Here is a 72,089-nt window from a genome sequence, read left to right on the forward strand (position 1 = left end):
TCTGACGTTAGCAGTAATTCCACACACCTGGCATAGCAAAAATGGGCAGTGCCCACACAGGCGGCCTCTTGGCCTCACCAAGTCAGAGGTGAGGAGGGCGTACCAAGAGGTAATCCAAGGAAGTGGCAAAGGTTCCTAATAACAAACGGGTGCTACTTTGCAAAGTGATCAAAACGTTAATACTGTAGTATTATCTTCTTAAAGATGTTTCAGTGTATCAAGCGTCCCTTTAATATTTTACGTATAGAAAAGTCTACTATATATTACATAATAAGGCAAACACTTCACTAACTGATGTTAGATACGAACTGTACCTAAAGGTTCTGACTGACGCACAAATTTGACTTAAGGACAGACTTACGAACAGAACTCGTTCATAATTTGGGGGACTGCCTGTACTGCTATAAACAATTTAAAAGATAAAGGGGAGAGAAGGTAAAGATATTTCTTGCAAATTTCCAATTAATAAACATAGGAGAAATGATTGAAATAGAAAACATTTGGCACATTCATAAGGTTTCTGTCCACTGTGAGTTCATTTATGCATAGTGAGGGCTGAGGTATCACAAAAGGCTTTCCCAAACTCCTTACATTCATAAGGCCTCCATCCACTGTGAATTCTCTTTAATGAGAGATAAGGTATGTCTAAAGACTTTCTCCCAATCTTTATGTTCATAAAGGCTTTCTCTACTGTGAGATCTTATGTGTATAGTGAGGTGTAAGAACGAAAAGCTTTCCCACATTCCTTACCTTCCTAACATGTCAATCCGCTGTGAGTTCTCGTGTGTTTAGTGAGGTGTGAGGCTTGACTAAAGGCTTTCCCACATTCCTAAGATTTCACTCCACTGTCAGTTCTCATATGTCTGTTGAAGCATGAGGACCACAGAAAGGCTTCCCCACATTCCATACATTCATAAGGCCTCCACTCTGAGTTCTTATACGTTTAATGAGGGATGAGGACTGACTAAAGGTGTTCCCACATTACTTACATTTATATGGCTTCTCTCCACTGTGAGTTCTTATATGTGTTGTGAGGTGTGAGGCCTGAGTAAAGACGTTCCCACATTCCTTACATTCATAAGGTTTCTCTCCACTGTGAGTTCCTTTATGCGCAGTGAGGCCTGAGGGATAACTAAAGCATTTCCCACATTCCTTCCATTCATAAGGCTTCTCTCCACTGTGAGTTCTTATATGTCTAGTGAGGCCTGAGGGATAACTAAAGCATTTCCCACATTCCTTACATTCATAAGGCTTCTCTCCATTGTGACTTCTTTTATGTACAGTAAGAACTGAGGGCCATCTAAAGGCTTTCCCACATTCCTCACATTCACAGGGTCTCTCTCCACTGTGAGTTCTTTTATGTGTAGCAGTGGGCTGAGTAACACCTAAAGGTTTTCCCACATTTCTTACATTCATAAGGCCTCACATCACTATGAGTTCTTCTATGTTTAATGAGGTATTTTTGCCTGAATATAGGCTTTCCCACATTCCTTACATTCATAAGGCTTCTCTTCACTGTGACTTCTTTTATGTACAGTAAGAACTGAGGGCCATCTAAAGGCTTTCCCACATACCTCACACTCATAAGCCCTCACATCACTGTGAGCTTTTCTGTGTTGAGTGAGGTATTTGGCCTGACTAAAGGCTTTCCCACATTCCTTACATGCATAGGATCTGTCTCCACTGTGAGTTCTTTCATGTAGAATGAGGTGTGAGAATCATCTGAAGGCTTTCTCACATTCCTTACATTCATAAGGTTTATCCATATTAAGAAATTTTTTATGTAACGTTTTTTTTAGCGATAAAGGACCATAGGTTTTAAGACATTCTTGACATTCACTCATCTGACCTCTTACATGTGTCCAGAAGGATGAGAAACTACAGGAATCCTTCCCACATTCATTACATTCACAGCATTTCTCACTGGTGAGTCTCATCACAAGATTCCTAAAGGTTGAGATACAAATGAAGTCCTTCTCAAACACCTTACATTTATTGGGTTTCTTTCCATTAACGGTTCTCATAGGAGTGGTTGGCAGAGAGGGAGAACTGCAGGCTTCTCCATATTCCTTACACTGACAGGTTCTGCATCCGTTGTAAGATCTCGTATGATGGTTACGTGGTAAGTGAACCATGAAGGCTGTTGCACAGTTATGGCATTGAAAAGGATTTACTTCGGGAGGATTTCTTTTAAGTCTGGTAAGATCTGGAATCCAACAGAAGGCTTCCCAACATTGATTGCCTTCGTTACTTTCATGGAGGTTCTCTGCTGTATGACTTCTATTAAAAATAGGCAACATGTGTTGGAAATAAATTTTTTCCGTTGCGCTATTACCAAACACAGTGAAAGTACATGGTTTTGGTCCTGATTTGTCGCATGTTTCACAGATTAAATCGTCTATGATAAATACTACCATTATGGCACTGTTTTTCTAAAACATGAGACTTCTGATCATTGTATCCAAGTGAAATATATTTCAAATACTCGAAACCTGACTCATTTTTTAAATATGTTGTATTAGGAAAGTTCTCTGAACACACATACAGCTAGATTCATTTATACATACATAGATATATCTACACATGCATACATACACCTTCTACTCACGTATCTACCTTGAGATTCCAAAGATCGGGTCATTGTGCAAAAACGGAGGGTAACCACATCAGATCATAAAATGGAGGATGACTATATCGTTACATAACTGCCAAAGTATATCCTTACATGACTGCCAGACCAGTGAGATTCACGGCCTAGCCAAAGTGACACATAATCTTAACCATCATAGCCAGTGTTACTCTTGCCTTGCACCTCAGCGTTGTTTACTTGCAAATGTATGTTGTTGATGTGCAAAATAGTCGGAGAGTAGATTTTTCACTATTGTCTTAAATGTAAAATGTTGGGTACAGAAATAGTCAATAAGTGAGGAGGAGGTGTATTTATTACTATACATCAAGGCTTCAGAACGGTTTGTAAGAGTTCAGGAACTGACAACACAAATGAAAACAGTATACACATTCCATCAACAACCAAGCTTGTTGTCCTGTGATTTTGATCCAAACAGGAAACAAAGAGCAACACTCTGCTCACAAATGGTGGCCTATATGCCACACCGAATGTGTGTTTCTCTTCACAGTCTTGCCAATAATTCCAATCACCCACACAGATCCTGAAACTTTCAGGAGCTTGATGCAAGAGATTGCTTTTCTGGTAGGAATGTGGAGAGCAACACGCATCCAAAGTGGCGCAGTCCACCAGAATCTTTGAGCAGGGCACCACTGATTGTTTGCTAATTGAGTCAAAATCCAAACAGACGAAACCCCAAGTATGGCCTCAGGACACCCATATAGCTCAGTAATGTGGTCACACCTGTGGTTCACCCTTCAACCAAACATTAGACAGGCCCATAAAACAAAAAAGAAACTAAGGGGGCGCACCAGCCTGGCAGCAACGACAAGAAGGCATGAGGGTACAGGAAAGGTGGTAATGGAGAACCCAAGGTTAAGAAGGGGAGACATGTCGTGGGGTTGGCAGCCAATGTCACAAAACAGTATGTGCATTAGTTGTGTAATTAGAAACTAGTCCGCTGAGTAAACCTTCATCTAAAGCACAATAAGAAAAAATGTAGGAAAAAAAAGCAAATGGGCAACATATTTGGTGGCCCTACAATGTATCCGCTGCCCTCGTTACTTTGGCATTAGCTGAATCGTAACAACATGCGTGAAGTCCTAATACACATACATATATACACACATATGTATGTATTTCAATGTCATCACACCTTAGGACTTTCTCCTGAGGCACTGTTTTCTCTTCCTTGAATGACACTCACCTCAAATGTCTGCCCTGGTTTTTATACTGATCTTTATTGCCGTGCAATTCAAAGGTTTCTCCTAACATGGACAACGAGGTATTATTCTTCATGTATCGCACCACTGTACATGCACTGGATAACTTTTCCCCATCATTAAAGTTTTGAGAGACTGACCCCATAATTCAAGTTCAGGTTCACGACATAAAACAAAAAAAGAAAGGAATTGTTAGGGGATAAAAAAGGCTCTGAACAAAGAAACACGCAGCCATGTTTTGCTGTTGCAGCACATTCACGATGGTTAAAAAGCAATTTACTAGGAAATACTTCCGTGAGGATTTACAGTGACGACGACGTAAAAAAGGTGTAGCCAGGAGAGCTAAATAGAAAAGCGTTGGGCATAACACACATGTAACATTAAAAGAGGCAAAAGGTCTCCATGACCACGGTTGTGAGGATTACTAAAGTCAGAAAAGTAAGCTCGGGTGTCTGCAAAGTTGTCTCCTCAACACAGTAGAGACTTTTTCTGACCGATTCAAATGTAATTCCCTCCAGGCAGGGCTAGTCCTTCAAAAAATTCTTGCTTTCCTGGTGCTTCCCCACACACTGGCCCTGGGTGAATCCTCTCTCCACTGTCCTCAGATCTTTTCCCTGTTTCTCTGGGAAAACAAATGCTTACAGCGGACATGGTGTTCACGGAGAAACACACATCACAAAGGAGGACTGTGAAGAGCAACGGACATTTCCTTGACATGGAGCCAACACTTTGCTCTTCGGGCTCTCTGAACATAGGTGTGAGTTTATGTGCACCAAGATAATCATATCAGTCTTGTAACAAACACAATAAAACTTTCTACCAGGTCCCACACCACTTATCTCTCAGTACCCCATAGGGACCCCTGGAGCCAGTATTTACACTTACAATGCTTCAAGACCCTCAGAACTTTTAATCACAAAGGAAATAAAAACTCACTTTAATACACAGAGCTTTATATTCATGGGGACGCCAGGATACATGAGCTCCATAGACCAAAGGACCACCCCTGTTTTATTTAACAATTTATTGCCATTCCTCAGCCCAAATACAGAAGCATCGTCAATGAGTAAAATACTTATGTTCACTAAAGAAATAAATAGGGGGGGAAAAAAAGAGTCATGCCATCCTTACCTACTGAGGCCAGGTTTCTGAAAGTTTCCATCATCACATCTCTGTAGAGAGTTCTCTGAGCAAGAGTCAGCAAAGGCCACTCTTCCTGGCTAAAGACCACAGCGACATCCTTGGCGATCACCGAGTCCTAAAACATCCCACACATTCGGATCAGGAGGGTACCATGTATTCCACTGTGTCCAAGGACGAAGGCTGAGGCTGACGGTCATGGAGAACTGAGAATTGAAGGGGATTTGACACAAAGTTCTGTGCTCTAAGGTCTACTCGAGAGTACAGCCATCAGCCATGTCCCTTCACTAACTATATTCACTTCCCCCTCACTGACTGCGTCCTGTCTTGTGGCCTTCTAACACACTGAAATAACATCACCACAGTTTGAAAGCTGCCAACTGCAGTCTTATTCTTCTCTCTTCATGGTCTAGGATAGTTAGAAAACATTGCAGACATTTGAAAAATGCTCTCACTCAGATCACCGCCTGTATCTCCTTCCATTAAGACCCACCAGAACATTCAACAAAACACAAAGCACACGGTGAGGATTAACAACTGGATAACACTTCAGAATGGCAGTTTTTCCTTCTGACCTTCACAGCCATGAGAGGAACAAGCGCCCGCACAAATTAGAAACCCAAAGCCCTAGGCTGGTTATATTTTCTTGAACTCTAGCAGATCAAGTGGTGACAGGTTCATCAGCTAAAAAAAAAAAAAAAAAATTCTCTCAGAGAATTATGGATTTTTATGTGTCAGTCAACTATTTTTCAAAAACTCACTTTTCTGTCATACTTTCTGTCCCTTCCAGAGGCAGCCAAAGGTAATAAAAATTAAAACGAGCTCAGATGAGACAGGGAACATGAGAACCCAGATCTCCCCACAATTTTCAAACTCCAAGACCCCACGCAACTGGATGTACGCCAATTACATATTAGTGACTGCCCCCTCAACAAACATCAACGCATATGCCCTCACGCACACACGCTCTCCTGCGATAAGATGACAGACGGCTACCTCTGCAGAAAGGACAACAGCATACCCTTGTGTCTGCTGAGAAGTTACAACTTCCATTTTGTAAGGACCACCCAACACGATAAGCATAATCAATGACACCAAGTTACACGTGTAAACACTGTTGAATTTGCAAATGGTTCATTAGTTTTAATTTTTACAACAAAAACATATAATTTTGTAAGTAAGCTGAAATGCAGACGGATTAACTCTAAAATTGCCTGTGAAGCCTAGGAGAGAGGATTACCACCAACCCTCCAGAGGCTCCACTCCAGACTTCTCTAATATTTGCAGCCCCTGGAGGCATACATCCATGACTACCAGAACCCTGACATGTGGAATCCCCTGGTCTGTAAGAGTGACCTCTGTGACATAGCACCGATCCGTCGGCTTCCTCACATAGCGAGAGGGTGCTAAGTCAGAGCGGCTTTAGAGGAAGAAGGCTCCTCTTGTCAGAGAAGTGGTGAAATGTGCTGACTATGTCCTCTCTAATCAGTCCTGGTATGACGGGGTCACAACAAATTTTGAGCTAGGAGCAACATCCAATAGTCCCCTCCACTGCAGTGGACCAGGTGCATGTTTTAAAGACATCAAAAACCCTAACCTTCATTATACGATAGAATAGTGATAAAATATTCCACGTATTGAGCAACTACGGTTTATGAAAGGTTTTTCAAAAGTTTTCAACACACTAGCTTATTTATATCTCATGGCTCTCCTACACGGATATCATTTCAAACAGCTCACAGTTGAATAAAATTAGAGACAATCGATTAACCACGTGCTCGACGCTGCCAGCCAGAATGCTGACGTGCCAGGCTCAGGAGGCAGGTCCATTTGTCTTTGATGTCTCAATTTCTGACAACCCCGTTTCTGCTCATATGCTACGGTTTTGTTCTTAATCCTGGCTGTTATTCTCCAAAAGTACCATGGATGATCTAGGGCCCTGCTGGATACTAGGGAGACGAGACAAAGGAAACATCCTATTCAATTCACACAACCCGGAGATGCTTCTCCTGGTAAAGCCGTGTATCTCAGGCAAGACTTTGTGCCTTCAGGTCCTTAAGTGTGCTTATGTTCACTTATTAAAATTGATTTAGGTCACATTGACACACAGTCTACTTCATGTTGACAAAGCAGATACAGCTTTACGACAAAACAGAAATATATCTGGATAAGCATAAATCGTTAACTTTCAGAGACATATTCCTGACGGCACTGCAATACACGGTGAGCAAATGTCTTCTTGGTGTATAAACTGATGTCCATCCTGGATACCAGTTAGTGCACGAGTCTGTGCATGTGTGTAAGCGAACAGTGGTGGACGAGGCCGGAGTCTGGCCCAGATGGGACTGTAAAAGCAGAAAAAAAGAGAGAGAGAGAGAAGAAAGGGGCGCGGGGGCCGCCGCGGACTACGGGGGGGGGCAGGACATTTAAGACAGAGAGCTCACACCTAGACAGGACTGCCCAGTCCACAGCTGCTCCCCCAGAATGCTCACTTCTCCTTCCGGTTTCCGGGACACTAGATGCTCAGTAGAGGGCTTCCGTGCAGGAACCTAGAGTGCTCTCTATCTGGGGACCTAGGGGCTCTGTGGTTCTCCCTGGTGTGTGGGATCTGGCCATGGCTGCCCTTCATTTCCTCTACAGAGAAACGCCTGGGTTTTCTTAAATGCGTATATGTACTGACATGCAGAATTCAGCAATCTAATATACTGAAGAGGGGTATGTTCTCTACATTTAATGACATTTCTTAGAAATGACATGAGACACTTTTAGCTACAGCTCACTGAGAAAGCTTAGTCACATGGTACCATCTGGTAGCAAGGACTGCTGGGAAATAAAATGCTATTCCTAGGTGACCACAGTTAGAACTGAAACTCAGGAATTCTATGACTAAAGTCCAAAAAAACAACAAATATTGAAGGAGACCAACATCTGTTACCAAAAGTGGGCAATACTGACATACGTGTTGGGGGTACAAATAGCAGAACTTGAGGACTGATTTAATGGGCAGTGACTGATGAAAGCAGACAGAAAACTCGTAATTTCCACTTTTCTGACCTAACCAACAGGACAAATGGCAGTGCCTTTCTAGAAATGGAGAAATCAAAGGCGGAGAAACTTGAGGCAAAAACACAGGATTCATTAGTTACTATGACCTTGTCCACACAGCCCTGAAGAACGGAAGCAATTTTTCCATTTTCCTGTGCACATACTCAAAGATGTTTTATGACCTGAGATGTGTATCTGTAAGAGGCACAAAGACGAGGATCTAACTAAAGTTCTTTAAGGTTAATTTATTTTTACAAAAATACGGTGTGGGCCATTGAATGCATGTGTTAATTTCCCCTCAAAGGGGGTCTGTGGGTGTTCTGGAATACTCTGTCAACCGCAGAAAGAAAAACGCACTCACGTAAGAAGGCCAGATATAAGCACTCATAGGAGCCAGAGGATGCTACAGCATGCTTGGATACATGGCCACACAGGTGATTACACCCAGGGACAAAGCAACAACATGTTGGAACTATACGAGAGGGCTTAAATATGGCAAGAGGGTCTAGATCTTGGAGTTGGGATGTGCTCAGAACTTACTGATAAGTTTAAAAGTTTCTACTGCCTTAGTGTGGGAAAAGCCCAGGACCAGACAACAAGTATCAAGCCACAAGTTGTTTACAGCTTACCTAGGAAATGTCAACCAACATGGACAAAAAGTAGCAAACCTTCCAAGCCCACTGGCAGTCACTGGTGACAGACAGCACGGACACAGGAGCATGTCCTGAGGGGGACAAGAGGAGCCGGTCCTAAGGAGGCCAAGAGAAGCCTCTCCTGAAGGAGCTGAGAGGAGGCCTGTCTTCAGGAGGCTACCAATAGAGATGCTGGTGTTGGGATAAGCTGGGACGTATGATGGGCCACAGCATTAAGCTGCCCATCAGGCACAAAGGGAACTCTTATGCAATGCACATACACTGTAAAACGAAACACTGACCCAAATCCTAAAGCAGACTACCTCCTAGGAATTTTATCTGACTTGCAGAGAGCAAAGTTTCAGCCCTGGGGAATAGGATCCATGACCAGAGAGCCTGGAGCTCTACGTTGGAAAGCACTAAAAGCTGAATATCCTAGAAGCAACTTGTAATTTCAGGGATCACTTTGGAAAAATGAGATCCCTCCTATTTCTCCTTCCACTTTGGGAAAATGAGTTCCCATTTGCGTTGTCTTTTCTTTCCTCTTTGAGGAATACTTATTGGGTGTTCAAGTTTTCTCACAGGGTCTGATATCTATACATCTGATATTCTGGCAAGTTAATAAGTTTTCTTTAGGACCTGTTTTTCTGCAGAATTGAGTCAATCTTACCAAGGAATTCATGTATACATTTTAAGACCCTGGGCTCCCTATTTGCTTTCTATTCTGTTACATTGTTTAAGAGTACAGGCCTGACTTTTCATCTGAACTCAATAGACTGATGAGTTTATGTTGTTTTTCTGTCACATTTTGCTCTGAAAGCTTGACTGTGATGTAGTAATTGTAACCGTAGTAATCTTTTAGTCCATTCAGTCCCATGTAGTTAATTTTGGTTCACTGCAACTCTGGACCAGCAGCACTATGTAACTGGTTGTTTTCTACACAAGAGTTCTAGAAACCTTAATTCAGTCTAGTGGTATCCACATTCAAACTATAGTAGTCTTTTTTATAAGGCTGAGAGATGGAATTACAAAAGTAATGCAAAGTTAAATAAAATCAATACAAAAATATAACCCAACTGAGGGAGCAGAAGAGCAGTGGGATGCAGACCCCAAATTCTCGTAAAAAGGCCAGACTTAACGGTCAGTCTGGGACTGGAGGGACCCCGGAGGCCATGGACCCCAGACCTTCTGTTACCCCAGGGCAAGAACCATTCCCAAAGCTAACTCTTCAGACAGGGATTGGACTGGACTATGGGATAGAAAATGATACTGGTGAAGAGGGAGCTTCTTGGAGCAAGTGGTCACATAAGACCATGTGGGCATTTCCTGCCTGGAGGGGAGATGAGAGGGCAGAGGGGGCCGGAAGCTACCCGAATGGACACAAGGAGAGAGATGGAGGGAAGTTCTGTGCTGTCTCATCAGAAGGAGAGCAATTAGGGGTGCATAGCAAGGTGTATGTAAAGTTTTGTATGAGAGACTGAACTGATTTGTAAACTTTCACTTAAAGCACAATAAAAATTAATTAAAATATTTATATATATATATATAACTCAAACATATCTCTAACAATGACTTTCTTTTCAAGTGCCTCACATATAATAGATAGTAATCTTGAGATGCAATAATGTATAGTGAGAATACCACATTTTTGCTGAAATAATGCACACCTTCTACACATTTGTTAACCAACCACGGCCTATCCTAGACCAGCTAGCATCCAGTTAAGCCCGAGCTTGGGGGAAAATTCAGCCTGGATTAGGAGCTGCCTTTCTGACCCACAGCTGATGCAAAGGCATCCAAGGGCCTGCCAGGAATAGAAACCTGTTATGTGGACCCAAAAATAACAGCTTTTTTTTTCTAACTCCCTGAGTTTTCACACAGCCATAACAACTTAACGATTTTCATATACATAATTTAGTAACTTCAATTACATTAATCATGTCGTGCAACCATCACCAATATCTGCTGTCAAATTTTCCATCACCATAAACAAAAGAAACTCAATGCCTGCCACAAGTCTGAGTTGACTGGAAAGCAACTTTTTTTAGGGAGCATAGGTTGGTGGAGGGGAAAGTCTGGGTGATTCAGGATCTGACAATCACATCAGCATTGGCCAGGGATAAGGGCAGAGCCTGATGACATAATCATCCTGGCCTTTCTACTAAGTGAGTCCCACAAGCACAAAAGCAGCTGCACGTGATTTGGTCTATGAATTTTACACTGTCTTTTTTGATTTCCCTGGTCCCAATATCTCAATCTACCGTGTAAGTCAGGGCTCAACACACTACACAACCCCAGGCCAATTCTGCCCCAACAACTGCATTTATAAATAGCATTTCCTTGGAACATGGCCACGACAATTCAGGGAAATACTGCCTATAGCTGCTTTCAAGATACACTGACAGAGCCAAGGCTTTGCAAAGCTAAATATCTGGGCTGCAAAGTCTAAAGTGTTTACTATGTAGTCCTTTACAAAAGTGTTTGCTGGACCCTGCTCTAAGTCATGGTACAGAACACATTTCACTTTCAAAGTAAACTTTCTTGCTACAAAGGAAATGAACACCCTACCCGTGTATGTAACTTAAAACCTGTCACATCACTTGAAATATGTGAATGTGTACCCCAGCTACACCCATCAAATGACGGGATCAGAGGGAACATGTACCATAAAAACACTTTGTCCAAAATAAGCCGTGCTTTCCCCTGCCCTTCCAGTTCTTCTACAATCTGCAAGATTCAAAACAGAAATAGGTAGCAGGAGGATCAAGATGGTGGCACAGATACGGCAGAAGTTGGAGGTCAGGTTTCCCAATAGTGGGAGCCATATCATTATATCACAGAGACTACATGGCCTGGCTGTGATTCATCCAAAAGGGAATACTGAGCTCTGAATGATCTAAGGTTTCTGAGATTGGTAATAGTAACTCCAAACACCTGTACTGGCAAAAAAAAGCTCTTTGGAAAAAGAAAAATTATATCTTCGATTATGTTCTTAGTTGAAATATCTAACATATTGACAGCTATTAAGCCTTGATAACAAATGTATGAACAACTCTTATTCTTTTAGTATACCTTAAACATGATTCCAAATAATAAGAAAATCTAAAAAATATGACATCACAGAACCACAAAATTATCAGACACACAGGAAATGAACCAATATAGACAACAGGATCAGATAAGAGAAACTGAACCTAGTCATAAATTCTGTACTGAAACACATGATTACAAAATTAGAAGAGGTAGATAGGTTTCATACCATTAGATACACAGCAGGAAGTAGGTTTCGTGAACTTAAAGATTGTTGTTGTTACATGCGATTGCGTCAATTCCGAATCACTGCGATCCCATGTACAACAGAACATTTTTAGGTCCTACGCCATCCTAACAATACTTGCTGTGCTTGGGCCAACTGTTAGAACTTCTGTGTAAATCCATCTCTTTGAAGGTCTTCCTCTTTTTTGCTGAACCTCTGCTTTACCAAGCGTGATGTCCTTCTCCAGGGACTGATTCCTCCTGACTACACGACCAAAGTATGTGAGACGCAGTCTTGCCCTTCTTGCTTCCAAGGAGCATTCTGGTTGCACTTCTTCCAAGACAGATTTGTTCGTTCCTTCGGTAATCCATGGTATAGTCAATATTCTTCCCCCAGCACCATAATTTGAAGGCCTCAATTCTTCGCTCTTCTTTATCCACTGCTCAGCTCTAAAATGCAAATTAGGCAATTGAAAACAGCCTGGCTTGAGTCAGGTGCACCTAACTCCTCAGGGTGACATCTTTGCTTTTTAACACTTTAAGGAGATCTCTTAAAGCCCATTTGCCCAATATAATGTGTCTTTTGATTTCCTCACTACTGGTTTCATAGGTGCTGATTGTGGAACCAAATAAAGTGAACTTAAAGATAGGTACAAAAATCAACAGAATAAAGCAGAGCTATAAAAGTTGGAAAACACTGATGGAATGGAAGGAAAAAGAGGACAAAAAAACTCATGAGAAGGAAAGCAGAGGTGGGTTAAAGTGGGCAAACCTTTCTTCCTGTAATACCCAGAGATCTTGTTTGTGGATATTCTGCTTTTTGTGAAAAAGCCTCTTTTCTGGAGATTTCTTCTGGGTTTTTAAAAATCAATTCAATGCTTTCAATTTTATCTCACACCCTTTGTACCTCTGATCCCAGGAGGGAGGTCAGAATCAGTCTCAATCCCTAGTACCACTTGGGAGTTGATCTTCTTCCACTCTCATGTAAAATCCCTTGTCCTTTTACTGTCTTTTATCTATACCAGCTTCTCTCCATCTTCACTGTTGTATGCCCATGTCCCAGTCATTTAGTGGACTGATCCATGACTTTTGAATCTGGCTCATCCTATTACAAAGATCCCCTCTTGCAGGAACTCCAGTCCTGGATCCCTTGCCCACTAGTGATACAGTGTTTCCGTGTTGCTCGTTCTTACTGTTTGCAGCTGGGCAGAGGCCAACATCTCCTGTAAGTTCAGGTAAGGAGTTGTGCAGGGGAAGGGTCCATGCTCTGCATTTCCCTCTCCCACCACCTGATGAAGGGGGCTCACATGTGCGGTGCCTAGGAGGGCAGCCTCCTAGCCTCCCAAACTCAGAGGTGAGAGAAACGTATCAAGACAGAATCCAATGAAGTGGCAGAGGTTCGTAATAACACACGGTTACAACTTTGTAATGCACATCAAAACGTCATTACTGTTATCACTGTACTATCATGTTCAAAATATTTTATTGAAACTACAAGTGTTTTCTTAGACCTTTTTTATGCATAGAAAGGTACACTGTACAGTATATTCTAAGGAAAACATCCGACTAAATGACATTACATACAAATAATCGTACCTAAGCGTTCCGGTGTGCAAATTCAACTAAAAAACGCACTTAGGAATGGAACTCCATCATAATCTGTGCACTGCCTATCCTATTATGAATAATCAAAAACAAATATCAGAGTGAAAGAAAATCTATTTCTTTCAGAATTCCAATTAATAGATATATTTTATTGGGTATTGGAACAAAAAATATCATCCGGTAAAGACCACAGTAATAATAATACATAATTATATGCAAGTACTAATATAGGTAGGCCAAAGCACAATGAAAACAAGAGTATTTACACAGTCTCAAAGTATCACTATATGACAGTTATTAATTATAACAGACAAAACAGTTTACGATAAGAATGGAAGGGATGTTTCAAATATGAAAACAAAACAGTCTGATCCAAATACACGATGAGTGTATTTTATTGTTTGCAAAATAACATCAAGGATATAATATTAAATAATATAAAACCACATTTGCTCAATGCTATTCCCTGCAGCCTCATTGGTAATAGCAAAGACTTTAACAAAGGTAAAATTTAGCTTAGACTGAGAAAGTAACAAACACTTATAAGGACAGTCCCAGTTACAATGAAACTGGCTTTTCTCCCAAAGGCATGAATTATGCTTAATGATCCTTTGAGTTAGTATTAATTTCTTACTAAAAGTCTTTGTTCTTTATTTATAAACTTTCAGAAATTTGCTGTTCAAAATCATAAGTGTAAGGACGAAATATCTCACTTTTGACCTAAGAGTAATCAATCAACTCGCTGTGAGTTCTCATATGTGAAGTGAGGTGCCAGGAACAACTAAAGGCTTTCCACGTTGCTTAGGTCTATAAAGCCTTTCTCAATTGTGAATTCTAAGATGGCGAGTGAGGTGTGAGGTCTGAACAAAGGATTTCCCACACTCCTTACACCCATAAGGTCTCTCTCCACTGTGAGTTCTTATATGTGAAGTGAGGTGGGAGGAACGAATAAAGGCCTTCCCACATTGCTTACATTCATAAGGTTTCTCTCCACTGTGAGCTCTTTTATGCATGGTAAGGTCTGAGGAATAAATAAATGCTTTCCCACAATCCATACATTCATAAGGCCTCTCTCCCTTGTGAGTTTTTTTATGCCTACTGAGGGCTGGGGAACAACTGAAGGCTTTCCCACATTGTGTACATTCATACAGTTGCTCTACACTGTGAGTTTTTTTATGTGAATTGAGGTGGGAGGAACGAATAAAGGTTTTCCCACATTCCTTACATTCATGAGGCCTCTCTCCACTGTGAGTTCTTATATGTGAAGTGAGGCAGGAGAAACAAATAAAGGCTTTCCCACACTGCTTACATTGATAAGGTTTCTGTCCACTGTGAGCTCTTTTATGCACAGTAAGGTCTGAGGAATAAATAAAGGCTTTTCCACATTCCGTACATTCATAAGGCCTTACTCCATTGTGAGTTTTTTTATGCCTACTGAGGGCTGGGGAACAACTGAAGGCTTTCCCACATTGTGTACGTTCATAGGGCCTCCCTCCACTGTGAGTTTTTTTTATGTGAAGTGAGGTGGGAGGAACGAATAAATGCTTTCCCACATTCCTTACATTCATGAGGCCTCTCTCCACTGTGAGTTTTTATATGTGAAGTGAGGCGCGAGGAACAAATAAAGGCCTTCCCACATTGCTTACATTCATAAGGTTTCTCTCCACTGTGAGTTCTTTTATGCATACTAAGGGCTGAGGAATAAATAAAAGCTTTTCCACATTCTGTACATTCATAAGGCCTTACTCCATTGTGAGTTTTTTTGTGTCTCCTGAGGGCTGGGGAACAACTGAAGGTTTTCCCACATTGTGTACATTCATAAGGTTTCTCTCCACTGTGAGTTCTTTTATGTGAAGTGAGGTGGGAGAAACGAATAAAGGCTTTCCCACATTCCTTACATTCATGAGGCCTCTCCCCACCGTGAGTTCTTATATGTGAATTGAGGCGGGAGGGACAAATACAGGCTTTCCCACACTGTTTACATTCGTAAGGCCTTTCTCCGCTGTGAGTCTTTTTATGCACAGTGAGGGCTGAAGAACTACTAAAGGATTTCCCACACTGATTACATTCAAAAGGTTTCTGTCCACTGTCAGTTCTTTTATGCATACTAAAGGCTGAGAAATAACAAAAGGCTTTCCCACATTCTGTACATTCATAAGGCTTATCTCTGTTAGGACATTTTCTAGGTAAAATGAGGGATGAAGGACTACAGATTTTGCAACATTCTTTACATGAATGCTTATGACCACTCACGTGTGTACAAAAGGATGACAAACTACAAAATCCTTTCCCACATTTGTTGCATTCGTAGCATTTCTCACCAGTGAGTGCTGTCGCAGGATTCTTAAGGGTTGACGTACAAATCATATCCTTCCCAGACACCTTACATTTATGGGGTTTATTTCCATGAAGAACTCTCAAAGGAGTGGTTAGGTGAGAGGAACAGCTGCAGGATTCTCCACATTCCTTACCCTGAAAGGCACTGCATCTGGTGGAAGATCTGATGTGACGGTTATATGGTGAGTGATCCATGAAGATCTTTCCACAGAGTATTCAAAAGCGTTTACTACTGGAGGGTTTCTTTTGAGCACAGTAAGATCTGGAATCCAGCTGAAGGTTTTCCAAGACTGAGTGCCCTCATTACTTTCATGGAAGTTCTCTACTGTATGACTGCTGTGAAAAATAGGGAACATGGTGTTGGAAATTAATGTGTTCCCATTTCACCATCGCCAAATATACAGAACATGCTTGGTATTTTCCTGACTTGTCCCACGTTTCCTAGGTTAAATACCCTAGTAGAGATATAACCATTACTCTCACAGAATATCCTTAAAACATGAGGCTTTCTGACAACCACATCCAGGTGAAATACGTTTCAAATACTCTGTATCTCACTCATCTATTTGAATATACAAATTTCCAAAACACATACTTTTCCATCTATGTTCATATACATAGACGTCTATGTGTGTGTGTTATGTACACCTTCTCCTCATTTATCAACATGGTTAAGTTCCAAAGACCAGCTTGTTACGCAATTGTGGCATTATGTGAAAATGGAGGATGACATTAGATCAGAAAATAAAGGATGACAACATGATTCCATAATCACCAAGTTATATCATTAGATAAGTGATAAACCAGTGAGAATCATGGCCCAGCCATGTTCACACAATCTTAACCATCACAGCCGGCATTACTTAGTTTTCATCTCAACATTCATTACCGACAAATATCCATCATTAATGCTGAAAATAGTCGGATACTAGACTTTTTTTTACCAGAATCATACATGCAAAATAGATACAGAGACAGTCAAAAGTAAGAACGTATACATGTTTGTAGGTATCAAGATTTCAAAATGGTTCGTAATGGTTCAGGAACTGCCTACAGAAACAAAGGCAGCAAATACTTTGCATAGAAACTAAATATTTTGCCCATTCAATTTTGACGTCAGTAGGTAAAAAACAGCTGTGCCCCGCTCAAAGATAACAGTCAAGTGTGTGTCAATTTGAATGTGTGTCATTGTGTCAATTTGAATGTATCTCGTTCTTCAGGGTCCTGTCAATAATCTACTCTCCCACATGGACACCGGAAGTCTCAGGAGCCTGATGCAGGAAATTGGATTACCGGCAGGACTGCGGAGAGTGACACATACTCAAAGTAGCACAAATAGTTGCCATTCTTGAGCAGGGCACCACTGACTATTGCCTACTTGGGTCCAAACCTGACAGGGAACAGATTTATTTTCTATGCAATGCATACACTGCCCTCCTTTGCCTTGGCAAGTACTAAACATTCACAAAACTGGCTGAACGTGCTGATATACATACATAAATATATATGTGTGTACATTAATGTCAGGACACTTTTGGTCTTCCTCCTGAGGCACTGTTTTCTTCTTTGAATGACACTTACCTCAAATATTTCCCCTGGGTTTCAGAGTGATCTACTTTGCCATGCCATCTGCAGATTTCTCCTAACATGGACAACTGGGGGTTATTCTTTATGTATTGCAGCATTGTATCTTCACCGGATAACTTTTCACCAGCAATAAGGTTCTGGGAGACTGACCCAAATATTCAAGTTGAGGTTCACAATACGAAATAAAAAACAAAGGAGTTATTGGGAAAAGCGCTGCTGTGAACAAAGAAAGACTTAACCACATTTCATTGAGCACATTCACAATGGTTAAAAAGCAATTTACTACAAAATAATTCCATAAGGACTGAGAGTGATGGTGACATAAATAAGTGTAGTTAGGAGAACGAAGAAGAAAAATACTGGACACGATACACAATATAACATTAAAGAAGAAAAGGCTCTCCTCTCCGTGACCACGGTTTTGACGACACTGCTAAAGTCAGGAAAGTCAGTTCAGGTATCTGTGACGTAGTTTCCACAACCCAAAAGGGAGTTTTTTTAGCTGGCTAATTGAAATATAATTCCATTCACACAGGGCTTGCCCTTCCAAAAATTCTTGCTTTCCTGCTGCTTCCTGACACAGGGGTCCTGGATGGGTCCTATCCTCACTGTACTCAGATCTTTCCTTTTTTTCTCTGAGAAATCAAATGGGTAGAGCTCACATGGTCCTATTGGAGAAATGCACATCATGAGAGAACACAGTGAAGAGCAATGAACATTTTCTTGACAGTGAGCCAATAGTTTCCTCTTCAGGATCTCTGATGATACACGGGTGTGACTTTATATACAGCAAAATAATCATGTTGAACTTGTAATAAATAATGTAAAACTCTCTACAAGGTCCCAGACCACCTACATCTCAATGTCCCATAGTGACCCTGAAGCCAATGCTTACACTTACAACACTTAGAAAACCTCAGGGCTTTTAATCACAGGAGAAATGAAAACTCACTTTAATATAAGAAGAGCTTTATGCTCATCCAGAATCCAGGATATGTCAGCTCCATGCACCAAGGGACCACACCTGATTTAGTTAACAATTTATTCCCATTCCTCAGCCCAAATTCTGGAGTAAAGTCAATGAGTCAAATATTTTTGTTTGCTAAAGAAAGAAGTAAAAAAAGAAAAGATGCCCTTCTTACCTACTGAGGTCAGGTTTCTGAAGGTTTCCATCATCACATCTCTGTAGAGTTTCCTCTCAGCAACATCCAGCAATGCCCACTCTTCCTGGCTAAAGACCACAGCCACGTCCTCAATGACCACTGAGTCCTAAAACATTCCATACATGATGAATCAGCAAGGTTCCATGGACTTCAGTGTCTACAAGAAGGAAGGGTAGGGCTCACAGCCCAGGGGAACTAAGAATTCAAAGGGATTTGACACAAAGTTCTGCATTTTACCAAGGTTTACCTTTGGCTAGTCATCAGTCTCTTCCCTTCACTAACTACATTCACTGCCTCATCGATTCCATCCTGTCTCATACACTTTCAACAAGCACAAATAAGCTTTCCACAGTTTGACTGAGACCCACATAGCAGAAATTAGAGAAATACTCTCATCCAGACTATCACTTCCTTGTTAAAAAACAATTCCACTTCCTTCCATAGGACCCACCAGAACACTCAACAAAACAAAAAGCAAAGGGTAAAGGCAGGCTGAGGTATTACCAAGTGGAAAACACTGCAGAAGGACAGTGTTTCCTTTTGCCCCTCACAGCCATGGCAGGACCAAGGTCCTACACAAACCGGCAAACCAGGACCCTGAGCTGATCATATATTCTCGAACTCGAAGACATCAGAAGGTGACAGACTCACCTGCTGAATTCTTTTGGAGAATTAGGAATTTTTACAAGTCAATCACCTATTCCTCAAAAACTCAGTTCTTCTGTCATCGTCTGCCCTTTTCAGAAACATGCAAAGGGAATACAATTTTAAGAGCTTAGATAAAACAGGAAACAGGAGAATCCAGACTGCCACACAAGCCTCACATTTCAAGATGTGATGTAACTGTACATTAATTATTAGTGACTGCTCCCCTCAACAAACATGAATTCATACATCCTCAAATAAAAAGAATCTAATGTTATCCTATGCCAAAGAGCACAACCTCCACAGACACAAGAACGGCACACCCTTGCGTTTGCTGAACGAGAAGAGGTTATGATTTCCATTTCATAATGATGGCACAATGTGAGAAACGTAATCAATGTCATCAAGTCATACACGGTAAACTTTGTTGAATTGGCGAATATTACGGTATATGTAATATCTGCAACAATAGACACCATTTTTTAAGTTAGGTGAAGTGCAGTTTATCTGTTAAATTGCCTGTGAGGCCTAGGAAACAGTTACACACCAGCCCTCTAGAGACTCCGCTCCAAAATTCTCTCCCATTTGCAGCCCCTGGAAGGCACACAACCACGATTATCTGAACCCTGACCACTGGAATCCCTGGGTCTGTAAGAGTGACCTCTGTGAAAGAACACCAATCCATTGGCTTCCTCCTGTCATGAGGAAAGAAAAGGCTCCTAAACCGGTGCAGCTTTACAGTAAAAAGACTCCTCATCTTAGGGAAGGGGTGAAATGAGCAGTCTATGTCATTTCTAATCAATCCTGGTATGACGAGATCACGACAACATATTGGAGTGGCGATACATTCTACATAAAATGCAGGCCAGTAAGGGGATAAGCAGCCAAGTAACAGAAGTATATTTCCCTTTAGTAAATTAGTGAAGGGAGCAAAATGATTATTTCACAAAACATTAACTAGTGAAACTTGGCTTGGCAAGAGAAAAAAGGAGAGCACTTTCAATTCTAAAAAATTAGAAGCAGACTGTAAACATTCTGCAAACACTCATATATGTTTAACATGCTTTTTGATGTCAACAAGTCCCAGAGTAGAAGTGCAGGAGCCAAAGGGCTCCACTAACCTTCATGCCCAGTAAAGGAAAGACACACTGCTTAAACCCAGGGGAAAAAAAAGTCATTAGCAGTAGGTCAAACATGTAAAGTTAGGAAATGGGAAAAACAAAAGCAGAATAAAGGAATATTATGAACAAAGTAACAAGAAAATAAAGACCACGATAATGACACAAAATACAAATGAAGGCTTCCAGTTTCTGGTCTGATATAGAAGGAGCTTGAAAGCTGTCACTTCCATCCTCGCAAGAAAAAAATAAATATCCTGAACTCAGAAAATTGACGTAACATGGGCAAATGGGTGTCCTAAAACTGGAGGGACACATAAGCAGCTATGGAGAATCATACCAGAGCAAAAACCTCCTCTAGGATCAGTATCAGGGAAGGAAAACTTAAAATACAGTCGATGAATTGCTGGAGAGTGGATGTGGACCAACTTCCAAGTTAAAAATGCAAGGGGGCCAAACTTAGGTGAATCCAGAGTTTTCTGAGTTTTACTTACAGGAACCCTATCAGGTCCTCAGTGAGACCATCAGGGAAAAATCTTATCATTCCTTCCAGTAGGGGGAAGAGGAAAAGAAGCCATTTCAAAAATTTCCCAGAGGGTTTCGTTCTACCTGATAAAGCCTCCCTCAAGGGAACCTATTTTACCAGAGTGTAACTGAGCTGCAATAGTAAAACATCCAACTGCAGCCTCATCTAGGCTTCCTGTCTCACCAAAGTGGGTGAGGGGGAGCAGAGGAGCACCTGTAGGGTCACTGCCTAGGGCACAGGCTCACTAAGACTGAGACTTAATCACTGGGCTGTCTCAGGCCTCCCTTTGATCCCTACCTTACAACCTCATCTATAGGGCTCCTACGTAATAAGAGGATTCCAACAGAATTGCAAGCCTCAGGCCTGATTTAAGAAGTATCTAAAGAAGCCCAGACACAATAGGTAAGAAAAAAACAAGCACATCAGAGCAACTGAGAACTACAGTATACACAGCCTAATGACTAGCCAGGAAAAAATAAATCTCCTAAGAAAGGCCTATTTATTTACCTCATTTCTTTTACTTAATACATAATCTCTGCTTTCAACAGAAATCTACCAGGCATACTAAAGACAAAACCACAGCTTGAAGAGACAGTGCAAGCATCAAGATCAGCCTGAGGTAGAGCCAACATTTTGTATCACCAGACCAAAAATTTCGACTAACACACTTTGAGTTATCCTAACACTAAAAATGCTAATAATAAAGGACAGAACATATAACAACACATGGTAAAGTTAGCAGAGAAGGAAACCGTAACAAGGAAACCAAAGGAAATGGCACAAATCCATTGCTAGTAACAACAATGAAAACCACCTTTAACTAATTCCTCAAATGACAGGAGAAAGCCAAGAAGACATTAGTGAGCTTGAAAATATGTTAATGAACTCAAAACTGAAATGAAAAAGATGGAACAGAATATGCAAAAACTGTCAGACAATTACTAGAAGAGGGTTATCCACATACTGAGGATGCCAGAAAGGAAAGAAAATAGAAACGAAAAGAAATAGTTCAGGTAATAATGACTGAGAAACTTAGAAAAGCTAAGACACACATCAAACCAAAGATTCACGAAGCTCAGAGAATACCAAGGAGAACAAATAGCAAAAAAGTATACCTGGTGATGTCACATTCAAAATGCTCAAAATCAAAAAGAAAATACGGAAAGAAGCCAGAGGAGGAAAAAAATCAACTTTTTACTGAAAAGAATGGTTAGAACTAGAGTATATTTGTCTTAAGAAATCATGCAAACAAGGAGAATGAAACATTTAGCATTTTGTTGAGAGAGAGAGAAAAAAAAAAAGACTACACTAGAATTCTGTACCTAGTAAAACTAGCCTTTAAAGGGAAGGAGAAACATAGAAAATACCAAGCGTTGGCAAGGATGTGGAGAAACTGGAACCATCATCTATTACTCTTGGGAATGGAAAACGGCACAGCTCCTGTAGAAAAGTTTGGCAGTTCCTCAAAAAGTTCACCCCACAGCTACGATATGACCCAGTAATCCCACTCCTGTGCAAATAAACAGAAGAATTAAAGACAGAAATCTGTACGCCAATATTCCTTGCAGGAGTGCCTCCTAGTGAACTTGAACCTCCGGCCTTTTTGCTAGCAGCCAAGCGTGTTGACCGTTTGTACCACCCGGGGACTCTTTGGATGGACAACCAGTAACCTTATCCTCGTGGATAGTAAGAAGTGAATGAATGATAACACGCTACTCTCTGAGGAAAGACTAGTCAGAAAGAACGTAGGATGCAACGCTTTCCTCGGTATTTATCGGGCATAGACAAGCTGAGAAAACAAGGAAGGAGAGAGAGAGATGTGTTTAAGTAGCATCACGGAGATATACCAAGGGCATTTCAGCCTCTGTGACATCTGAGAACTGGGGGAAGGCTGGTGAAACCGGGCCAAGCGCTACTCCAGCGGAAGTCTCCATTTCAGGGCGACCTATCACCTGTTACAAAGATAAGAGAGCAAAGGCAGGTTAAATAAAGTCAGGTCAGCCGCAACCTTCATGCCAAGAAAAGCAGTTCAACGGAAAACACCCCATCTATTGATTTCTGCCTCCACGATGCAAAGGAAGCCTGATGCTGAGTAGGTCTTGTGCAAACAGTTTACGTTCGGCTGCTACCCTAAAGGTGGGTGGTTCAAACCCACCCAGCAGCACCATGGAAGGAAGTCCTGGCAATCTGCTTCCATAAAGATCACAGCCAAGAAAACCCTGTGGAGCACAGTTCTAGTCCGGAAAACATGGGGCGGCCGTGAGTCGGAATGTAGTCGGCTGCAACTAACAACAATAACACGTCAGAGAGCGACAGGCTCACTAACACCTGTGTTTGCCCCTTCCTGGGCACACACCTGAGTCTACTTCTCAGCCTCCTCGTAGTCGTAAGTACGGCTATGAGGCTGATTCTCCCAGTGGAATAGGAGCAGGTGTCCTGGGGGTCACCACGACACTGGGAAGGGGAAAAGGAATGCCCTTCCTACTTTCCCTTTCCCCACTGGCCATGTGAAGAACAAACCCCCAAGCCTTCCTCAATGGGGGTTTCACAAGAGAATGAAACCCCAGGAAAACAACCCTACTGACTCTTTTCTCAGTTCTAAAACCAAACCAAAACAAATCCGTTGCCAACAACTCGATTCTAAGTCACAGCAACCTGAGAACTGCCCCATGGGGTTTCCAAGGCTGTAATGGAAGTGGACTGCCACCGTCTTTCTCCTGTGCAGCAGCGGGGGGAGTTGAACCACAGACCTTTTGGTTAGCAGCGGAGCGCTTTAACCACCGTGCCACCAAGACTCCTTTAGTTCTCCCGAGGGAGGTAGAAAACTAGCCACCGTGCTGGATGCAAAACAAACACCACTGCTATGGGGGCAGTTCCCACGCATGACCCCTTGTGACAGAGGAGAACTGCTCCACAGGGCACTTTTCTTGGCTGTAATCTATAGGAGCAGGTTGCCAGGCCCTTCTTCTATGGCAGTGCAGGGTGGATTCAAACTGCCAACCTTTAGGTTAGTGGCTGAGTGCAAACCATTCGTGCCACCCGGTGTTACTGTTTGTTTTATAGATCTGTCTAGTCTTTGCCTGAAAGGTGGACTTCAGGAGTGCTTCAGTTCTGAGTTAGCAGGACGTCCCGGGGCCATCGTGTCAGGAGCTCCTCCAGTCTCTGTCAGACCAGTCAGTCTGCTCTTTTTTGGGGTTTGTGTGTAAATTTGAATTTTGTTCTTCGTTTTTCCCCTGCTCTGTCTGGGACCCTCTACTGGAAGGTATATGAATGCGCATAGAAGTCCGTGGGTGGCACGCACGGTTAAGTGCTTGACTACTAGTGGGAAGGTTGGTGGTTTGAGCTCCCCGAGAGGTGCCTATAGGGTCGCTATGGGTCGGAATCGACTCGACGGCAGTGGGTTTGGTGTGGTTTTATGTGTGATACAAATAGCTAACATGCCCGGCTGCTAACCAAAAGGCTGGAGGTTCGAGTCCACCCAGACGTGCCTCAGAAGAAAGGCCTGCTGATCTGCTCCTGAAAACCCAGTCAGTGAAAACCCTGTGGAGCACAGTCCCACTCTGCCACACGTGGGGTCACCATGAGTTGGAACGGCTCAACGGCAGTGTGTTTTTATGGCTCAAAGTCAGACTTCAAAATCATTTTTGGAAGGCATATGAATGTGCGTAGGAGTCCCTAGGTGGCGCACATGGTTAAGCGCACAACTACTAGCTGAAAGGTTGATGGTTCATAACACACCCAGAGGACCTCAGAAGAAAGGCCTGGCAATCTGCCACCGAAAGGCCACCACTTTGAAAACTCGATGGAGCACAGCTCTACTCTGCACAAATGGGGTCGTCACTAGCATAAATGGGGTTGTCACCCGCACAGCGTGGATGTGCTTGTATACAATCTGACTTCCTCAAACTGCATTTATGTTTACCCCCAGGTAATAAGCTCTTCACGGATTCACTCCCTGAGAGGCAGCCCGAAGTTCGGGTCGTCTAGAAAGAAGAGACTGAAAACTTGAAAATCCTGTAGAAGGAGATTCTTGGCTCAGCGGAGACAGAGGCTGAAATATGGAGAGAAGCTGAAAAGCAGTAGTCTCTGTCTGGAAGTACGTAATCTGAGAGAGGACGTAATACGAATGTCACAATCATCTCAACAATGGAAGAAGGATTTTCCATTTACTGCAGTTGGCTAAACTGCTTGTTGTAGACTCTGTTGCCAAGAACAATTCAAAAGGCTGGACAAAAAATAATGTATACATATATATATATCGTGATGCACTGGAGTCACCAAGGAGGCAGAAACTTGAAAGTCAAGATCTCAAGGACAAGCGGAAGAGTTGAGCCTGAAACTTGGCAGCTTACTTGGTCTTGTGGCAACTAAAGGCTGAGAAGCTGAGAAGAGTTTTCAGCAGCCCTATAGGGCCGAACCAGTGTTACGGAATCAATTCTGTACCGCCCCAAAAATGTGTGTCATCTTGGCTATGATTGCCAGTATTGTGTGGCTCTCTTCCATTTTGTTATCTGAGGTGATTTTCCTGTGTGTTGTAAATCCTAACCTCTATGATGCTAATGAGGCAGGATTAGAGGCAGTTATGTTCATGAGGCAGGACTGGGTCTACAAGATTAGGTTGTATCTTGAGTCAATCTCTTTTGAGATATAAAAGGCAGAAGTTAGCAGAGAGGAGAGGGACCTCAAACCACCAAGAAAGCTAAGCACGGGAGTGAAGCCGGGGAGTGAACAAAGCACGTCCTTTGGACTTGGGGTCCCTGTGCGGAGAAGCTCTTAGACTAGAGGAAGACTGAGGACAAGGACCTTCCCCCAGAGCTGACACAGAGAGAAAGCCTTCTCTTAGACGTGGTGCTCTGAATTTCGACTTGTAGCCTCCTCAACTGTGAGAGAATAAACTTCCATTTGTTGAAGCCATCCACGTGTGGTATTTCTGGTATAGCAGCACTAGGTAACTGAGACAACAGTAAACCCAAAACCAGTTGTCATCGCATCAGCCACAACACATGGCGACCAAGTACAACAGAATGAGACACTGCCCGGTCCTGCACCACCTTCATGACTGTTGGTATGCCAGAGTCCATTGTCGAGGTCACTGTGTCAATCCGTCTCACGCGTGGTCTCCCTCGTTCTCACCGAGCCCGTACTTTACCAACCATGATGTCCTTTTCTAGTGATCGGTCTTTCCTGATGACGTGTCCAAAGTAAGGGAACCAAAGTCTTGCCATCCTTACTTCTGAGGGGCATTCTGGTTGTGTTTCTCCTAAGACTGATTTTGTTCATTCCTCTGTCAGTCCATGGTATATTCAGTATTCTTTGAGTGTATCCTGTTGTCATTGTAAGGAGCTCTAGTGGTGCAGTGATTAAGCACTCAACTACTAACTGAAAGGTTGGCGGATCGATCCCACCAGCCACTGTGCAGGAGAAAGACATGGTGGTCTGCTCCAGTAAAGATGTACAGCCTAGGAAACCCTGTGGGGCAGTTCTGCTCTGTCCTATAGGGTCCCTATGAGTTGGAATCAATTTGATGGCATTGGGCTGATGAATTTGGGTTTGGGTGGGTTATCATCGTTATTTGCAGTTGAGTTGGCTCTGATTCATGGCAACCCCATGTACAACAGAAGAAAATGTTGGTCAGTCCTGAGTCCTCTTCACCGTCGTTGGCATGTCTGAGTTCATGGTTGAGGGTTCCCCTCTTTACTAACCATGATGTCCTTTTCTAGCAACTGCTCTTTTCTTTTCTGTAGATTACTTGTATTAGTCAAAGGTATAAAATGTCTATCAGCAATAGAATTATTAAGTACATTGTATTTTTTAGGGTTTTTTTTTTTTTTAATAAAATCAAGTCATCCACATGAGACCAGACAGTCAACAATGACTTTAAAACAATGATGAGACTGTAAGGGGGCAGGGAAACTAGACTAATGGAAACAGAACAGCCAGAATGAAAACAGTGAGAAGGTTCACACGTTGTGAAGAATGTAACCGTTATCACTGAACGACTTGTGTAGAAACTGTTGAACGGGGAACCTAAACTGCCGTGTAAACCTCCACTGAAAACACAATATACTGTTATTAAAAAAAAAAAAGATTACAAATAAAACGAGATGCACTGTGAACAGCAGTAAAAACAACCACCTGTATCATAAAAGGAAAAGAAGTGTCAACCTTAATATTTTCATGAACCACAGTATTTCTTTGCCCAGCGTACTGCAAGACAAAACACTTGGCTGAGAAGATACTAAACTGAAAACTTTTTTCTTAGCACATTCATTTAGTTAGACATCCAACTTTATTTCTAGAAACAGTCACCTGGCCATTGGCACTGCCATCATTATGTACACAAAAGTTGGAATAAGGAGACCCAGTATCCCATTCTTCCACAGGTATAAAAACAAAAACCGGTGGCCATCGAGTCGATTCTGACTCATGGTGACTCCGTAGGTCAGAATAGAACTGCCCCATAGGGTTTCCAAGGAGCGCCTGGGAGATTGAACCTTTTAGGTAGGAGCCGGGATCTTGCACACTGCGCCACCAGGGCTCCGCCACAAGTATAGTAATTTGGGAAATCAACAGTCTCTTTCGGCCTGGATTCTGAACCAAAATAACCCATAGCCACCCAACGGATTCCAACTCATGGCGACCCCACGTGTGACAGACCAGACCAGCTCCATAGGGTTTTCTTGGATGTAATCTTAATGGAACCAGTTTGCCAGGCCTTTCTTCTGTGGCACTACTGGGTGGGCTCGAACCTCTAACATTTAAGTTTGTAGTCGAGCTGAAACTTTTTGCGTTCACCTGAGCTCCCCCGAAAAAGAAGCCACAGTAGAAGGACCCAGGGGCTCATGGTCCTCAGACCTTCTGTTAGCCCAAGACAGGAACCTTTCCCAAAGCCAACTCTTCAGACAGGGCTTGGACTGGACAACGGGATAGAAAATGATACTGATGAAGAGTGAGCTTCTTGGATCAAGTAGACACTTGAGACTATGTGGGCAGCTCCTGTCTGGAGGGGAGATGAGAGGGCAGAGGAGGTCAGAAGCTGGCTGAATGGACATGAAAATAGAGAGTAGAAGGAAGAAGCGTGCTGTCTCGTTAGGGGGAGAGCAACTGGGAGTATAGACCAAGGTGTATATAAATGTTTATATGAGAGACTGACTTGATTTGTAAACTTTCACTTAAAGCACACACACACACAAAAAGCCACCTTCAGAAATTCAATGAATGGCCAGTAGGTGGCAGCAATGCCGCATAAATTAATTATCGAGCCTACCAGGGAAGCTGGCGTGGAATAATGAGGTCAAAACCTGTGCCTTGTTGTCTCAGACTCATGGCGACCCCATGTGTGTCAGAGCAAAACTGTGCCCCACAGGGTTTTGTGTGTGTCTGTGTGTGTGTGCTTTCTCACAAGAGATAAAAGGAAAGGGAAGCATGCAGAGAATTGGGGACCTCGAACCACCAAGAAAGCAGCACTGGGAGCAGAGCGTGTCCTTGGGACCCGGGGTCCCTGAGCCTAAGAAGCTCCTGGACCAGGGGAAGATTGACGAGAAAGGCCTTCCTTCAGATCTGACAGTGAGAGGAAGCCTTCCCCTGGAGCTGACACCCTGAATTTGGACTTTTAGCCTACTTTACTGTGGGAGAATAAACCTCTCTTTGTTAAAGCCATCCACTTGTATGTCGGTTACAGCAGCGCTAGATGACTAAGACACCTGTGATGCCATTTTGGAGCCCTGGTGGTACAGTGGTTAAGAGCTCAGCTGCTAACCAAAAGGTCGGCAGTTGGAATCCACCAGCCGCTCCTTGGAAGCTCTATGGGACAGTTTTACTCTGTCCTATAGGGCTGTTGTGAGCCAGAAACAACTCAACGGCCACAGGTTTTGGGTTTTGGTGATGATATTGGGTCCAGCCGGATAGTCCAGATAATCTCCCTGTTTTAAAGTCAGCTGATTAGCAAATTTAATTGCATCTGCAGGTTTACTTCCGTTTTGCCATGGAACCTTGGGTATTCACAGTTTCTGGGAATGAGGACATCTATGGGGCTGTGGCCATTATTTTACATACGAGGAGTTGTTGGGGTAACGTCTGCAAACGGCCTGCGACTGGGGGCCTGTCAGCACAGAACCTTGTGTCATCTCTCCCATCTATGGTGCCCCTTCCTGTCAACCACATCCTTATAGTCCCCTACCTACACTACCTCCACGTCCTCACCTACCCACTCAGTTCCTGCACTGCTATTTCACGAAAAACACTCTGGTTTTGGTGAGGGCCTTCCAGCAGACATTTCTCAGTCCTCCTCCATATCCGGAGCCTTGGTGCCACAGTGGTTAAGAGCTTGGCTGCTAACCAAAAGGTTGGCTGTTCAAATCCAGCCATGGCTCATTGAAAACCCTATAGGGCATTTCTACTGTCCCATGGAGTCGCTATGAGTCAGAATCAACTTGACGGCATCAGGTCTCCATATCCTGGGCCCTGAGGAGCCTTCAACACCCTGGGTCACTTCCTCGTGCACGTACTATGCACTTGGCTACCAAGATGCCACCCTCTTGATTTTTCTCCTGCTAACAACTGCTCCTTTGCAGACTGTTTTGCAAACTCTGGAAATGGACGCTCTGGCTGCAGTTCCTGGCCCTGCCACTGACTGCCTCTGTGACCTTCGGTGGTGCTCTGAAATGCTCAGCGCCTTAGTTTTCTCATCTGTGAAATGGTTGTGATGGTGGTCCCCACCTTGCAGGGCTGGTATGAGAGTTGACTGGGTTCATATGCACACATTAGCAGAACATTGCCTGGCTCGTTGCAGGTGTTAGTGGTTGTTCATTATTACCTTTTTCTGGCTGCAAAACTTCTGTTTCTCCATCAAGCCATGAGCTGCAGTGTTGTTACCCAATTAGGGTCCGTACCCTGGATCATTCGAGCCAATGAAATGTACTCCAAGTCAGAAAGAGTGAGAAAGTTTATTAAGGAGATGTATACATCAACGGGGACCCGGCAGCAACACAGACTGTCTCCATGGAGTCCCCAAGAGCAATTTTACATTAGGGCTTATATAGAATCTTATAAGGCTTAGAAGTGTCTTTGTAGTCCAGGGATGGCCTGGCTGGAGGAGTTATTCATTACAAGATAGTGACAAAAGGCTCTTTATCAGACTAAAGATATACATATCAGATACCTGGGATCTGATTTTCCTGTGGGGGCTTGTAAGTCACAGGTGGTTGGACAGAACAAAACAAAGTTGTTTGCATCAGAGCAAACAAAGAACAAAGTCATGAGCATTAGGTCAAAACAAAGTCGTTAACAGGTATGTGAAGGAGGGGGCAGTCAGAGCAAGAAGAACTTACAGGGTCATCATGGTGTTAGTTATGTCAAGCTCTCAGTCGCCCATTTTGAAAAAGGAGAAAACATGCCGGGGAGTATTGAGGTCACAGTGTCTCCTCCTCCAGTATGGCTTCTCCAAAGCCCAGGCTCCGTTCATACCCGATGCCACATCCAAGCCAATTTTAACCAATCGACTATTTGCTTAATGTCTCTCTTCCCATCTTGACTGGGAATTCCATGAGGGCAAGGGCTAGCCTCTCTGGTACTTGACTGTGTCTGCAGTCCTGGCATATTGAAGAACTGAGTGATTGCATGCTGAGTCAACATGGCGTCTGCGTCTGGGTGTGTAAATGTGCCTACACCTGTGTGTGCAGGTATGCAGACGGGTGTGCACCCAGGTAAAGGGGCATAGTCCCACGTGCATCCCTTTATTTCCTCAAATATTTATTGAGCGCCTACTGTGTACTGGGCACGGGGGTTTCAGTACCAGCAGAAGAAAGCTGGCAATAAGCTTCTTGTGTCTCTACCTTCCTCTGTTCAAGATGAGCCTCCATTCACCATAAAAACTGTGACATTTGGCACAAATAATTCTTCCTAAAAAAATTATTATTCCTCAGGGAGCATCTGGCTCACTTGGCATAACATACTTTATAAAGAAAATGTTCCACATTCTACTTTGGTGAGTAGCATCTGAGGTATTAAAAGCCTGTGAGGGGCCATCTAGGAAAATCCACTGGTCTCACCCCCTTCGGGTGCAGGAAAGAATGTAGAACACTAAAGATACAAGGGAAAGATTAGTTCAAAGGACTAATGGACCAGAACTACCACAGCCTCCAGCAGTCCGAGTCTGAGTCCAGTACAACTAGATGGTGCCCGGCTACCACGACCGACTGCTCTGACAGGGGTCACAATACACGGTCGTGGACAGAGCTGGAGAAAAATGTAGAACAAAATCCTAACTCACAAAAAAAGACCAGACTTACTGGCCTGACAGAGACTGGAGAAACCCTGAGAGTATGGCCCCCAGACACCCTTTTAGTTCAGTAATGAAGTCACTCCTGAGATTCACCCTTCAGCCAAAGATTGGAAAGGCCCATAAAACAAAATGAGACTAAAGGGGCACACCAGCCTAGGCGCAAGGGCTGGAAGGCAGGAGGGAAAAGGAAAGCTGGTAATTGGGAACGATATGCCGTGGGGTTGGCAACCAATGTCACAAAACAATCTCTGTATTAATTGTTCAATCAGAAACTGGTTTGCTCTGTAAAGCTTCATCTAAAGTACGATTAAAAAAGGGGGGGGGGAGAAAAGATTATTCCTGCATTATACGAAAAACCATTGCTGTGGATTCGATTCTGGCTCATAGGAACCCTGCAGGACAGAGTAGAACTGTCCCCATAGGGTTTCCAAGGAGCAGCTGGTGGATTCAAACTGCCAATCTTTTGGTGAGCAGCCAAGTGCTTCACCACTGTGGCACAAGGGCTCCTCTTGTACTATAATGTCCAAGAAAACCATATGGAACAGTTCTACTCTTTTCACACATGGGGTCACCATGAGTCGGTATTGACTTGATGGCAACAGGCTTAGTTGGTTTTTTTTTTTTTTTAAATAAAGTCACAATTTTTCCACTAAGGTTTTCAGTAATAAAACCAAAATTATTTTTGAAGGTTTAGTACAATTTCAAGTTTATTCTTGCATCCCCGAGATTCTTTCAAGGTTGGTAATTATTTGGTTTTGTATTCATTTTCACACTTGGCTATTGTTTTGCACTCAAGACGTGTCTTAAGAGCACCTGATGGGTGAATGTGCACGCACGTATTGAAGCCTGTAGGTTCACACCTGTGTGCTCTCAGAGAAGACTCGCTCCAGGGACCCTCACCACTTCCGGGCCACCAGGAGCGCGCCAACACGCTGAGGGCTGGGGACTCTAGGAGGCGCGTGAGGCGGGGGGCGAAGAGACACAGGCCTGGGCCTGGGTTTGGTTTGGGTTTGACCACTGAAGGGGATTGGACTTGGCCAACCAGGAATAACGGTGGAGGGTGATTCGGCCTTCCCGTCCACGATCCCCTATGGACCCCATTGTTGGTCGCAGGGCTTCAAAGCGGTTTTGCCAGGTTCGGTCAGGCCCGAGGAAGTGTCCCTGGAAGAAATCTGAATTTTTCTAAATTAGGGTGAACTGGAAAGATAGCTGGAATGGGAAAAATTACAGGTCAAAACCCTTCTAGAAACTTAACTTCTCTCTTGGACAACAAGGGCAGCGCATCCATTGCATAGCAACCACATCGGTTGCCCTGGATTTTGAGCACAGTCCCAAACCCTGTTGCCCTGTTCATAGATGGCGGCGCCCCGCTCAGAGATGGCGGCTAACAGTGCTGCTTTGAATGTGTGTCGCTCAATCCTGCCAATAACCCAATCTCACGCATCAGGCTCCTGAAAGGGCTCACGACGCCTCTTCCAAGTCTCCCATTCCAGGGCTTCGATCTGTGATTTTTCCCATTCCCCGTACCATGCCGAATGTGCCAAATGGTAAAACTTTGGGTCTCTTCCTGTTTCCCTTTGTCAGCCAGGACTGAGCCGGTTTGAACCAGTTGGAAGCCCGGGTTGGCGGCTCTGCCTGCAGAGGCTTTTAAGTTCCATTCCGGCGTTTTGGGCTGGGCCGGGCTAAACGGGGCGGGGTAGACACGGCGCCCGACACCCACGTGGCCCCGAAGGGCACATGTGCCTCCAGAAAACGTTTCTAAATCCCCTCCCAGAGTGAGAATCAAGGCAGGATTCTGGGCCAGCCAGGAACGCCTGGGGAGGGGACCCTGAGCCTGATTGCAGCCCCTAGTGGGGCCTGGTTAACAGATGTGCTCTTAATTTTTTTTTTCCTAGTCTCTCTAAAGAGAGGGACCATCCAGGAGGCCCAGAGGCCCAAGGAGGTTTCCCCAGCCTAGTCCGGGTCCCATGTGCAGCCCGGTGGCTTGATGCACCTCCCAAATGCCTTGCAAAGCCTCCATGCAGAGGAGAAGACCTGCGGAGCTGATCAGGGAAGTCTGGGGAAAAGAGGCCCCAGCCTGTCAACCGCCCCTTGTTTGACCCGAATTACTGGGTGGAAACTCAGGTTCTTACTTGGCATGACTCCTATTGGCCAATAAACAAGAGACCGAGGTGAGAGAACGAAAAGACACCTTTATTTCTTTTTACAAGGAAATGGTGCTTACTGTTGCCAAGGCTACTGGCCAAGGGCAGGCAGGCAGGCTACTTTTTTTTTTTTTAATTGTACTTTAAGTGAAAGTTTATAAATCAAGTCAGTCTCCCATACAAAACCTTGTATACACCTGGCTATATACTTCTAGTTGCTCTCCCCCTAATGAGACAGCACACTCCGTCTCTCCACCCTGTTTCCGTGCCCATTCAGCCAGCTTCTGTCCTCCTCGGACTTCTCATCTCCCCTCCAGATAGAAGCTGCCCAGATAGTCTCCTGTGTCTTGATCCAAGAAGCCCACTCCTCACCAGTATCATTTTCTGTCTTGTAGTCCAACCCAATGCCTGTCTGAAGACTTGGCTTTGAGAATGGTTCTTGTCTTGGGCTAACAGAAGGTCTGGGGACCATGACCTCCCGGGTCCCTCTGGTCTCAGTCAGACCATTAAGTCTGGTCTTTTTACTAGAATTTGGGGTCTGCATCCCACTGCTCTCCTGCTCCCTCAGGGGTTCTCTGTTGTGTTCCCTGTCAGGGCAGCCATTGGTTGTAGCTGGGCAGCATCTAGTTCGGGTCTCAGGCTGATAGTAGTCTTTGATTTCTGTAGCCAATTCTGACTCTTGGGCTCATACTTACTTTGTGTCTTTGGTGTTTTTCATTCTCCTTTGGTCCAGGTGGGTTGACACCAACTGCTGCATCTTAGATGGCCACTCGCTAGTGCTTATGAACCCCAGACACAGGTAGGCTACTTTTAAAGGGGTTTGCAAGTAGGGAGTTCATACATACATATTATGTCAGCAACATTTATAGTGGTACTAGTACTAGGCAGGTGCAATGGGGTGTACATAGAACCTCCAAGCAAGAGCAGGATTCAAATGCAAAGCTGGGGAGGGGGTGGGGGAGGTGCAAAGGAAAGGACTTTTCAGTACAACACTGTGGGGGAGGAGGCCAGCTAAACAATACAGCAGTGTGGGGGTCCTGTCTCCTAAGAACCTCTGGTGGCGGGATTGGACTGAGTCATGCTTGACCCTCACTTTGGGCCTGGTTGTTGCACATGTGCCTGTTTACGAGGTATTCAAGTTCCCCCCCAAATGGGGGGACAGCATCCTGGGCTGGACGAGGAAGCCTGTGGAGGGTGCCAGGGACCCAGATGCTATCCCTTGTGAGCCCTGGGCATTGGGAGCACCTCTGAAAAGTTTATGTCCTTCTGTAGTGGCCGAGACCAGCAGAGGCAGCTGTGAAGGCTCAAGGTCAGTGCCGTGAGCCTGTTCATTGTCCAGCATGCAGCCTGGCCCAACAAACACTCCTGAAAATGTTTCTAAGTCTCACTCCCGTGGCAGGGACCAGCATGGGCCAGCCTGGGAGGTTCAGGGAGGCTGCCCACACCATTCTGTGGTCCCACATAGGGCCTGGGTATGGCAGGTGTCCCTGAAAAATGTTGACAAGTCCAAATCCTAGTCTGGGACCAGCCCAGGCCAGACGAGGAGCCCAGGAGAAGGTGCCCTGGTTCCGGCCACAGCCCATGTGGACCCACTTGTAGGACGAACCTCCCAAAACTGTTTCAGCGGGGAGCATAGGCCTGGGCTGGCAAGAAAGGCCTGGCCGTGGTGAAACCATGTCAGACTGTGCCTCCCCGCCAATTTTTCTCTCTGTCCAAAGGAGAGAACCAGCCTGAACCAGCCAGCGATGTCTGGGGAGTGTGTCCTGCCCAGGTCATGGCCCCAGAAGGGGCTTAGCCTCAATAAGCATCTCCCCAAAACATTTCGAAGTCACCTTCTGGTGGTGGAGGCCAGCGTTGGTCAGAGAGGCCCCAGGAGGGCATCACCAGGCAGGGCCTTGATTCCAGAGTTGTTAAAAGGCCTCCCCCTGAAAGTTTGCTAAGCCCCGTCCAGAGGCCAGGACCAGTCTGAGTAGAACAGGGCAGCCTAAGTAGGTAGCCCCGGCCTCCATTGGTGCTATGTGGGGCGTGTTTGATGGGTGCATCTCTTGAAAATATTTCCAAGTGTCCTTCCATCTGCGTAGTAGCCAATGGAGGAGGTGCAGGGAGGCCGTGTCCCTCATTGGATCTAGTCATAGGAGGAGCCCCTAAAGTATTTGTAAGTCCCCCTTCACTGGTATGGACAGGCCAGAGCCAGCCAGGGAGGCCTAGGGCAGGTGGTCTAGTCTTAGAAGGCACCCACCAAAAATGTTTCTAATCTCCTCCAGTGGTTTGGACCAGACTGGGTGGGCCAGTGTGGCTTGAGGAGTGTGCCAGTCCTCAGCCAAGTCCCTCTTGGGCCCTGGTCACTGTATTCTTTCACTCTGAGAGGGGACACAGACCAGGCCAGGAGGGAAGCTGGGTGTGGGGGAACCAGGCCTGGTGTTGGTCCTGCTTGGGTGGCAGTTTTTAAGACTCCTAACAGAAAAGATTTCTGAGTCCTTCTCACTAGCCTGGGACTGGTCCAAGCCAGTGAGGAATGATCATGGAGGAACCCCCTAGCCTGCCCATGGCCCTGTGTGGGACCAGATTGAGGATGTGGCTCTTAATGTTTTCTAAGGCCCCCTCCCACCTTAGGGGAAGCAGACCCGGGCCACCCAGGGAGGTCTGGAAAGATGCCCCAGGTGCACCCAATGAGCCGCTTAGGGCCGGGGCATTGGACGGACTTCCGGAAGACACTTCTAAGTTCCCCTGTGAAGGCCAGGCCCAGCCTGGTCAGCCATGGAGGCCACGGTCCTGCTTTGGGCCCTGTCTCTGGAGGTGCTCCCTGAGAAGGTGCCTAAGTCCCTGCTTGGTGGGGTCTGGTCAGGTGTATCGGTTGTCACATGTGCCTCTTGAAAAAGTTTTCCAGTCCCCCTCTGGAGAAGGCCACGGGCCTGGGCTGAGTAGAACACCTTAGGAGGGCTCTCCAGTCCTGCCACTGCCCCCGTGGGGCCCAGTTTCTGGATGTGACACTTACAAAATTTTCTGTCTCCCTCTAGAGGAAAATACCAGTAGGAGCCCTGGTGGCACAGTGGTGAAGCATTTGGCTGCTAACCAAAAGGTCAGCAGTTCAAATCCACCAGCCACTCCTTCGAAATACAACTCTGTCCTGTGGGGTTGCTGTGAGTCGGAAGCAACTTGATGGCAATGGGTTTGGGTGTTTTGCTTGATTATATAGGATCATAGCGAGTTCTTAACCACTACATCACCAGGGCTCCATAACGCTATATAGGATCATATATATATTTTGTTGTTGTTGAGTGCTGTCAAGTTGGTTCTGACTCATAGTGACCCTTTAGGACAGAGTAGAACCATCCCAGAGCCATATCAAGGAGTGTCTAGTGGATTCAAACTGCTGACCTTTTGGTTAGCAGGCAAGCTCTTAAGCACTGTGCCACCAGGGCTCCATATATATGTATAGGGTCACATTAGCTAATGGGGTCGGCATGTGACCACGGCTGAGACCAGACCATTCCCCGCACTCCCCCGGGCCTCTCCGAATGACTTAAAAAAAAAAAACAAACCAAACCTGTTGCGGAGTTGATTCCAACTCTCTCTGTATATGACCGTATATATATATATATATATATATATATATATATATATATATATATATGGCTCCAACAATGGGCAGAAGCATAACAATGATCGTGGGCATGGTTCAGGAACAGCAATGTCTTGTTCTGTTGTAGGTAGGGTCTCTATGAGTCACAACGGAACGGAGCGCAGCTAACAACAACAACATGTGACCGTATATATATATATATAAAACCACATATATACATGTGACTATAAACCCATTGCCATGGAGTCGATTTCTACTCATAGCGACCCTATAGGACACAGTAGAACTGCCCCATGTGATTTCCAAGGAGCGCCTGGTGGATTCGAACTGCTGACCTTTGGGTTAGCAGCCTTAGCTCTCAACCCGAATGCTACCTAGGTTCCCATACGTGACTATATATAGTCGGAATCGGGTTTGGTTTTGGGGGGGAGTCACTCCGAGAGGCCCAGGAGGGGGCTCTGGTCCTAGACACACTCACATGTGGACCCCATTAGCTGATGTGTCTCCTGAAAGTGTTTCTAGGTCTCCCTCCAGAGTGGCTAGGGACGCCCCTGCAGGGCCATCTCCCATGGGGCTTGGTAACCACCCTTGATTTCCAAAAACGTTTAAGTCCTCCTCCAGATGGGAAGACTGATGGGGATGGCCAGGGAGGGACGTGGAGGGCGCCCCCACAGCCTCACGTGGGTCCTGGTCATCAGGGGCACCTTCCAGAAGTGCTGTCTGTGTCCCCCGCCCAGGACAGAGGCGTCCTAGACCAGCATGTCACCCCTGACTGCTGTGGGCGGGTACTCGTGGCCTGAGACTCCGACCGACCGTGCGGCCTCTGCGGTCCACGTCGGTCCAGGTTGTGCCGGTTGTCGGGCGCCACGTGGCGGCCACCTTTGTGTCGTCCCAGGTGCTCTGGCGGCCAAGATGTGGGGTGGGCTTTGGCCGCCAGGGATGGCAGTGAGGAAACCCTGGTGGCCTAGTGGTTAAGTGCTAAGGCTGCTACCCAAGAGGTCGGCAGTTCGAATCCGCCTTGGAAACTCTATGGGGGCAGTTCTACTCTGTCCTTAGGGTCGCTATGAGTCGGAATCAACTCGATGACAGTGGGTTGGGTTTGGTTTGGTTTGATGGCAGTGATGCTGCCCAAAAGGGAGTCGCTTGAGAGGTCACTGCAGCTAGAGGGGAGAGCCGGCATCTGGGAATTGAGTGGCTGGCAGGAGGTCCCCTCTGCCCATAGGCAAGATTAACCACAGGCAAGATTAAGATTTACGACATATAGGAAAATCACAATCACAATCACAAAGTGGTGGACAACCACACAGTACTGGGAATCACAGCCTAACCAAGTTGACTCATATTTTTCGGGGACACAGTCAAATCCATGACAACCTCCTTTTGACAACTAGGAGCCTTGGTGGCACAACGGTTAAGAGTTTGGCTGCTAACCGAAAGGTCAGCAGTTCAAAGCTGCTCCTTGGAAACCCTATGGGGCAGTTCTACTCTGTCCTACAGTGTTGCTATGAGTTGGAATCATCCCCATGGCAAAAGGTTTTTTTTTTTTTTTAAAAAAAACTAATATCTTCTCTTCTAAATTATTACCAATAATTAACCTGTTGTCAGTTGCCATTGAGCTGTCTCCGACTCCTGGGGACCTTACTTGTAATGGAATGAAACCTTCCTGGGTCTTGTGTCATCACGATTTATCTATGGATATGTTTGAGTCCTGTTAGTCAACATTCTTTTCTGATTCATAGGGTTTTCATTGGCTAATTTTCAAAATGCCTCTGCAGGCCTTTCTTCCCAGCCTGTCATAGTCTGGAAGCTCTGCTAAAACCAATTTAGTATGGGTGGCCCTGCTGGTATTTCAAATACCCAGAGACATAGCTTCCAGCGTCAGAGCGACATGCAAGCCACCACAGAATAACAAACCAATACACCCACAACAACAACCTGTTGCCATGGAGTTGATTCGGACTCAGTGACCCTGTAGGACAGAGTAGAACTGCCCCATAGGGTTTCCAAGGAGCAGCTGGTGGATTTGAACTGCTCACCTTTTGGTTAGTAGCTGTAGCTCTTAACCACTGTGCCACCAGGTCTCCTGGGAGATATATGGTCCTTGAAAATTTCTCTCCCAATCTTTAGGTTGTCTTTTCATTTTGTTGATAAAGTCATCTGAAGAACAAAATAATTTTTACAAGGTCCCATTTATGTATTTAGTCTTTTGCTGCTTGTGCTTTTGTGTTGATGTCCATCATTAAAAGCAGGTCCCACAGCCTTACGATGAGTGCCAGCTTTTAATCCCAGTGAGTTTTTTCATTACAAAATTCCTGACTACAGTAGAATTACTGGTGCATTTTCAGCCTCGGGGTATTATTCAAGATATAAACTTAATAAGATCATGAATGAATATTGAAAAGAGTAAAAATAATATTTTAATATTGTAAAAATGATTTCAATGACCATAATCAGCACCAAGCCAATTTATGTGAGGTAGAGGTCAAATACATTGCAGATTCCCATATTCTCCAAGCTGCTGTACCACTCCATCCCTGACAGAGGTGCTCTGCCTCCCCTCAGTACTGTTCCCTCCCCCTGTTTAGGTTTGGCAATGGGATGCAAAGCCTCACAGACCTCACAAGCTGTGCTTACACTTAAGTGGTTTATTAAGGAAGTAACAGGAAGTAACTCAGGAGCAGTATTGGAAATATGTAGGCAAAATCTCTGTTCTTCAGTGCAGGACAGCTCTCTCAGCTTCTCTCAGCCATGCACAGCTCCTCTCAGCCCCCTGAGGACAGGCTCCCTTTGGCCCTTCAGGACGGGCTCCCCTGGGCGCCCCTCAGGACACAGTCCCCGCAGCCCCCTCAGGACGGGCTCCTCTCAGCTCCCTCAGAACGGGCTCCACTCATCCCCTCAGGGCAGGGTCCCCTTGACCCTTAAGGCCAGGCTCCCCTGTGTCCCCTCAGGAGGGCTCGCCTCCTTACCATCAGGACAGGCTCCCCTTGGCCCCCTGAGAACAGACTCCCCTCAGCCCCCTCAGGACAGGCTACCCTCCATCCCATCAGAACAGGCTCCCCTCGTCCCCCTCAGACCAGGGTCCCCTCAGCCCCCACAGCACAGGCTCCTCTCAACCCGATGAGGATAGGCTCCCCTCGGACCTCTGAGGACAGGCTCCCCTCAGGCCCCTCAGGACAGGCTCCCTGGGAACCCCTCAGGACAGGCTCCCCTCAGCCCCCTAAGCACAGACTCCCCTCAGCCCTCTTAGGACAGTCTCCCCTCAGCCCCTCAGAGCTGGCTCCCCTCGGCCCCCCGAGGACAGGCTCCCCTCAGCCCCCCAGGACAGGCTCCCCTCAGCCCTCTGGGGATGTTACCACAAATCTCGGATTCCAGCCGCCTGCCACAAAGCCAGGACTGAGACAGGAGGAGGTAAAAGGCAAGAGGGCTTTACTGAACACTGGTATTCAAGGGACAGAGGGGGTTAAATTTCTCCCAAATTCTAATTCTGAAGAGCTAGCTGGAGGGTTTTGTAGGGGGAAGGTCAGGGTTACCTAATGTTTTTAAGCACAGAGCCCACAGATGGCCTTATACATCACAAAACAACTATAAGAAACCCTTTATTAAACTAAAGATATGCATATCAGGCATCTGGACTCTAATCAATATGTTTGTAACAGGCTGGAAAAAAACTCGCATAAGAATCTCTCAGCTAGTGGAACTGTTCTGCTAAGTCCGCTTGGCTGAGATAGTGAGCAAGAAAGAAAGTTGTAGATTAAAAATGCCAGGCAGCCTTTCTGCCGTTTTGCAGGCTAAAGGCCATTTCTCAAGAGAACAAAGAAGAGAAGAGAGACCAAGGCCACAGGCACTGAGAGAGCTCCGCACCCCTTTGGAAGAGATCCGTGCACTGGTGCAATATAAAAGTGTTTAGCGGTTACTTAGAGCATCATTACAGCGTTAGTCACCTCAAGCTCTCAATCACCCATTTTGAAGAGGAGAAAACACGTTGTAAGGTATTAGGGTGTCTGTTATGATTAAGAGTGGAACAGGCTGCTCGGCCATATCTTGAAAAGAGCCTGTGCCATTTTCTAAAGACTAGAGATTAATCACAGCTTATACAGCTATACTAAAACAAACTAGAAAATATATTCTCTCTACTTTACTATTAAAACACTGGAGAAAATGTATTTTCTCTACTTCAAGGATAGGCTCCCCTTAGCTCCCTGAGGAAAGGCTCCCCTCGGCCCTGGCAGAACAGGTTCCCCTCAGCCCTGGCAGGACAGGCTTCCCTCAGCCCTGGCAGGACAGGCTCCCCTAGGCCCCCTGAGGACAGGCTCCCCTGGGTCCCCTGAGGACAGGCTCCCCTCAGTCCCCTCAGGCAGGCTCCCATAATCCCCTTCAGGACAAGCTATCCTCGGCTCCCTCAGGACAGGCTCCCCTGGGCCCCCTGAGGACGTACTCCCCTGGGCCCTCTGAAGACAGGCTCTTGTTGGCACTGCCTTCTGTGACCACTAATCTGCCACTGGGCCCCCCAGCATTTTTCATTTTGTCCAGATTGATGGACATTTTCTGGGTGAGCTGTAAAGAACTTTTGGTTTGATACTTTTTTTTCTGGTTCTGAGCGTTTCTTACACTAAAGCCCTAGAAACCTTTTAACTGACCAGTAAGTCCTCTGTGCATGCTAACTCGAAGACCTACACCCTCTTGCCATTCCATACGTAAAAGCTCTCCTACAGTCCCAAAGTGTCGTTGCTTTGTTCCTAGGTGAAATCCCCTGTGTGGCTTGTGTCCAAGCATGTGGTAGTTTCCTCTCTGGTACCTGTGAGTACTAAACTCTATTTGTTTTCTGGCTTTCTCCTATGAGTCTCACTTTTCTTCTGTCGCACTTGTCAGACTATCCCCGACAGCAAGAAACCACCTTTCAGTCCAAATTAAGACATGCATCCCATGGTCCACAATACATATATATATATATATGGAAAGCCTGGTGACATAGTTGTTAAGAATTTGGCTGCTAACGAAAAGGTTAGCAGTTGAAATCCACTAGACACTCCTTGGAAACCCTATCGGGCAGCTCTACTCTGTCCCATAGGGTCACTATGAGTCCGAACTGACTCAACGACAATGGGTATGGGAGTACGTGTGAGTGTGTGTGTGTGTGTATATATATGTATATGTATATATATATATATATATATATATATATTTATTTATGGAAACCCTGGTGGCGTAGTGGTTAACAGCTACGGCTGCTAACCAAGAGGTCGGCAGACTGTATATGTGTATTTATTGTGCTTTAGATGAAGGTTTACAGAACAAATTAGTTTCTTATTAAACAATTAACACACATATGGTTTTGTGACATTGTTTGCCAACCCAGCGACATGTCAACACTCTTCCCTTCTCTATCTTGGGTTTCCCATTTCTGTTTGTCCAGCTCTCCTGTCTCCTCCTGCCTTCTTGTCCTTGCCCCTGGGCTGGTGCGACCATTTAGTCGCATACACACTTGTTGTTGAAAATGCTGTTGGGCAAAATGGACCATTGATCCAATTCGGAATTTATCACTTCTTGGGTTTGGTGTGCTTGAGGGTTTTGTTTTTATAATTTTGACCAAGATTACAGAAAAGGAGACATATTATGTATTTGTCATCTTGATAGCTTTCCTTAAAGGGCAGTGAGGGAAGTTATGCATCTAAAATGTTTAACACAACACCTGAGGGAGAATAAGTGCTCAGTAAGGAGTATCTACTATTATTTTTATGGAAACCCTGATGACATAGTGGTTAAGAGCTACATCTGCTAACCAAAAGGTGGGCAGTTCAAATCTACCAGGCGCTCCTTGGAAACTCTATGGGGCAGTTCTACTCTCTCCTGTAGGGTCACTAATTGACTCAACGGCAATGGGTTTATTATTATTATGGGCGAGTCAAATGGATTTGGATTTGCTGCGACATCTAATGGGAAGGTAGGAACAATTTATCATCTGAAAACCATTGTGAGAACCTTGGAATTTTGTTAAAACTTTTTCTTTGAGGACACTGAAGCAGGCAGTCCTGAAACGGTTATTAAGGGCTATTAACCATCCTATAATAGTTGTTTTTCAGAAAAGTCTACTCTTGCTACATTTTTCTTACAACTTTACAGTACATCACCATGATCGGTTGAATCCCCAGGTTCCTTCTCCTCTCCTGGCAGGAGGCTGAGGCGCAGGTGCACAGATTTCAAATTGACCCGCTATATGACCTTACTGGGGTGATAGTAGCGTGCCATGGCCATTTTTTTTAGGGCTGTGTGCAGTATTTTTAGAGCCGTGCACAAAAACCCACTCAGTAAAATTATGCGGACTGTGCACACATCGCAAAACTAAAGATCTTCCCCTTGCTGTTCTTGCATATGTATGTCACTCCCTATAAAACCAGCAAGTCTGTCCTGGACCAGGGAGCTGGCAGTATTAGGTCACAAGACCCTGCCAGTCTGCCAGTTTGCAAACTGTGAATAAACCTTTCTGTTCTTCCAATCTTGTGTCTTGTTGTTGTTAGGTGCCATCGAGTCGGTTCCGACTCATAGCAACCCTGTGCAAAACAACAAAACGCTGCCCGGTCCTGAGCCATCCTTGCACTCGTTGTTATGCTTGAGCTCATTGTTGCATCCACTGCGTCAATCCACCTCGTTGAGGGTCTTCTTCTTTTCCGCTGACCCTGTACTCTGCCAAGCATGATGTCCTTCTCCAGGGACTGATCCCTCCTGACAACATGTCCAAAGTATGTAAGACGCAGTCTCGCCATCCTTCCTTCTAAGGAGCACTCTGGTTGTACTTCTTCTAAGACAGATTTGTTCATTCTCTTGGCAGTCCATGGTATATTCAGTACGCTTCACCAACGCCACAACAACCCTGTGTCTGGCTGGCTTCAGTTCAGTAGTCTGCTTGACAAGAACCTATGAGTTGACGGCTTCAACACCAGGTTGTTCACGAATGACTCTCAGGAAAGAAAAAAGCCACAGCAATAGATAATTTGTGTCATTTGTAAACAATGTGATTTGTCTTTCCAGTGAGTTGGTAGAAAGACCAATGCAGATATTTTTAAATGGAGAGCTGAAGTTATAGAATGTCATTGTTTTTGGTGTTCAAATCAATTGAATAAAGTATGATGAGTAGAAGGGATAGGAAGAAAAATAGGAATATATATCATGTTATATCCAGCCACTCAGCTTCTTGAATAAACACAGAACATTGTACTTTGGTGAGTAGCATCTGGGGTCCTTTCCACAACGGATTTCCTGTGTCCATACAACCAACTACTGTCCCTTCCTGCCTTCTCATTGTGCCTCCAGACATGAGCCGCCCATCTGGTTACTTCTAGGGTGAATATCAACAGGGAAGAGGGCAGGCGGAAGTCTTCTGTGTGTTGGAAAATTTCCCTACCTCCACCTCAGAGGAGGTTATACGAGGGTATCTCCCGATTGAAAAATCCATCGCATTGTACACTGTCATGGATTGAATTGTGTCCCCCCTAAAATATGTGTCCACTTGGTTAGGCCATGATTCCCAGTATTCTGTGGTTGTCCCCCATTTTGTGATTGTAGTTTTATGTTAAAGAGGATTAGTGTGGGATGTAACACTACTCTTACTCAGGTCACCTCCCTGATCTGATGTAAAGGGAGTTTCCCTGGGGTGTGGCCTGCACCACTTTTTATCCCTCAAGAGATAAAAGGAAAGGGAAGCAGGCAGAGAGTTGGGGACCTCATATCACCAAGAAAGCAGTGCCAGGAGCAGAGCATGTCTTTTGGACCTGAGGTTTCTGTGCTGAGATGCTCCCAGACTAAGGGAAGACTGATGACAAGGACCTTCCTCCAGAGCTGGCAGAGAGTAAAGCCTTCCCCTGGAGCTGGTGCCCTGAATTCAGACTTTTAGACTTCCAGACTATGAGAAAATAAACTTCTCTTTGTTAAAGCCATCCACTTGTGGTATTTCTGTTATGGCAGCACTAGGTGACTGAGACACCGTCCGCTGTGGTATTTCTGTTACAGCAGCACTAGGTGACTGAGACGCCATCCACTGTGGTATTTCTGTTACGGCAGCACTAGGTGACTGAGACACCGTCCGCTGTGGTATTTCTGTTACAGCAGCACTAGGTGACTGAGACACCATCCGCTGTGGTATTTGTGTTACAGCAGCACTAGGTGACTGAGACACCATCCACGTGTGGTGTTTCTGTTACAGCAGCACTAGGTGACTGAGACACCATCCGCTGTGGTATTTGTGTTACAGCAGCACTAGGTGACTGAGACACCATCCACTGTGGTATTTGTGTTATGGCAGCACTAGGTGACTGAGACACCGTCCGCTGTGGTATTTCTGTTACAGCAGCACTAGGTGACTGAGACACCATCCGCTGTGGTATTTGTGTTACAGCAGCACTAGGTGACTGAGACACCATCCACGTGTGGTGTTTCTGTTACAGCAGCACTAGGTGACTGAGACACCATCCACTGTGGTATTTCTGTTACAGCAGCACTAGGTGACTAAGACACCATCCACTGTGGTATTTGTGTTATGGCAGCACTAGGTGACTGAGACACCATCCACTGTGGTATTTCTGTTACGGCAGCACTAGGTGACTGAGACACCATCCACTGTGGTATTTCTGTTACAGCAGCACTAGGTGACTGAGACACCATCCACTGTGGTATTTGTGTTATGGCAGCACTAGGTGACTGAGACACCATCCACTGTGGTATTTCTGTTATGGCAGCACTAGGTGACTAAGACACCATCCACGTGTGGTATTTCTGTTATAGCAGAATTAGATAACTAAGACATACACTAAGATTAATATACATCGTGCACTTTATTATGTGTGTATATGAGACAAAAGTATACAGTTTGTAATTGTCATTTTCAAAGATACTTCACCTTTTACCTATGACTGGTACCTCCCTGCCTCTCACCCTGGAAAACTCCTCCTCCCAGGTTCCTCAGCACTTAGGGAGGTCAGACTGGGTGTGCACAGTCTGTATGCTGCTCCTAAGGAAAGGTACTGGATACGCAAGAGACAACAAACCATGAAATAGAAGCCAAACTAGAGACTTCACCAATCCTAAAGATTGGGAAACATTTATGAGGAGCAATGGAAGTAATTCTCTACGTGTTGCCGGTCAAGGCTCCCAGCTTGGGGCTACGCCCTGCCTCGGTTCTTGCCTAAAACTCACCAAGGATGACCAGGAGAGGCTCAGAGGTTCCACAGGAACAAAAGATCAAGAGCAGGGAACAGAGAGGGACTGGGCAACACTAGCCTCTGTTCCCCCGAACAAAGGATTTTTTCTGGGGCTTATATAGGTTTGGCGAGGATAATAGGGTGACGAATATTTATTTAGCAGGTTTCTTTCAAGGGGCCGGTACTTCTCAGAATGGCGGTGCATTCTAAATTAGACTCCATGCCCATCTGGAATCTAAGATGGAACCATCCTGGGACTGGGTGGCAGGACTTATTATGGGGTGTCGCACCTGCGCCGTCCCTCCCATGGTGCTGGTTCGATTCCTGTCGCGAGTAGTTGCATCAGGCAGAAGTCATCCGTCGGTCATCTTGTGGATGTCTATGCGTGCTCCAGGGACCTGATCCGGTCAGTGCTTCTGAAAAACATCTTACAACGAAGTATATTGCTCCTTCTTTCCTTATCGCACATTCCAGGATGGGGGTTTTGCGTCATTAGCCAAGCACATAATTTTTGTAAGTAGCTTGCAAGTTGCAGGTGTTGCAGAGTACCTTGCCTAGGGGCACAGGCCCTTTTTCTTCCCTGTCTCATACAGAATATGGGAAGACTTTTTCAAATGGCCAAATATGCAAATACTGACATCCTCTGTTCCCCCAAGGGTATCTCTGATTACTGAAATCCACGTTACAGCTCAGGTATACATTTAAGGAAACCCAGCCTTTTCTCCATAGAGGAAATAAGGACAACCCTGGTCACATCCCAAATACCAAGGGGAACCACTGAACCCCACGGTCCCTATTTGGAGGGCTCTGGGTTCCCGCACGGAAGCACTCACGTACGCACCGACAGTCCCGAAAACCGGAAGCGGAAGAGGGCGGCCAAGGTGATGACCCTCGCTCTCCGGTGTGAGGTGTGTGTGGCGGCAGCTGCTTCCTGGAGGCCGCGGAGGTGGGACCTGCGTGTGTCGGTGCGTGGACAGGTGAGGTGGTGGGAGCCGCGCACACCTGTGGTGCTTAGGGGGCGGGGAGACATGCAGGGTGCAGGGCCTCCCGGGCGCCGGGGTCGCTCCCTGTGTGTGTCGGTGCGTGGAGAGGTGAGGTGGTGGGCGCCATGGGAGCCGCGCACACTTGTGCTCAGGGAGCGGGGCGACATGCAGGGTCCCGGGCCTCCTGGGTGCTCGGGGTGCTCCCGGCGTCTGAATGGCGTGTCCCTACGTGGGGTGCAGACACAGGTGCGGGGTCACCTCGAGCAGCTCCTCAGCCCTCAGTCACCGCCGGCCCGTCTGTGTGTTTACCGTTTACTGAGGTGTTTCCGGAGCGCTGGGCACGGGGTGAAGAACTTTGTCTAAGGCACCTCCTTTGAGCCTCCAAACAGCACTGCCAGGGAGCGACGATTTGTAACGTTTTACAGAAGTCGAATAATCTCGGAGAAATTTAATACCTTGCCCGTAGACAAATATCTGCTAAGTGGCAGTGTCTGAATTCAAATGCAAATCTGTTCTTACTTCAAGGGGCATAGTGATCACAGTCTCCCTGCCCGAAACGGCTCCTCTTTCTTTTCTGTGCTTCATCAGGCAGGACTTTTGTTGAGTATTAGTGGTCCTGGGGAAATGAAGATTGTGGTGAGGAATATAACCACCTCCTTTGATGGGTATATGTATTTAGGACTGATGAACACTCAACAAACATGACTTGGAAATAGTACGTACATTTAGGAGCACGTTTATTCCAGTTTCAGGAGGAAAACATTTAATACAGGCACCTTTCGAGGAATTTCTTGGGCATTAAGGCAGAAATTTTCATCACGATTGTGTGAGAAACCGTACAGCCAGGCCTAGTTGGTCCAATATAAAATGTGATGTTGCTGAACAGTCTTAATGCAGGCGACGAATGATTTATAGGTATCATACACCCCGGGTGTGTAGTCTGTGGTCGATTGGGTACTGGGAATTGAAGTGTAACCTAACCACTCAGGTTCTTGTCCTGTCTTATTAGCCGATTCAAAGAAGATGGATAGTGATTGCAGGGGAAACAGAAAGTGGCAGGTTTATTGTCTGCACATACAAGGAGTGCCTGGGGCCTAGCGACCTTATGGCCACGTGCTGGCTGACTAGGGAAGGTGAGGAGCTTTTTGTTTCCTGTGGCCTCAGGGGTTGGGTTTGGTACCTAGAATCTTCTGCCTTTAGCCCTCCCCTGCCTATAATGGGGTGGGGGGAGGGTCAGGTGAAGGATGTGATTTCGATCTGAGTATGCTTCAAGGTGTAACTAGGGCTAGTCAGTGGACCCAGCCACTGCCTGCTGCGACTTCCTGCTCAAAACAAGCTTAGTGTTATCAAGACAAAGGGGGAGGGGAAGGGGAGACAAGCAGGATCCCAGGCCTCCCGGGTGGCGGTGTTCGCTCCCTGAGTGTTTCCGTGCTTGGACAGGTGAGGTGGAGGGAGCCGCTCAGACATGTGGTGCTCAGGCAGCGGGGAGACATGCAGGGTCCCGGGGCTCCCGGGCGCCTGGGTCGCTCCCTGCGTCTCCGTGCCCCACCCCCACCGCCCCACCCCCACCGCCGCCCTCCGGTTCTCTTTTGTGTGTCTTTACGGTCCAGCTGCGGCCAGATGTGACATCCTGTGAGCGGGCAGAATGGGGGCCGTGACGGGGGCAGGGAAAGCCGGTTGAGCAAGACTCTGGCGTTTGGGAAATCTAACGCAACGTTTATTGGGAGTCCGCAGGCGGGGACCCGGGAAACATTTCCTCAGGTGAGGCTCCCTGCTTGAGGGGTGCGCTGCATGTTTATGGGGTGACGGAATAAGGAAGTTATAGGTATTCAGGAGGTTTGTGGGGAATCCTGTGCACACGAACAGCGGGACGGGGGCAGATGTCTGAGCCGGATGCGGGTACCCGACCTCGGACTTCTCAGTGTTTGGCCTCAGTTTTGTTGTGCAGCCCTTCGGTTCTTTTCCGGTCTTTTAATAGCATTTTTGTTCTGAGTAGGTCGTCCTAAGAACGCGGGAGGCTTCCCTACACGTGCCTTGTTGGTACCAGTTGTCAATTTCACACAAAAGGTTCTTGTTTTTTCCTTGAGTAAGAATACACTTTAAAGACAAACTTTACCTTCAGCAAGATTTCTTTTGCCTGAGTCAAGTGAAAGGAGTCAGCTGGGAGACTAAGTGTCTCCAAAGGACTGACTCCTTTGAGTCAGGGAGGTTATTGCTTTTATGTACCAGGTTATGTCAAGTGGCCTTTCTTTATTCATGCAGTTTCTGAGAAAAAGGCAAGGGTTTCAGGGGCAGGGGAGGAAGAGGGAGGGAATTGGTGTGGCTGTGGAAATGAGGTGAGTCCACGAGAGCTGTGGTTGGTAGCCAGAGGTTGCTATTTCAATTAAAACAAATTACAACTAAAAGAAGATGTTCAGTTCCTTAATCGTATTAGTCATATGTTCAGTGCTAAGTAGCCACGTGGGCTGGAGGCTACCATGTTAGAGTGTGCAGAAAGAGAACATGACTGTCTTCACAGCAAGTTCTCCTGGATAGTGTTGCTCATAAGTATATACAACAGGTGATAATTTCTGTGTGTCAGTGTGATAAGCCATAAAAAGAAAAAGAGAAAAAAGCCATTGCTGTCAAGTCAATTCCAACTCGTAGCAACCCTATGGAACAGGGTACAACTGTCCAACAGAGTTTCCAAGGAGCACCTGGTGGATTTGAACTGCCACTCTTTTGGTTAGCCGTCGTAACACTTAACCACTGTGCCACCAGGGTTTCCAAATAGGTAGTGAAAAACCAGGGACATACGGTACTTGTACTAAAAGGACCTAAACTGAGAGATTGGACAGCATGAAAAGGAAAATTATTGAAGTGAAGATTAAAAAAAATTAGTTTTATTTGGCTACATGCATGATTGTGTAGGGCTCATAGCATGTTTTATGGGTGGGGGTGGAAAGAGTATTTCAGCTAGGAAAAATGAGTGTTGAAATTCCTGAGGCAACAGAGAACCCAGTATCCACTCCTTGATGAAAGTCGGAGATGATTGAAGCAGAGAAAACAAGGTGGTTGGACATGGGAGTAAACAAAGTGACAGCAGGCTGTTTCGAAGCCAGCTGACTACTTTGGGCTCTTTGTAGGCAAAGGCACAGCCACTGACTGGCACTCAGCAGTTCCTGTGCTACAAATAGGATTTGGAAGTGACAACCATGATTGAGTGACTCAGGCAGGAGCTTGTTATGAACAAGTTAGGGAAGACAGAGGAGGCCTAGACATGAAGATGGGTTGTGGATCAGGAAGATTAAAAAAAAAAAAACCATTGCCGTCAAGTCCATTTTGACTCCTAGTGACCCTATGAGACAGATTACAACTGCCCACAGGGTTTCCAAGGTATGCCTGGTGGGTTCAAACTGCCCACCTTCTGGTTAGCAGCGATAGCTCTTAACTACTGTGACACCAGGGTTTCCATCAGGAAGATAGTGTGGTGATGTAATGTAGATGTAGATGGTTCACAGGGCGTCCGATGTTGGACTGCTCATCCTTGACTTACAGGCTATAGATCAGTTAGTGACTTGAATGTCTATGTGTGTTATGGATTGAATTGTGGCCCCCAGAAATGTGTGTCAACTTGTCTAAGCCCTGATTTCCAGTATTGTGTGATTGGCCACCATTTTGTCCTCTGAAGTGGTTTTCCGATGTGTTGTAAGTCTTACATTTTTATGTTAATAAAGGAGAATTAGAGGCAGTTAGGAAGCTCTGGTGGCTTAGTGGTTAACTGCTACGGCTACTAATCAAAGGGTTGGCAGTTCGAATCCGCCAGGCACTCCTTGGAAACTCTACGGGGCAGTTCTACTCTGTCCTATATGGTTGGAATCGACTTGAGGGCACTGGGTTTGTTTTTTTGTTCAGAGGCAGTTATGTTAACTAGGCAGAACTCAATCTACAAGGTTAGGTTATATCTTGAGTCAGTCTCTCTAGGGATGTAAAAGAAGCCAGCAGAGAGACAGAGAGACCTCATACCACCAAGAAAGAAGCATCAGGAGCACAGCATGTCCTTTAGATCTGGGGTCCCCGCAGTGAGAAGCTCCTAGAGTAGGGGAAGATTGATGATAAGAATGTTCCCCGTACTGATAGAGAGAAAGCCTTCCCCTGAAGGTGGTGCTGTGAATTTGGTCTCCTAGCCTTCTAGACTGTGAGAAAATCAATTTGTTTGTTACAGCCATCCGCTTGTAGTGTTTCTGTTATAGGAGCACTAGATAATTAAAACAGTGTGGGTAACTCTGGGGATGTTGCTAAAATGTGGATTTTGATTCAGCAGTTCTGGTGTGGGATGCAAGAGTCTACAAACTCAACAATCTTATAGTCTGTGCTGGGTATAAGGCTAGGAATAAGGATGTGAATTAAAATTAGTGCTGTTAGAGGAAATAATAAAAGTAAGGATCATGCTTAAAGGGGACACACTGGCATAAAGATCATGTGAGAGAGAGAACATTGACTCTGAGATCCAGAACGAAAAAATAGCAGTCAGCTGGGCGGGGAGCAAGGTGGAAAGCAATGGGAACAGAGACAGGGGAGGGCTCCATAGAGAAAACTCAGGGATTTTCTGATTTGCTGATTGATTTAGTATAAGGTTGAAAGACAAATATTTAGCAACCTTCCCTGATTTCTCAGATGTTTAGGGACTGGTGGTGTCATGGTTTGAGAATGAAGGAGAGGGGAAAAAACTCAAGGGGAAGAAAGAAATGTTCATTGCAAAGCAACGGAAAAACTACCTATTACATGTTAGAGTGCTGTAAACGAAAAAAAGATTTCAAAGCATAATAAAAGAGTGTTAACTGCACATAATTAATGATGAATGAACTTAGATAAGTTCATTGACCACAGCTGAAAACTTCATCCTGACAGTTCACCCACATTGATACGAAATGACGGTGCCTGTGTTGATCTGTAAGGGACAGAGGTACATAGGTGACCTCACAACTTCAACATTGGAGCCCTAACTCCCTGGAGGAAATCAGGTTCAAGTTTTGCAGCCTGGCCAGGCCTGGTTGCTCCTTATGCTCTGGGAGAGGTAAATTCTTCCATCTGTGATCTTGTTGCAGAAAGGAGAGGCCCATGGAGCTGCCTGAAGAATGCAGGTGTGTGTTTGGGGGGCTGGAGCCTGTTCTGCCTTCAGTGTAAAGGCCCTCAGGGTGAAGCATTGCCCTGAGCCTGGGAGAAGGCCAAAGGCCTGTGACTCCCTGCTTCCTCCACACTGTTTCCTCCCTATCCTTCTTCCATTTCAGGCCTCAGGTGTGGTGCAGGGAGAACTAGTCCAGTCCAGGCAGCTGGGGACCTCAGGTGACTGTCTTGCACATTCCTCGATCACAGGGAAGGATTTCAAGTGCTCAGACTGGTGTGTGGACCAAGCATTATTCATCTGCCTCCAAATTGCCCAGGCCTGTGCTTCCCGTCCTGTCCCTCTTCCTGGAAGTGGCTTCTTGGGCTCAGAGACGACATTCCCTTAGACTTCCAGAAACTGGAGAAGGAAATGGTGAGTTCTGTGGAGAACTGGGTTATCCTTAGCATAAGTGGGTGAGGCTGGATCTGAATTGTTGGGGGAGCAGCTGTGTGCTGCGGGGCTGTGGTTCCTCAATGAAGAGAAAAGGTAGCAGAGGAGGCTGAGGGACTGAGGCCCAGGAGGCACCCTGAGGCCCTGCTTCTCTGTCACTGGGCCCTTCCCCTATACACATGTGGCTTTTCAGGATTTAGATGCCTGCAGTCACCTTTCTTATGTGACTCTCAGAGCTGCCACCCTGGGGTGTTAACATCTTCACCCCGGGACTTTGTGCTCTGTGTTGAATGACAAAGTCTCCTGACCAGAGCCTGAAGACGGAGCATCTCTGGCTGTGGAGGCTGGGCCCCGCCATCCAGAGCCATCCTTGTCCTGTCTCTCTGACCAATGTTCTTGACTCCCCCCAGGCACTGGAACATTTTCAGTGCCGTTCTGAAACTACACCTGCAGCTGTGACACTGTTTTATGGATTAGAAAAGGAGAGGAGAGTTCGTAGGGAAGGCCCTGACTGTTTATGGGGTCCTGGGTGTTGGTGGTGCTCTCCTGATGTCACAAAAAGGCATGAAGCTGGGGACAATGAGTCCAGCTGGATCCTGTCTGCGTTCTCCAAGCCCATTTTTACCCCCACTGGTGAAGGCTTTTGCCTTGAGGCTTTCAGGTATGTGGAAAGCATGACTCCGCAGTCTTGGTCCTCGTCCTCCCACCTGTGACTAGAGCTGTGTGTAATCCCTATGATTGTTGATGTTCTCCCTAGTCTTAAATTAGAATCTAAAATAAAGGATTCTCTAAACAGAAGAGATGTATGTGTTTAAATTCTTGGATTTACAGTTTCCAATGGATGAAAATTTCTAGATCACTAGTTGTGTTTCTACTGAGAATTTTTCAATTTAATGGATGTCAACTTCTGAAACACAGAGAAATGCGTATTTTTAACTTACGTAAAAGTTTCTCTAAAGCTTACTTAAATCTTGAGAAAGTTCTCTTTTCATAAGTTTATGACCATTACTGATATTATTCCCAGTATTATAGCTTTACCACCCAGGTCTGAATCCGTAAACTCTGTGTTGTTTAGTTTTGCCTCTTTTGAGCTTTCTGTGATTACTGTGTCTGGGTTCTTCAGTGACTTGTAATCTGCTCTGAAGGTTATAGTCTGATCTTCATCAGAAAATGCTTCAACTTCTCTTCTCAGTTTCAGTAAGCAAGATTGTGTTATCTGCATTGCCCAGGTGGTTTTTCAGTCTTCCTCTAATCCGGATGCTGTGTTCTGTTTCATATCGTCCAGATTCTCTGGTTATTTGCTCAGCATACAGTTTGGGTAAGTATGGTGAAAAGATAGAACACACCTGACACACACCTTTCCTGACTTTAAAACATGCGGTATTCCCTTGTTCTGTCTGAACGACTGCCTCTTGGTCTGTGTGCGGTTTCCACAGGAGCACAGTTAAGTGTTCTGGAATTCCCATTCTTCGTAATGCTATCCATCATTTTCATGTTCCATATAGTCGAATGCTTTTGCATAGTCAGTGAAACGCAGGTAAACATCTTTCTGGTATTCTCCGCTTTCAGACACCAGCTGTGATGTCTGTTGTTCCATGTGGTCTTCTGAATCTGGCTTACATTTCTGGCAGTTCCCTGTTGAAGTACTGCTGCAACTGCTTTTGAATGATCTTCAGGAAAATTTTCTTGCATGTGGTATGAAGGATGTTGTTCGATAATTTCCACATTCTGTTTTATCACCTGTCTTTGGAATAGGCTTGAATAGGGATCTCTTCCAGTTGCTTGGTCAGGTAACGGTCTTCCAAACTTCTTGGCATAGACGATTGAGCGCTTCCAGGGCTGCATCTGTTGGTTGAAACATCTCAGTGGGTATTCCATCAATTCCTGGATGGCTGTATTTCGCCAGTTCTTTCGGTGCAGCTTGGACTTCTTCCTTCGGTACCATTGGTTCTTGATCCTATGCTACCTCCTGAAATGATTGAATGTTGACCAGTTCTTTTTGGTACATTTACTGTGTATTCCTTTTGTCTTCTTTTGATGTTTCCTGCATCATTCGATATTTTCCCTGTAGGGTCCTTCAGTATTGCAGCTCGAGGCTTGAATTTTTTCTTCAGTTCTTTCAGCTTGAGAACTGTCAAGCATGCCCTTCCCTTTTCGTTTTCTAACTCCAGGTCTTTGGACATTCGTTGTAATACTTTGTCTTCTGGAGCTGCCCACTGAAATCTTCTGTTGCGCTCTTTTCTTTCATCATTTCTTCCATTTGCTTTAACTATTGTTTGTTCAAGAGTAAGTTTCAGAGTCTCTTCTGACATCCGTTTTGGTCTTTTCTATCTTTTCAATGATCTCTTGCTTTCTTCGTGTATGATGTTCTTGATGTCATTCACAGCTCGTCTGGTCTGTGGTCATTAATGCTCAGTGCATTGACTATATTCTTGAGATGGTCTCTAAATTCGGGTGGGATTTACTCAAGGTCATACTTTGGCTCTCGTGGAGTCGTCCTAATATTTTTCAGCTACATCTTGGCTTGCATATGAGCAGTTGTTGATCTGTTCCATAGTCGGCTCCTGGCCTTGTTCTGACTGACGGTGTTGAGCTTTACCATATAGGTATAGGGTTAGGCTGAGCGATGCGTATATTTTTCTTCGGGGTCACGGAGGGACACAGTTCAGTCCACGACACCATCCTTCTGGTTTTCAAAGGAAAAAATCTTGGACTCATCTTTGTCCTCTATTTCTTCTACACTTCAATGTTCAGTGCGTCAGGAAATTCTCTTACGTCTACGTTGGAAGTCTAGGGCCATCCCTTGCACTTGCCATTTTTCCAGCCACAGCTGCAGTCTCAGGCATCATCATTTCTTATCTGTTCATGCCCGTAACATTATAGCATATCTTTTTATTATATTAGTCCTCTACACACCAGTTCTTTATAAGCCGTTCTATTGGTTTCCTCTTCCACTCAGGATTGTTAAATCACTCTGCATTTCCATCAGATTAAAAAGCCCTAGTCTTTTCAGTTGCCAACAGGTTCCCTAGAATGTGATAGGTCCCTTGACCTCAGTCCGTTGTCCCGTTTCCTCTAACATTACTCTCATTCTGCTCCAAACTTGGTGGCGTTTCGGTCTTAAAACATTCAGATACCTTCCCACCTTCTGGCCTGTGCTCTGGCTGTTCTTTCTCTCTGGAACAATGTCTTCTCAGATTTCTTGGATCGTTGCTTCCTATCCCTTGAGTCTTAGCTCAGGTGTTTCTTTTCAGTGAAGCCCAGTCTGAACCGCCTCCTTAGTGCCGCTGCTTGCATTGTCAGGGCTGCCGGTACTCTGGATCCTGCTCTACCTTTCATTTTTCCACTGGACTCATCACCTTTACATGTTCGTGTGATGTAACGTCCTATTGTTGATGGCTGAGTCTCTAACCTTTAGAATAGGGAGTTCTTGAGTTTTTCAGTTATATATCACAATTACAGAGAAGACCGTCTGACAAATTTTAGCTTATCTAATTTTCTGTTATTTATTTTTGTTTTCTAATAAATAGATTTTCTTTTTTAGAGCCGATTTAGATTAACAGAAGAATCGAGTGGAAAATACAAAGTTCCCATATACCTCTACTTCCTCCTGTCCCTCCACTTCAGTTTTCCGTATTACAGCATCTAGTATTAGTATGTGAAATTTGTTACAATTGCTGAAGCAACATGGGTACCGTATAATCAGCAAAAAACATAGTTTACATTAGGGTACCCTCTTTGTATTGTACGCTATATAGGATTTGACAAATGCGTAATATCAATGGATCCACCGTTCTGATATCATGTGGAATATTTTCTCTTCCTTAAAAGTCCCTTATGCTCCACTTTTATGCATCTCTTCCCCTCTGCCCTTTAACCTGGCAGCTGCTTGTCTTTTTACTGTCTGTATTCTTTTCCCTTTTCTAAAATCTTACAGAGTTGGAATGTTACAGTATGTAGTTTTTTCAGAGTAGTCTCTTTTACTGAGCAATATTCGTTTAAGGTTCTGCTGTGTCTTTACAGGATTTTTTTTTTCTTGTGATTTAGCTGAAAGTTTACAGACCAAATTAGTTTCTTATTCAAAAATGTATACACAGATTTTTTTCACGGTGTTGGCTGCAATCCCACATTGTGTCAGCATTCTCTCCCTTTCCTTTTCCACACCAGGGTCACCGTGTCCATTCTTCCAGCTTTCCTGTCCCCTCCCACCTTCTTGTCTTTGTTTCTGGGCAGGGGTTGTCTATTTGATCTCATATGTTTGATGGATTTAAGAAGCATGTTCCTCATGTGTGTTATTGTTCATCTTATAAGCCTGCCTGATCTTTGGCTGCAAGGTAAACTTTGAGAATGGCTTCAAGTGTGAGTGAAAAGGGTGTTTGGGGGCCATAGTCTCAGGTTCCTCCAGTCTCTGTCGGACCAGTAAGTCAGGTCTTTTTTGTGAATTTGACCATTTGTTCTACATTTTTCTCCCACTCTGTTGTAATCCCAGTCAGAACTGTCCGTAGGAGTAGCCCGGCACCATCTAGCTCTCTGGTCTCCGAGGCATGTGGTCTGTGGTTCATGAGGTCCATTAGCCCTTTGGACTTATTGTTCCCTTGAGTCTTTTGTTTTTTCCCCTCTCCTTTGCTGCTGACTGGAAGAGACCGATAGTTGTATTTTTTAGATTGCCACCGAAAAGCCTTTAAGATGCTAAACGCTGCTCACCAAATCTTTACATGAGTTTTGATAGCTCACTTCATTTTCTTGCTGAGTAATATTCTGGGGTGTAGTTGCACCACACTTTGCTTATCTATTTATTCACCCACTGAAGGGCCTCTTGATTGCCTCCAGCTTTTGGCAAGTATGAATGAAACTGTTAGAAATATGCGTTGCAGATTTTTCTCTGGCCAAAGTTTTCAGCTCCTTTGGATAAGTATGAAGGAGTGAAATTGCTGGATCATGTGGTAAGGGGATATTCAATTTTGTAAGAAACTGCCAAACTGGGTGTACCGTTTTGCATTCGAACCAGCAGTGACTTAGAGTTCCTGTTGCCCCCCATCCTCGTGTTGTCACTGATGGGGAGTTTAGCCATTCTAATCAATATGTAGTAGTATTTTTTTGTTGTAGGTTGCAGTTTGTTACTGATACATGATGTTGAACATCTTTTCATACACCTGTTTGTCAGCTATTTGTTCAGATCTTTTGCTCATTTTCTAATTTGTTTTCTTTTTGGGGGTGGTTCTTGTTAAGTTTTAAGAGTTCTTTATATATTTTGAATTAAAAAAAAAAAGGAAAACCAAACCCTTTGCCATTGAATCAATTCCAAGTAATGTCCACTTTGTGGATTACAGGGCAGGACTTTCTTGCCTGTAATTTTTACAGAAGTAGATCACCATGACTTTATATCATGGTTCCGGTGGGTAGGTTTGAACTGTAAACCTTTACATTAGCAACTGAGCATGAATTGTTTGCCCTACTCAGGATCCTTTTTTGAATATCAATCCTTTATCATATATGTGTTTGGGAAAGATTATGTGCTAGGTTTTGGCGTGTCTTCATTCTCTTAACACTGTGTTTTGTAGAGCAGAAGTTTTTCCTTTTCAAAAAACCATTTTGTTGTAAATACGTAGGTAATAAAACATTTTTTAATTTTAACCAAGTCCAATTTATGTGTTTCCATCATGGATAGTACTTTATGTTGTGTCTAAAAAATCGTCCCCAAACCTGGAGATCACCTAGGTTTTGTTTTATGTTGTCTTCTTGGAGTTTTATAGTTTTACATTGGCATTTAGGTTTTTGATCCATTTTGAGTTGATGTTTGTAAAAGGTGTAAGATCTCCATGTGGATTCCCTTGTTTTACTAGAGGATGTACAAGTGTTCTAGCACATTTATTGAAAAGGCTAGTCTTCCTCCTTTCAATTGCTTTTGGTACTTATTCAAAGATCAGAAGACTGTATTTGTGTCTATTTCTGAGCTCTCTCTTCTGTTCCATTTATCTATTTGCCTTTTCTTTTGCTAATGACACAGTGTCTTGCAAAATTCAATCATGCAACCTCCGGCATTGTTTCTGTCACCCAGGCCATATTTTCCAACTACCGATTCTTCTTTGTTTCCAACTTTCTCATTCCAGTCAACCAGTAATTATCAATGCATCCTGACTGCACGTTTGATCAAGTTGAGAATACAGAAATCGATAAAAATCTTCAATTTCTTCACCTTAGTGGTTGGTGCATAAATTTGAATTATAGAATCAGTCTCTGAAGAAGGACATCCTGCTTGGTGAAGTAGAGGGTGAGCAAAAAAGAGGAAGACCCTGAACGAGATGGAATGACAGAGCTGCTGTAACAATGCGATCAAGCATAACGATGATTGTGGGGATGACACAGGACCAGGCAGCGTTTTGTCCTTTTGTACGTAGGGTTGCTAGGAGTTGGAAATGACTCAGTGGCCCCTGACAACAACTTATAACATTAGACTCTATTTATGTTGGAATGTATGAATTTGTTGAGGGGAGCAGTCACTAATAATTGATGTACAATTACATCAGGTGTCAACATTTGAGAATTGTGTGGCGATCTGAATTCTTCTGTTTTCTGTCTCATTTGATCTCTTCTATTACCTTTTCCTGTTTCTAAAAAGGACAGATGACAGACAGAACACCTGAGTTTTTGAAAAATAGGTGACTGACATGTAAAAATTCATAATTCTCCAAAATCATTCTTTTTTCTATAGGTGAACCTGTCACCTTCTGATCTCCTAGAGTTTCAAGAACATATGAGCAGCTCAGGGTCTTGGTTTGCCAGTTTGTTTATTCAGGCCTTAGTGGTCCCATGGGTGTGAAGGGCAAAATGAAAAACCGCCATTCTGCAATGTTTCCCACTTGTTAATACTTTTAACCCTGCCTTCACCCTTTGCTTTATGTTTTGTTGAATGTTCTGGTGGGTCTTATGGAAGGAAGTGTAATTGTTTTATCACAAGGAAGTGATGGTCTGCATGAGAGTATTTCTCTAAGTTCTGCTATGTTTTCTGTTTTAGACCATAAAGAGGAACGAGACTGCAGTGGGGTGCAGTCAAAACTGTGGAGAGATTATTTCTGTTTCTTGAAAGTATATGAGACAGGACGCAATCAGTGAGGAAGTGAATGTAGTTAGTGAAGGGAAGAGACTGTTGACTACCCAAAGATAAACCTTGGTACAACGCAGAGCTTTGTGTCAAATCCCTTGGAATTCTTAGTTCCCCATGGCTGTCAGCCATACCCTTCATTCTTGAACACATTGGAGTACATGGTACCTTGCTGATCCATGACGTATGGAATGTTTTAGGACTCAGTGGTCATTGAGGACGTGGCTGTGGTCTTTAGCCAGGAAGAGTGGGCGTTGCTGGATGTTGCTGAGAGGAAACTCTACAGAGATGTGATGATGGAAACCTTCAGAAACCTGACCTCAGTAGGTAAGAAGGGCATCTTTTCTTTTTTTATTTCTTTCTTTAGCAAATAAAAATATTTGACTCATTGACTTCACTCCAGAATTTGGGCTGAGGAATGGGAATAAATTGTTAACTAAATCAAGTGTGGTCCCTTGGTCTATGGACCCGACATATCCTGAATTCCCTGTAAAGCTCTTTATGTACTAACGTGAGTTTTCATTTCTCCTGTGATTAAAAGCCCTGAGGCTTTCTAAGTGTTGTAAGTGTAAGCATTGGCTTCAGGGTCACTATGGGACATTGAGATGTAGGTGGTTTCGGACCTTGTAGAGAGTTTTACAGTATTTATTACAAGTTCAACATGATTATTTTGCTGTATATAAAGTCAGACCCGTCTATCATCAGAGATCCTGAAGAGGAAAGTATTGTCTCAGTGTCGAGGAAATGCTCATTGCTCTTCACTGTCTTCCCTTATGATGTGCATTTCTCCATTAGCACCATGTGAGCTATACCCATCTGATTTCTCAGAGAAAAAAGGAAAGATCTGAGTACAGTGAGGATAGGCCCCATCCAGGGCCCATGTGTCAGGAAGCACCAGGAAAGCAAGAATTTTTGGAAAGACCAGCCCTGTATGAATGGAATTACATTTCAGTTAGTCAGCCAGAAAAATTCTCTTTTGGGTTGTGGACACTACTTCACAGATACCCGAACTTACTTTTCTGACCTTAGCAGGCCTGTCAGAACTATGGTCATAGAGAGACTTTTCTTCTTTAATGTTACATTGCGCATTGTGTCCAATATTTTTCTTTTCAGCTCTCGTAACTGCACCTATTTATGTCACCATCACTCTGAATCCTCATGGAATTATTCCCTAGTAAATTGTTCTTTAACCATTGCGAACATGCTCCAACAGTGAAATGTGGCTAAGTCTTTCTTTGCTCATGGCAGCCTTTTTCCCCACTGACTCCTTTCTTTTTTCTTTCATATTGTGAACCTCAACTTGAATATTTGGGTTAGTCTCCCAAAACCTTATCGGTGGAGAAAAGTTATCCATATCCAGTGAATGTACAATGATGCGATACATTAAGAATAATCCCCGGATGTCCATGTTAGGAGAAATCTGCATGTGGCATGGCAATATAGGTCACTCTGAAAACCAGGGGAGACATTTGAGGTAAGTGTCATTCAAACAAGAGAAAACAGCGCCTCAGGAGAAAGACCAAAAGTGTCCTGACATTAAGGTATAGACATAGATGTTTACGCAGGTCCATTAGCACTTTCAGCCGGTTTGTGAATGTTCAGTACTTGCCAGCATAAACGAGGGGCAGCGTATGCATTGCGTAGAAACCAGATGTATTCCCTGTTAGATTTTGACTGGAGTAGGAAACAATCAGCAGTGCCCTGCTTAAGGATGGAGGCTATTTGCGCTACTTTGAATATGTGTCACTCTGCACAGTCTTGCAAATAATCCAATTTCCTGCATCAGGCCCCTGAGACTTTTGGGATCCATGTGGGAGAGTGTATTATTGGCGGGACATTGGAACGTGATACACATTCAGAGTGACACACCTGGCTGCCATCTTGGAGTGGGGCACTGCTGTTTTTCTCCTACTCATGTGAAAATTGAACAGGCAACTGATTTTGTTTCTGTGCAAAGTATATGCTGCCTTTGTTTATGTAGACAATTCCTAAACTGTTACAAACCATTTTGAAATCTTGAAATGTACTAATATGTACAGATTCTCCTCAGTTTTGACTGTCTCTTTACCCAGCATTTTGCATATTTGACAATGGTAAAGAAGTCTACTATCCGACTATTTTGAGCATTGAAGATGGACATTTGGCAGTAATGAATGCTGAGATACAAGGCATAAGTATTGCTGGCTGTGATGGTTAAGATTATGTGTCAGAGTGACTGGGCCACAATTCTCACTGGTCTGTTAGCTAGGTAATGATGTAATTTGGCAGTTACATAATGATGTTGTCATCCTTTATTTTCTCATCTAACGTCATCTTCCATTTTCACAGAATGCCAAAATTGCATAACAACCTGGTGTTTTGAACCTAGTCATGTTGATAAATGAGGAGAAGGTGTACACATACAGGTGTCTATGTATATGAACATAAATGGGAAAGTATGCATTTTGGGAGTTTTCATAATATAGCATATTCAAATAGATGAGTGAGATACAGGGTATTTGAAACATATTTCGTTTGGACACAATTATCAGAAAGCCTCATATTTTAGAAATTCAGTGACAGTAATGGTCGTGTCTCTGCTAGATGATTTAACCTAGGAAACCTGAGATAAGTCAGGCAAAAACCAAGCACCTTCACTATGTTTGGTAACGGTGAAATGGGAACACATTTATTTCCAACACCATGCACCCTATTTTTTAACAGCAGTCATACAGTAGAGAACCTCCATGAAAGTAATGAGGGCACTCAGTCTTGGAAAATCTTCAGCTGGATTCCAGATCTTACTGTGCTCCAAAGAAACCCTCCAGAAGTAAACTCTTTTGAATATTCTGAGTGTGTTAAGATCTTCATGGATCACTCACCATATAACCATCATTTCAGATCTTCCACCAGATGCAGTGCCTCTCAGTGTAAGGAATGTGGAGAATCCTGCAGCTGTTCCTCTCACCTAACTACTCCTTTGAGAGTTCCTCATGGAACGAAACCCGAGAAATGTAAGGTACTTGGGAAGGACTTAATTTGTATGCCAACCCTTAAGAGTCCTGTGACAACACTCACTGGTGAGAAATGTTGTGAATGTAACAAATGTGGGAAAGGTTTCTGTAGTTTGTCATCACTTTGGACATGTGTGAGTGGTCATAAACATGCGTGTAAAGAATATTGTGAAATCTATAGTCGTTCATCCCTCATTTTACCTAAAAAATGTCCTGACAGAGATAAGCATTATGAATGTGAAGAATGTGGGAAAGCCTTTATTCATTGCTCCCATCTCACTTCACATACAAGAGCTCACAGTGGAGAGAGGCCTCATGAATGTAAGGAATGTGGGAAAGCCTTTATTCGTTCCTCCGACCTCACTTCACATAAAAGAACTCACAGTGGAGAGAAACCTTATGAATGTAAGGAATGTGGGAAAGCCTTTAGTAGTTCCTCCAACCTCAGTAAACATAAAAGAACTCAGAGTGGAGAGAAACCTTATGAATGTACGGAATGTGGGAAAGCCTTTACTTGTCGCTCATCGCTTCGTGAACATAAAAGAGCTCACCGTGGAGAGAAACCTCATGAATGTAAGGAATGTGGGAAAGCCTTTCTTCATTCCTCCAGCCTCACTTCACATAAAATAACTCACAGTGGAGAGAAACCTTATGAATGTACGGAATGTGGGAAAGCCTTTACTCGTCGCTCATCCCTTAATAAACATAAAAGAACTCACAGTGGAGAGAAACCTTATGAATGTAAGGAATGTGGGAAAGCGTTTATTTTTTCCTTCCAGCTCGCTTCACATACAAGAGCTCACAGTGGAGAGAGGCCTCATGAATGTAAGGAATGTGGGAAAGCCTTTATTCATCGCTCCGACCTCACTAAACATAAAAGAACTCACAGTGGAGAGAAACCTTATGAATGTACGCAATGTGGGAAAGCCTTTAGTTGTTCCTCCTACCTCACTGCGCATAAAAGAACTCACAGTGGAGAGAAACCTTATGAATGTACGGAATGTGGGAAAGCCTTTACTTGTCGCCCATCCCTTCGTAAACATAAAAGAGCTCACAGTGGAGAGAAACCTTATGAATGTAAGGAATGTGGGAAAGCCTTTCTTCGTTCCTCCAGCCTCACTTTACATAAGAGAAATCACAGTGGAGAGAAACCTTATGAATGTACGGAATGTGGGAAAGCCTTTACTCGTCGCTCATTCCTTAATAAACATAAAAGAACTCACAGTGGAGAGAAACCTTATGAATGTACGGAATGTGGGAAAGCCTTTATTTTTTCCTCCCAGTTCGCTTCACATAAAAGAGCTCACAGTGGAGAGAGGCCTCATGAATGTAAGGAATGTGGGAAAGCCTTTATTCGTTCCTCCAACCTCACTAAACATAAAAGAACTCATAGTGGAGAGAAACCTTATGAATGTACACAATGTGGGAAAGCCTTTAGTTTTTCCTCAGCCCTCAGTAGGCATAAAAATATTCACCATGGAGTGAGGCGGTATGAATGTACGGAATGTGGGAAAGCCTTTCATTATTCCTCAGTCCTCAATGTACATAAAAGAACTCACAGTGGAGAGAGGCGTTACAAATGTAAGGACTGTGGGAAAGCCTTTGTTCATTGCTCCAATCTCACTTCACATAAGAGAACTCACAGTGGAGAGAAACCTTACGAATGTACGCATTGTGGGAGAGCCTTTGTTCATTCCTCCCACCTCACTTCACATAAGAGAACTCACAGTGGAGAGAAACCTTATGAATGTAAGGAATGTGGGAAAGCCTTTATTTTTTCCTCCCAGCTTGCTTCACATACAAGAGCTCACAGTGGAGAGAGGCCTCATGAATGTAAGGAATGTGGGAAAGCCTTTATTCGTTCCTCTGGCCTCACTAAACATAAAAGAACTCACAGTGGAGAGAAACCTTATGAATGTACGCAATGTGGGAAAGCCTTTAGTTTTTCCTCAGCTCTCACTAGGCATAAAAATACTCACCATGGAATGAGGCCTTATGAATGTACGTAATGTGGGAAAGTCTTTCGTTATTCCTCAGTCCTCAACGTACATAAAAGAACTCACAGTGGAGAGAGGTGTTACAAATGTAAGGACTGTGGGAAAGCCTTTGTTCATTGCTCCAATGTCACTTCACATAAGAGAACTCACAGTGGAGAGAAACCTTACGAATATACGCATTGTGGGAGAGCCTTTGTTCATTCCTCCCACCTCACTTCACATAAGAGAACTCACAGTGGACAGAAACCTTACAAATGGACGCATTTTGGGAAAGCTTTGTTATGCAACCCTCTATAAGCATAAAAGAACTCAGAATGGAGTGAGGCCTTATGAATGTACGGAATGTGGGAAAGCCTTTATTCATTCCTCCTGCCTCACTTCACATAAAAGGACTCACAGTGGAGAGAAACCTTATTCATGTACAGAATGTGGGAAAGTCTTTCTTTCCTCCAAACTCAATTCACATAAAAGAACTCACAGTGGAGAGAAACCTTATGAATGTATGGAATGTGGGAAAGCCTTTACTTGACACTGATCCCTTAATAAACATAAAAGAACTCACAGTGGAGAGAAACATTATGAATGTAAGGAATGTGGGAAAGCCTTTATTCGTTCCTCCCAGCTCGTTTCACATAAAAGAACTCACAGTGGACAGAACTCTTATGAATGTACAGAATGTGGGAAAGCCTTTATTCACTCCTCCAGCCTCACCTCGCATGTAAGAACTCACAGTGGAGAGAGGCCTTATGAGTGTAAGGAGTGTGGGAAAGCGTTTTTTCAGAACTCGAACCTCACTAAGCATGTCAGAATTCACCACGGAGAAAGGCTCTATAAACATAAGCAATGTGGAAAGCCTTTAGTTGTTCCTCAGACCCCACTTTACATATAAGAACTCACAGAGAGTTGATTATTCTTATGTCAAAAGTGGGATGTTTTGTCCTTACTGTTATGATTTTGATAAAGTTCTGAAAGTCAGCAATTAAAGACGAAAGTTTCTTGGTAAGTAAGAAATCAATACTAACTTAAAAGAACGGATCATTAAGAGTAATTTATGCCTTTGGGAGAAATGATAGTTTCATTGTAATTGTGGGACTGTCCTCATCGGTGTTTGTTACTTTCTTAGTCCAAGCTAAACTTCACCTTTCTGAAAGTCGTTGCTATTACAAATGAGGCTTCAGGGAATAGTTGGCTTTATATTATTTAACGTTATTGTCGCTGTTATTTTGCAAGCATTTAAATATGCTCATCTTGTATTTGGTTCAGACTGTTTTGTCATATTTGAAACGTTCTTTCCATTTTTCCTATTGTAAAGTAAGCTATTTTATCTATTATAATTAATAACTCATATAGTGGTACTTTGGGTCTGTTCAGATACTCTGTTTTTTGTTGTATTTTGGCCTACTAATTTTAGTATTCAAAGATAATTACATATCATTATTACTGTGGTGTTTGCCAGATGATGTTTTTTGTTCCAATGTCCCAAAATACTATATCTATTAATTGGAATTCTGAAGGAAACAGCTTTTCCTTCTCTCCGATTTTATCATATTTTTAAATGTTCGTAATAGGATACGCAGTCCACAGATTATGAAGGAGTTCCTTTCCTAACTGTGTTTAAGTTGAATTTTCATGTTGGAACAGTTAGGTATAATTGTAAATATGTAACATCGTTTAGTCGACTGTTTTCCTTAGAATATACCATATGACGTACCTTTCTGTGCTTAAAAAGTTTTAAAGAAACACTTCTGGTTAGAATAAAACATTGTTAACATAATAGTACAGTAACAACAGTAATGACGTTCTGATGCACATTACAACGTTGTAACCCTATGTTATTACGAACCTCTGCTACTTCGTTGGGTACTCTTTTGATATGCTTCTCTCACCTCTGACTTGGGGAGGCTAGGAGGCTGCCCTCCTCGGCACTGCACATGTGACTCCCCTCCATAGGGTAGTGGGGGAGGGATGTACAGAACATAGACCCCACCCCTGCACGATTCCTTACCTGACCTTACAGGGGACTTCGGCCTGTGCCCAGTTCCAAACAGTAAGAACAAGCAACACGGTGACACCGCATCCCCACTGGGCAAGGGAAGCAGGACTTGAGTTCCTGCAGGAGAGGATCTTCATTTCTAATAGGATGAGCCAGATTGGAAAGTCATGAGTCAGTCCAGTAAATGACTGGGAGGTGGGCATACAACAGGTAAAGATGGAGAGAAGCTGGTATAGATAAAAGACAGTAAAAGAAACAAGGGATTTTACATGAGAGTGGAAGAAGATCAACCCCGAAATAGTACTAGGCATTGAGACTAATGCTGACTTCACTCCTGGAATCAGAGGTACAAAGGGTGTGAGATAAAATTGAAAGCATTGAATTGATTTTTAAAAATCCAGAAGGAACCTGGAGAAAAGATACTTTTTCACAAAAAAATAGTGTCCACAAACAAGATCACTGGGAATCATAGGGGAAAAGGTTTACCCTCTTTAACCCATCTCTGTTTTCCTTACCCTGAGTTCTTTATCCTCTATTTCTTTCCATTCCATCAGTCTTTTCCAACTTTTATAGCTCTGCTTTATTCTGTTTATTTTTGTATGTATCTTTAAGTTCATGTTATTTGGTTCCACAATCAACACCCATGGAAGCAGCAGTCAAGAAATCAAAAGACACATTGCATTGGGTGAATCTCCTGCAAGAGACCTCTTGAAAGTGTTAAAAAACAAAGATGTCACCCTGAGAACTAAGGGGTACCTGACCCAAGCCAGTGTGTTTTCAGTTGCCTAATTTGCATTTGAAAGCTGGGCGGTGAATAAAAAAGACAGAAGAAGAATTGAGGCCTTTGAATTGTGGTGTTGGGAAAGAGTATGGAACATACCATGGACTGCCAAAAGAACGAACAAATCTGTCTTGGAAGAAGCACAACGAGAATGCTCCCTGGAAGGAAGAATGGAGAGACTGTGTCTCACATACTTTGGACGTGTCGTCCGGAGGGATCAGTCCCTGGAGAAGGGCATCACGCTTGGTAAAGCAGAGGGTCAGCGAAAAAGAGGAAGACCCTCAATGAGATGGATTGACAGAGGCTGCAGTAGTCAGTTCAAGCTTAGCAGATATTGTGAGGATGGTGCAGCACCTGACAGTGTTTTGTTCTGTTGTACATGAGGTCGCAATGAGTCCGAATCGACTCGATGGCATGTAACAACAACTGTCTTTAAGTTCATGAAACCTATCTCCTGGTGTGTATCGAATGATATGAAACGTATCTACCCCCTTTAATTTTGCAATTATATGTTTAAATACAGAATTTGTGACTAGGTTTGGTGTTTTATATCTGTTTCTATGTTTCTGTTGTCTATGCTCGTTCATTCCCTGTGTGTCTGATAATTTGTTGTTCTGTGATAGACTTTATATTCTTTAGGTTTTCTTTTTATTTTGAACCACGTTTAAAATATAGGAACTAAAAGGAAGACTTGTTTATATATTTGTTGTAAAGTCTCATCAGGTGTCAATATGTTGGATGTTTCAATTAAAGAGACAATTGAAGATATAATTTTTCTTCCGAAGGAATTTTTATTTTTAGTGGCTGGAGTTACTATTACCAATCTCAGAAATCTTAGAACGTTCAGAGCTCAGTATTTCCTTTTGGATGACTCTCGGCCAGGCCATGTAGTCCCTGTGATACATGGATATGGCTCCCACTTTTGGGAATCCTGAACTCCAACTTCTGCCCGTACATCTGAACCTCATTTCCATAGTTTTCTAACTGAGCCAGCCTCCTGTTGGTTAAGTTCATCTGAAACACTTGACTGTTGTCTCTCGTTCCATATTCATTTAAAATGTGCCCAGCAAGTTCTCAATATTTTACTTGTTTTAAATTTTAGAAAGATGTATTTTATTTCATCCAGAGTGGTTTTTTTTTATTATGGTTTAAGTGAAAGTTTACTAATCAAGTCAGTCTCTCACATAAAAACTTACATACACCTTGCTACACACTCCCAATTACTCTCCCCCTAATGAGACAGCCCACTCTCTCCCTCCACTGTCTCTTTTTGTGTCCATTTCGCCAGCTTCTAACCCCCTCTACCCTCTCATCTCCGCTCCAGGGAGGAGATGCCAACATAGTCTCAAGCGTCCACCTGATCCAAGAAGCTCACTCCTCACCAGCATCCCTCTCTAACACATTGTCCAGTCCAAGCCATGTCTGAAGATTTGGCTTCAGGAATGGTTCCTGTCCTGGGCTAGCAAAAGCTGTGGGGGCCATGACTACCGAGGTCCTTCCAGTCTCAATCAGACCATTAAGTCTGGAGTTTTTATGAGAATTTGGGGTCTACATCCCAGTGCTCTCCTGCTCCCTCAGGGGTTCTCTGTTGTGTTCCCTTTCAGGGCAGTCATCGGTTGTGGCCGGGCACCATCTAGTTCTTGTGGTCTCAGGATGATGTAGTCTCTGGTTCATGTGGCCCTTTCTGTCTCTTGGGCTCTTAGTTATCGTGTGGCCTTGGTGTTCTTCATTCTCCTTTGCTGCGGGTGGGTTGAGACCAATTCATGCATCTTAGATGGCTGCTTAATAGCATTTAAGACCCCAGACGCCACTCTTCAAAGTGGGATGCAGAATGTTTCCTTAATCGATTTTATTAATGCCCATTGACTTAGATGTCCCCTGAAATCATGGTCCCCAAACCTCTTCCCTTGCTACACTGTCCTTCGAAGCATTCAGTTTATTCAGGAAACTGCTTTTGGTTTAGCCCGGTTATGCTAACCTCCCCTGTACTGTGTGTTGTCTTTCCCTTCACCTAAAGTAGTTCTTATCTACCAACTAACTAGTGAATAACCCTCTCCCACCCTCCCTCCTCTCATAACCACAAAAGAATGTTTTCTTCTCAGTTTAAACTATTTCTCAAGTTCTTATAATAGTCTTCTTATACAATATTTGTCCTTTTGCAACTGACTAATTTCACTCAGCATAATGCCTTCCAGGTTCCTCCATGGTATGAAATGTTTCACAGATTCCTCATTGTTCTTTTTCGATGCCTAGCATTCCATTGTGTGAATATACCATAATTTATCCATTCATCTGGTGATGGACACCTCGGTTGTTTCCATGTTTTTGCTATTGTACACAGTGCTGCAGTAAACATGGGTGTGCATGTTTCTGTTCTTGTAAAGGCTCTTATTTCTCTAGGATATATTCCGAGGAGTGGGATTTGTGGATCGTATGGTAGTTCTATTTCTAGCTTTTAAAAAGCAAAAATTAAGGAAGTGCCAAAACGATTTCCAAAGTGGTTGTACCATTTGACATTCCCACCAGCAGTGTATAAGTGTTCCAATCTCTCCACGGCCTCTCCAACATTTATTATTTTGTGTTTTTTGTATTAATGCCAACCTTGTTGGAGTGAGATGAAATCTCATCGTAGTTTTGATCTGCATTTCTGTAATGGCTAATGATGGTGAACATTTCCTCATGTATCTGTTAGCTACCTGAATGTCTTTAGTGAAGTGTCTATGCATATGTCTTGCCCATTTTTTAATAGCGTTATTTGTCTCTTTGCAGTTGAGTTTTTGCAGTATCATGTAGATTTTAGAGATCAGACGCTGATCAGAAATGTCATAGCTAAAACCTTTTTCCCAGTCTGTAGGTGGTCTTTTTACTCTTTTGGTGAAGTCTTTGGATGAGCATAGGTGTTTGATTTTTAGGAGCTCCCAGTTATCTCGTTTTTCTTCTGAATTCTTAATAATGTTTTGTATACTGTATATGCCTTGTATTAGGGCTCCTAACATTGTCCCTATTTTTTCTTCCATGATCTTTATCGTTTTAGATTTGATATTTAGGTCTTTGATCCATTTTGAGTTAGTTTTTGTGCATGGAGTGAGGTATGGGTCCTGGTTCTTTTTTTTTTTTTTGTAGATGGATATCCAGTTATGCCAGCACCATTTGTTAAAAAGACTCTTTCCCCCATTTAACTGTTTTGGGGCCTTTGTCAAATATCAACTGCTCGTATGTGGATGGATTTATGTCTGGATTCTCAATTCTGTTCCATTGGTCTGTGTATCTGTTGTTGTACCAGTACCAGGCTGTTTTGACTACTGTGGCGGTAGAGTAGATTCTAAAATCAGGTAAAGTAAGGCTTCCCACTTTGTTCTTCTTTTTCAGTCATTCTTATTTATCTGGGGCCTCTTTCCCTTGCATATGAAGTTGGTGGTTTGTTTCTCCATCTCATTAAAGAATGTTGTTGGGATTTTTATTGGAATTGCATTAAATGTATAGATCGCTTTTGGTAGAATAGACATTTTATAACGTTAAGTCTTCCTATGCATGGGCAAGGTGTGTTCTTCCACTTATATGGCCTTATGGTCTGAGAAGATGCTTTGGAATATTTCGATGTTTTGGATTCTGGAAAGGTTTGTTTTATGACCTAATATGTGGTCTGTTCTAGAGAATGTTCCATGTGCGCTAGAAAAAAAAGTATACTTTGCAGCTGTTGGGTAGAGTGTTCTGTATGAGTCAATAAGATCAAGGTAGTTGATTGTACCAATTAGGTTTTCCGTGTCTCTGTTGAGCTTCTTACTGGATGTCCTGTCCTTCTCTGAAGGTGGAGTGTGGAAGTCTCCTACTATAATTGTGGAGGTGTCTATCTCACTTTTCCGTTCTGTTAAAGTTTGTTTTATGTATCTTGCAGCCCTGTCATTGGGTGCATAAATATTGAATATGGTTATATCTTCCTGGTCAATTGTCCCTTTAATCATTATGTAGTGTCCTTCTTTATCCTTTGTGGTCGATTTAACTTTAAAGTCTATTCTGTCAGAAATTAATATTGTTATTCCTGCTCTTTTTTGCTTATTGTTTGCTTGATATATTTTTTTCCATCCTTTGAGTTTTAGTTTCTTTGTGTCTCTTGTAGGCAGCATATAGACGGATCGTGTTTCTTTATCCAGTCTGAGACTCTGTGTCTTTTTATTGGTGGGGCTAGGGTATTTACATTCAGCGTAATTATAGATAAGTATGTGTTTAGTGCTGTCATTTTGATGCCTTTTTATGTGTGTTGTTGAGAATTTCATTTTTCCACTGACTTTTTTGTGGTGAGACGTTTTTCTTTGTAAATTGTGTGTTCCTCATTTTCATAGTAGTTGAATTTATGTTTGCTGAGTCGTTATGTTTTTCTTGGTTTTTATTTTGAGTTATGGAGTTGTTATACCTCTTTGTGGTTACCTTAGTATTTACCCCTATTTTTCTAAGTAAAAATCTAACTTGTATTGTCCATATCGCCTTGTAACCCTCTCCATATGGCAGTTGTATGCCACCTGTATTTAGTCTCTCTTTTTGATTGTTGTAATCTTTTACGTAATGACTTCAATGATACCCTGTTTTGAGCGTTTTTTTTCTTTT

This window comes from Loxodonta africana, chromosome X (assembly GCF_030014295.1).
Source record: "Loxodonta africana isolate mLoxAfr1 chromosome X, mLoxAfr1.hap2, whole genome shotgun sequence".
NCBI classification, from domain to species: domain Eukaryota; kingdom Metazoa; phylum Chordata; class Mammalia; order Proboscidea; family Elephantidae; genus Loxodonta; species Loxodonta africana.